Source organism: Cyprinus carpio, chromosome B16, assembly GCF_018340385.1.
Source record: "Cyprinus carpio isolate SPL01 chromosome B16, ASM1834038v1, whole genome shotgun sequence".
Lineage (NCBI taxonomy): Eukaryota > Metazoa > Chordata > Actinopteri > Cypriniformes > Cyprinidae > Cyprinus > Cyprinus carpio.
The window spans coordinates 24319247-24391335 of NC_056612.1; the positions used below are offsets into that span (position 1 = coordinate 24319247).

Here is a 72089-nt window from a genome sequence, read left to right on the forward strand (position 1 = left end):
CAATTATAAAAATCTTTTTTTAAAACAGATTTTTTTTCAGAAACACAGGGTTTTTCATGCTTATTCAGTGAATCATAAACTATTATGGCACATGCACCTAAAGAACAGTGCTTACGTGACTAAACATTGATTGGCAAAATGGTAGGCAATAAAGGTCATAGTTACAATAACTTACGACAGAAAAGAATCATTTCTCCTGACTGTGAAGGGTTCCTGATCACCTGTGTGAACATGCCATAGTCCAATAAACTGTAATGTCTGTAATGTAAGAGGCCTAAGACAGTGCTACAGGAGACGGGAAGGACAGCTGATCGTACTTGCAGTGGCAAACAACATATAACCATACGACCCCCAGATGTGCTCGAGAACTTGCTGATGACTTGAAGGAAGAGTGGAGAAACATCTGGAACTGGCAAATCGTGCATTCAATGAGAATGAGATGAACTGTACTCAAAGCAGCTGATGTACACAAGAGACTTTTGATATTGACCCCTCCTTGGTTTTGGGACTTATTATTCCATTTCTGCTTGTTAAATGTCTGCGAAACATGTTCGGTTTATGTCTCAAGGTAATTCAAATATTAACACACGTTCAGAAATTTCAGTTCATATAAATATGTGTTTGTGTGTGTGTGTGTGTGTCTCCAAACAGCAGAAACAACATACATGCTTTTGGACAGGCTGAATTATTTTCTCAGCCCATAAAAATTTTATGAATCTGACATACACATTTTATACCTAATATTTCACACTTTTTTTTTTTTTAGGGGGGGAAGGGGCTTAATTTCTCCAAATCTGTTCTGAATCTGATGAAGAAACAAACTCATCTACATCTTCTTTGGCCTTAAGGTGAGTAAATGCAAATGTTCATTTTTGGGTGAACAGTTTCTTTAAGAAATGACAAGAATCCTCACACAGAAATACACTGGTAAGTCGAAAAGATAATTGTGCTGCTTTTGTTTTAGATGCATTAAGCTTCATATAAACATAAATAGTTCCTATACTTAGTTTTTGTGTGTAGGTATACTGATATTATTTCGTATGCTTAATGCAAAACCACGAGATGCTGGGTTACCCTGATTAGATAAATGATATTTCTCTGTGAAAAGCAGTCCTTAAATATGACTATACATTAATCTCATTATTTTGTGGTCACATTCCTGTGTCAAGAGTTTGCAACATCTCTCAGAAACATGAAACAGATGTTAGATGTTGCGCCCTCGCTGTTAAGTTGCAAAAACCCAAAAGTGGTCTAACTGTCTTACGCTTTAACGTCTTATCATCTTGAGCAATTCTAGCATAGCTTCAGGACAACAAGAGAACATTGCTGCAATCACTCTGCAATAAACTTGAATAAACACACAGTGAATTAAACGATCATATGTTCCATCTATGACTGTTTATTTTGATGTGCACCGAGATGTCATTACAAGAGATTCACTCATTCTTCATCCCACGGGAATCTGATGTTACTTCCTTTCATTTGCTCTTGAATTACAGCTGTGAACTTGGCATCAAGTTCAGGACTGAAGTGATTCTTCCAGTCTCCAGCGATACCTTTAAATAAGCAGAGAGGTTTCATTCAAGATCACAATGTTTAAAAAAACATCTCTCAGCTGATGCTTTAAAACCTGGGTACCTTTTCTGAGGAAGGGTGATTTCTTGCAGTCCATAATGTTTTCTGGCACCAGAGAGTAGTTCGACATTTTGTTTGTTTTCATATTTTTGAAGGTGCCATGATTGACCACACGATCCAGAGCCTCTGCACTGAGCTCCCGGCCAAGAAATTTTAAAATCCGGCCCAGGACTTGACGGAGGTCCTACAATTGCAAGAACCTACATTACACTCATTCTCTCTGATTTCTGAATGAGTGGTATCTCTTCACTTTACCTGAAACATTTCTTCATAGGTGATGTACAGAATTCTGTCGCCGAGCTCAGGGTTTCGCCAGCTTTTCACATGGTCGGCCCACTTTCCGAAGAAAACTGTGTAAGCAATTGCAACTTGATCATTTGAGTATTTATATATACACTCCCCATGTTTGATGCATGTTTATTGTTAAATATAAAAATCAATCTGGATGTTTATGGGCATGATGCAAAGTGGACCTTAATATGGGAGCAACATCAATATGTTGGGAAGTCGTGGCCTAACGGTTAGAGAAAAGGGGGAAGTCGTGGCCTAACGGTTAGAGATTTGGACTTGCAATCCAAGGATTGTGAGTTCGAGTCTCGGGCCGGCAGGAATTGTAAGTGGGGGGAGTGAATGTACAGCGCTCTCTCCACCCTCAATACCATGACTGAGGTGCCCTTGAGCAACGCACTGAACCCCCAACTGCTCCCCGGGCGCCGCAGAATGTGTTCACAGTGTGTGTGTGTTCACTGCTGTGTGTGTGCACTTTGGATGGGTTAAAAGCAGAGCACGAATTCCAAGTATGGGTCACCATACTTGGCTGTATGTCGCGACACCTGTTTTTTTTTTTAATATGAAAAAAAAAAAATACACCAGCATTCAATAAGCACTTTCATTTAGTATTTTTACTAGTCACATGAATACTGAATACTTAATTCAAGCACAATTGATTTTAAACACACATTTGAGTGTCTCACCTTTTCCTGACAGGAATTTGTCAACGAATTCTTCAAATGTTCCAGGGTCTTCAAGAAAACTGGCCATTTGATGAAAGTGGAAAGATGAGACTAAAACATCTTTAGGATTCCGAGCGACGTAGATTACCTGGAGATGAAAAACACAATATAACAAATGACACTTTGTTTTACTTTACTGAAAAAAAGAGACTAGTCTGGACATGCATCTTGATATGATTTGATGTGATATTTTATTTATACTGTACTGTTCTATCTGAAATATTAATATTATTTGCTTCACTGTACAAAGAGTGTTCTTTAAACTGTCTCTGAGGGCTTCAGTTTTCGATGAACTGATAGAGATAACAAGAAATCTATTTGTGTGTGTGTGCAAGACAAGTGTAAGACACAGATGTTATCTTGGTTTCTTAGACGTCCATGGCTACTTAGAAAATGAATTCTTAGAAACGCATCTGGAGGACATAGTTAGGCACCTTAAATGGACATATGTTGAATATGCATTATGATTGGATGAGATCAAAGCATCTGCATTTGATGAAGGTATAAATGTTGAGTTGGGGTGTTTCCTCGTTGTTGCAATCTACAGCCAACCATGAATGACTGCATGAATGTAGACCTTTTCCTGCAGGAAAATAAATATTCAAAAGACTTTTGTCTCATATCTTTAACTTAACAAGAAACTTTGTAACCTATGATACTATATGATATAAATGTAATAATTTATGAAAAGTATATAATACATGTTTATATTCATATAATTTATATTATATATGAATATAAAATATTATATTATATATTTAATATATAAACATAGCATTTTTCTTAAATATATACATGCATGTGTGTGTATTTATATATACATAATAAATATAAACAGTACACACACATATATTATGTACACAAAAACCTTTATATTGGATGCAATTAATCGCAATTAATCTTTGCCCAGCACTAATATATATATATATATATATATATATATATATATATATATATATATATATATACATACATACATGTGTATGTTTAGCTTTAGAGGCTGTGTTTAGTGATAAATTGATGAATGGTGACAACCGACATTCTTATAAAACAAAGTGACAAAAAACAAACAAACAAACAAACTGCAGAATAAACCAGCATTTAGAAAAATCCAATTCAGGTTTGCTGCAGTGCATGCTGGGAAATGAAGCTGCAACATCACATTATAAAAGTTAATCTACAAACATGCAGCTGTCATTTATTTGTAAGAGACTGTAGAACTAGTACTGTAAAAATTACTGTGAAAATATGGCATCTTGTAGTCAGAAAAAGACTGTAAATGTTAATATATATATATTAACATTCCGATGAACCGGTTTAACTGGCCTAACCTTTTCTTTGGCAGCAGATGTCAATAGCCTAGAGACTAGTGATGCAGAAAATCTTTCTTTCCCAGTGTTATACAGACGATCACGGGCGTCATGCACTCATTATTTTTGAGGGGTCACAAGTAAAGCGGGGGTAGCTATTTATTTTTATATTTATTTTATATAGGCTATTTATTTTATATATATTTATTTATTCAGCGGGAGTTTTATTTATTTATTTATTTATTTATTTATTTTCTTTCTTTTAAAGGAAATATTATATTGTCGAAATTCATTCAGAATTCATTCAGCGAGCAATCGATCAAAACACCGGAGTTTCAGCGATGACTCATCTGAAGGCCTCTGATTGCATTCATAAGCTCAACAGAATCGCGTGTGATTGGTTATAATGCGCGGCGCTGTAAAAACGCGTCTGTTTCTGGCGCTGTGCCAACCAGCGAAAGCAGATTTGAATTTAGCAGCTGATGATTTGACGCACTGCACGTTCTAAACACGCCGGTGTGACTGTATCAAATATATAAATATTATTCGGCTATTTTAGCTTCGTCTTTTCGAAGCTGCATTCAAAATCCACATGGCTCATGACGCCTCTGCAGACTATATATAAATACGATTCTTCTACTGCTTTCTGTACCTTGGCCTTGGACTTGAAAAAGGAGGAAGGCATCAAATTATAAGGCATGTGGGAGACGAGGGCTCGTGGTGAATGGAGCTTATCTAAGACCACTGAAGCTCGTGTTTCCTCCAGCCATGGAACCCTGTCCCAGTTAGGGATGGTTTCCACGGACGTCAGGTCTCCTCCATTTAGGAGCGGAGGAAGAATTTCCTGCACCCATGTGGTACCTGAAAAACACAGACAGAGACCAATGAAGGATGGACTGATCACCTTCATGCATGTGCATTTATAATATTTTGCATCTTTTGCAAAGATTATAGCAATGTAAGGAAAATGTAATGCAACAAGTCTGTGTTGCTGAACGCATGAGGAGAAAAAAACAGTATGCATCGAAAACAAAGAATGATCTTACCGGATTTTGGATAGGTAACAGCAATGACATCATCATCTTTGACTTGGAAATTCTGGAGGTAATTGAGAGATTCCTCTGTATGAGCTATCTTAGGTAGCAGGAGACCATGGTAATCCAGATACAGATTGCTGTTCGCCATTCTCTGCTGACCGGACTTTGAAAAACAAGGAAGTTTTGTTCGCCGTGTTCTTTGTGAATTCACTTGCGTTTGGAGAGGAGGAGAGAAAGAAGAGAGTTAGTGAAAGAGAAAGAGAGAGAGAGGAGTGAAAGAGAGCGAGAGTGACGTTTGACGGTGAGAGCATTCATTAACCCAACAGGGAGCCGTATATCTGCTGCTGACATTCACAGGAGAGTTTGGTGGAAAGGTTACTTGGGTCCAAGTGCACTTACAAATTGGATTTTATGTGCAAAAATATATATTTTTTTTAATTAATATTAATAAAAATATTAATAAGGAAAGGGATAGTTGCAAAGTCTTCTTTACCTTTTTTGTTTGTTCGTTTTGTTTTGTTTGCACATAAAATCTCCATTTTATTTATTTTTTTGTCAAAGGAATTAAGAACCAAAATACTACGATACTTTATGATTACTATATCTATAAACCAAATGGAAAAAAATGTAATCTTTTTTTACATACTCTTTTAAACATTCTTTTAATCTTTGATTCTTTGAAGTTTTGTTACATTCTATAAATAATTATTTGAAGTTTTGTTACATTCTATAAATAATTATTTGAAGTTTTGTTACATTCTGTACACACACACACACACACCAGGCACGTGCACAGGTAGGGCTCAACCTGTGCAGAGCACATGCCCTTTTTGCCCTTACACTACGAAGTGCCCTTTTTTTGGTGGAGTTTTTTTTTTTTTTTTTTTTAATCAATGCTATTGGTCACCCTTTACGTCTGTCTGTCTGTTTTACAAATATTTAGCAAATGAAAGTTCTTAAAACGAGCTTAAATCTTAAATCTTAAATCTTATTCGATCCTCAAGCTGTCAGTAAGCTGATAACTCCGCCCCCTCTATATTCATTGAATCAACTGAAGTTCCACAGCAGCCGCACAGTAGACAACAGCTGAGCTGAACAAAGTTTTGCGAAGGGTAAATAAATATCTTGTTGTTTGAATAAGTGCTACTAAACACTATGTCTATAAAGGCTCATATTTTATTTATTTGATGTCTGACTGACTCACTGACTGAGACATGTGGGACGTCGCCTGAGAGAGAGGGCCATCATTTGCCATCTAGTCATAGCCAATACAAAGCCAACACTTAAATAGCCTGTGCATACAGTAGCATTTCATCTTTTATAAAATGCGATTTTGGCCAAATGCATTTTACCACAGGAAAAACTGAGCGCTCCGTCTATAAAGCTACAAAAACTAGTTTGTAACCTGTAGATGAAAATGTAATGTGAGGGGCCGTCGCCGTTTTAATGACGGACAAAAAAACAAAATTCACATTTGCACACATTCGCTGGTCAAAAACTATATATTGATAATTGGTAATACAACAACATATAATTTGTTTTTACCATCGGAAAATCATAACAGGTGCGCCCCCGCGCTGTTTCGTACTGGAACTTACACAAAGCGACGAGTGATCCTCGTCACCTAGATAACATATATATGAAATTTCTTCTTTGATTTATGATTGCTGATACACTTAATTTATTAACATTTAGGCTAATCATGTTATGGGTATACTCTCCACTCGTCCTCACATGTATAAAATGTAGTAAAAACATGGTTTTTACTACAGTAATGTAGTAGTAACTAAAAAAAAATTACAGAAGATCATTGTGAAATCTTGATATTTTATCATGCAGAATGTAATTCATGATTCATTCCAAGGCTTCATTTATTTGATCCAAAATACAGCAAAAACAGTAATATTGTGTAATATTTTTACAATTTTTAAATAACTCTTTTCTATTTGAATATATTTTAAAATGTAATTTATTTTTGTGATCAAAGCTGAATTTTCAGCATCATTACTCCAGTTCAGTACTCTAAAACCCTGTTTATCTATATTATCTAATTATCTAATTATCTAATATTATTATTATGGTTGTTATTAATCGTGAATAAATCTAAGCTATAAGCTTTTGAGACTATTATTTTGTGTTATTGAATTTGTCATGAAGATGTGACCATTTCTTCCTTTTATGCAGGCTTACTAAATAATCTTGATATAAAAAAAGGGAGGGGGGGTGCCCTTTTTCACCTGCAGCAGAGCGGAGGTTGATGAGGAGTTAACCACCCTTACACACACACATATATATATATATTTATACATACAGAATGTAACAAAACTTCAAAGAATCAAAGATTAAAAGAATGTTTAAAAGAGTCTGTATAAAGATTGAAAACATCTGAAAGAAAAAAGTTTGTAACAAAACCTCAAAGAACAAATACAAACAAGCAAAGATCAAAATACTGTTTGAAAGAGGTTTATGGAAATAACAAAAATGAAATAAATTAAAAAGAAAGAATTAAACAGTCTGTAAAAAAGATCTGAAAACATTTGAAAGAAAAAACCCATGTAACAAAACTTCAAAGGATGAACAAAAGATGAAAAAAACTTGAATATGAAATAAAGTTCCAAAGAAAGAGATTTTGAAAGAAAGATCACAAAGTTTGGGGGGAGCTGAAAAAATTCAGAGAGATAAACACATGTAACAATAGAGTTTTACCACAGCTTGATTGTTTATCAGAAGCGTTGATAAACACAGTCTCTGCAGGTAATAAAATACATGTGAGAGAGTGACCCATAATCCAAGAGTGAAACTCCACTGGGCTTGGCTCTTTATTCAGTTCTTTTTTTTTTTCTTTTTTGGAGAGAGAAAACAAAGCTCTTTGTATTTCAAATCTGCAAAGCTGGTTTGTAATTGCACAGTCATGAAGCAAAAAGCTGTGAGTTTCTAGTAAACAAATTAAAACAAATGAACTTTAAACCATTGTTTCCGGTTAAAATAAGAATCCTCTAGCCATAATATTGCTTTCTCCAGTGAAAAAGTAATCTTGTGTGAATTGGGGTAAAAATATACACAGATCAAGCATTGTTAACATTCTCACGGCACCCATTCACTGCAGAGGATCCATTGGTGAGCAAGTAATGTAATGCTGAATTTCTCCAAATCTGAAGAAACAAACCCATCCACATGAGGGCGAGTACATTTTTTTGTTAATTTAATATTAGGTTGAACTATTCCTGTAACTAATCAAGTTGAGCTTTATTGTCATTCCGCTACATGTGTGGACATACAGTGGAACGAAATGTCGTACCTCACAGGACCACGGTGCTACATAGATACAGACATACAACAATGAAGTAAAATAGTAAAACCTATACACAACTAACCTACTGTCAGATTTCGACTATAAATATACTATATATAAATGTTTACTTACACATAAGATAAAAAATACAGACTATACGAATGCTTCACATAATACTACCTATACACAACTAACCTACTGACAGATTTTGATTTTAAATACTACAGTATATATAAATGTTTACCTATAAATAAACTAAAAGAAACTAAATACAAACTATACAAATGTTACACATAAACACTGTACCTATCCACAACTAACCTACTGACAGATTTTTAATATGAATATACTATATATAAATGTTTACCTATATATAGACTGTACGAATGCTTCAAATAATACTGTACATGTGCAAGGAGAAACATCGTAAGTCAAGCAGCTGGCTGGGGAGCAGTGCAAGATGATTAGCAGTGCCTGAGCATACAGTATAAACATATATGAGTCTTTGTGTGATTATGTACACACAGCAGTGTGTGTGAAAAGTGTCTAGTGCGCATGGAGGAAAATATAAAAAAAATAACCTTTGGTTTTTCAGCGTTTTTCTGTGATGTGGTATGGTTTGGGGGGGTGGAGGAGGTGAGGTAGTCCATGTTTCAGGAGGTAGGGGGGTCTGTGTGGGGTTTCAGAGGAGGGTGGGGTGATCTGAGTTCAGGGCTCTCACAGCCTGGGGAAAAAACTGTTGAGCTGTCTGGCGAAGCAGGCTCTGATGCTCCGGTACCGTCTTCCTGATGGTAGGAGCTGGAAGAGACTGTGGGAGGGATGGTTGGGGTCCTTCACGATACTGTTGGCTTTGCTGGTGCATCATGTAAGGAAAATGTCCAGGATGGAGGGGAGAGGGGCACTGATGATCTTTGCAGCTGTGTTCACTGTCCGCTGGAGGGTCTTGCGGTCTGCTGTACTACAGTTCCCATACCAGACAGTGATGAAGCTGGTCAGCACGCTCTCAATGGTTCCTCTGTAGAATGTGGTGAGGATGGGTGGAGGGAGACTTTGTTAACTATTCCTTTAACAAATGAACCCTTACTGTAAAGTGTTAATCCTTTAACAGCACAACTATTGTCCTGCTATTTCAGTTCAGCTGCGCTTCACATTCCACATTCTGTCACGAAAACAAATTCCTCTTATGTGTAAACATACTTGGCAATAAAGCTCATTCTGATTCTGATTCTACTGCAGGTAAACAGCTTGACAAATAGTTGATAAGAATGGGAAAACAAGTTCAAGTTATAACAGTACCTTTTGAAGAGAAGAATGTTGAGAATGCACGTCTAGTTCTTATCAACTTATAACCTTTTAACAATTACATGCAGCTTATACAGTCTTTTTAAAGCTTAGTTTATTCAACCTGCAGGCAAAAAAAGAAAAAAAAAATTGAAATCAGCAAAATCTATTGGATATTATAACTGAATGGCTAATTATGGTAAACAAGTTTTGTTTTTTTCCCCCTAAAGATAAATATCACCAACTGTGGAAGTGGGGGGCGGGGTTACTTTTGAGGTCTGGTACAAAAAAGGACATGTGCTAGAAAAATACATAGGCTATGCACGGACACGTTTAATCATTAAAAGATCGCGATCTCGATTCAAACACACGTGATCGTATTCCTAAATGAGTGTGATTCTGCCATGTCTATTAAACCTTTGAAATCACATCGGAATATTTAAACCTGCCTTTGCGCAGCCGTTGATCCAGAGAGAGTGTGTGCTCATGTGCTAAGTGTTGAGTCCGGGCCCTGCGTTTCTCCCTCTCTCCACCAGAGGTCGCCATCCCCCAAACTCCACACACCTGTACACCCATTACACTAATTTCCCCAGACTCCTTTATCTTAACTCTACACACCTGTTCACACACACACAGTTGTTGCTCATTGTCTTGGACTATTTATACACCACACTCCCACTATTCTGTCTGGCTGAATTGTTAATTGTATTGCAAGTGTTATTTCTTCTTTGTAGGTTGGATACAAGGACCTTCAAATTACATAATTTGTTTGGTTTTGTTTTCAGAATCGTGGGAGAACCATAGCTTAAAAATACATAGGTCAATATATGTGGCATCTAACTACCATTAGTACTGTTTCTAATATTAAAATTAGTCCATAAGCTGCATATTAACCTGTTTATTAACTCCATGTTTATTATTATGTTTTTAAATTTATTAATATCATTATTATACATACTTTTTTAAAAACCCATATGTAACCATTCTTGTCCCTTACATTCCCAGCAGATTTATTAGTTTTAATGTGCCAGGAATGTGAAGCTCGGCTGAACTGAAATAGCAGGACAATAGTTGTGCTGTTAAAGAATTAACACTTTACAGTAAGGGCTCATTTGTTAAAGGAATAGTTCAACCTAATATTAAATTAACAAAAAAATGTACTCGCCCTCATGTGGATGGGTTTGTTTCTTCAGATTTGGAGAAATTCAGCATTACATTACTTGCTCACCAATGGATCCTCTGCAGTGAATGGGTGCCGTCAGAATGTCAACAATGCTTGATCTGTGTATATTTTTCTCCTAATTCAGACAAGATTACTTTTTCACACAGCTTTTTGCTTCACAAGCTTATTGTGATGTTTTTTTCAGTTGTCTTGACTCTCATTCTGACGGCACCCATTCACTACAGTGGATCCACTGATGAGCAAATGAGGTAATGCTAAATTTCTCAGAATACGTTCTTATGAAAAAATTCATTTACATCTCAGATGGCCTGAGGATGAGGAAATTTTCAGCAAATTTTAGCAAGTATTTTAGCATGGTGAACTATTCCTTTAATGCAATAGTAAACATGAACCAGCATTTATTACCTTTATAACCTTTAGTTAATAAAAAAAAATACAATTGCTTGTTCATGTCGGTGCACAGTAACAGATACAACTTTTCTTTTTAAAACACATTAGTAAATGTATTAATAAAGGCTGTAGAACTATTTTTATTGTTTGTTCATATTTACTAATATAGCTAACTAAAGTTCACCAATCATACATCTTTGTAAAGTGTTACCAATTACTTTATTGTAGTTTGTTTCTTGAAAATGTCAAAAAAATAAAAATAATGTATGCTGGGTTTGGTTTGCTCATACTTGGCAATATTTTATTTGATAACTAAAATCTACCATACAAAAACAGCAAATGATTTGTGTCCCATGTGGCCTTTATTAATAAATTAGTTTGTCGTTAATAAGGTTTTTCTTGGAGTAAGTTTGGTTTCTCTCCCAAAACTGTATTCCAAAAATTATTCCCTTCATATTGAAGTCAAATGTTTATTTAGTTAATGGAATAAAGTATAAACACATGTTCACTAATAACAGTTATACTCTCACAGTCTCCTTGCAGCAGATACAAAAGTCAACAGTATTCGAAGTAGGAATGTGGATCAGTTCTTCAAATACTTGAAATGCCTCTTGAGTGAAGGCACTGTACAGTATAAGGGTTTAGTTGCTGTGAACGAGTGTGACAAATAGGAAGAGCGAACACAGGGAGATGGCACCAGTGAGTACGGCCTTCACTAGGAGAGCTGTCCAGCTGCCCAGGAGGAAAACATGAACAAACAGCCTGGAGAAGAGACACAAACAGTTATGTGCAGTGAAAACTCAAAACAAAGAGCAGAAGACTTCTTTAAAAGGACACACAGTGATGTCATATGGAAAAGTATATCAACATATTACACTTATTATTTCTGCAGTTTCATATGCGTGAAACACCCGGAGGACCTAATACACAACACTAATGCTGTAACCAACAATGCAATTTAAATGAAAACATCTGAATTTTCCTGCACAACTGAATTAAAAATGTGAAATAAATGCAAGCTGCAAGATAAAAATGTTATTTGACAACTCAGCATACTACTGTATTAAATATTTTATGCTGTGTAATGCATTTCACATGGTATTAAAAAAAAAAAAAAAAACAGTAAGCAGCATACAGTGCATACTGTGTGATATTTAGTAAATAAGCTAGCATTTGCAATGGCAATAAAATCTAGCTTAAGGCAACACTGCCATCTAGAGGAGAGACAAACAAGTCCAGCAGCTCTACTGTATCAAACTGTACTGTATTAAAAAAAGCATGTGATTAAATTAAATAAATTAACTGATTAATAAAAAAAGCCTATAATTATTATACAAACTGAACATCTAAGTTAAATCAAATGATGTTTGTAGAATAATGTAGGTAGATACAGAATTTAACTGATACAGAAATGCTGTCCAATATTTAAAATTAGAAATAGTTATTTTTATGCCACAGTTAAAAATGGATATAACAGCTGATATTGCAATTCAAAGCTGTTTGAAATATTCATTCATAGAGGGAAAATAAGCATGAAAATGTAATAAATGTACAGAAGGTAGGATGAATAACGGTAAGTGTTTTTTTAATCTTCTGTGGCTAAACAGCAAACTGAGTGAACAGGAAAAATTAAGCAGCAATATTATACTCATCCAATATTTGTCTAAACAGACTGATGCCAACTTAAAAAAAATAAAAATAAATAATGGTCATCATCAATTTGGTCAAAATATATTGTGAACCCTTACTCAGATTTAATTATTTACATAAATCCTGAACCCTGTTTACTAGAAATGTGCTACAAATTTAATTACATCTTAATTTGGATTAAAAAAAAAATGTAGACAAACTAAAAGTACAGATAAAACACTGACTTAAACCAACTCTGTTAGATGAAAAATTGTGCCAAAAGTAGTTTTAAATAAGTTTCTCTTACGGCAGAATAAAGATAAACAAGTATTGCTGTGATACTCACTCCATAAGAAAGCCCTTATAAACACACAATCCCAGCAGGATGGTAACAGGGAGACGGAAGCTTTTGGGAAGGTCGTATCGAGTGAACATCCAAACTACTGCTGCCATAGCAATATAATGTACCTAATGTGATTTTAAAAAAACAAACAAAAAAAAAACAATAATAAAAAGTTTAGGTTCAGAATAAAGCAACATAAGTGAGTGAATCAGACTTACAAAATTGTGTCCCAATATATATACATATCACATTTAATATTATAAAACAATAAATAGAAAAGCTCTGTTACAGTAAAGTAAATAAATAAATACATATATTTGTGATACTGGATTCTTGATGCATGCAAACACAAAAACTACAGCACAGAGTAAGCATGTATCTTACCAGACTGATGTTGGAATCAAAGCTCATTTGAATGTATTTCCAGTCAAACTCAATGCCGCGAGCTCCCACCCATAACGGAATACATCTGTTTAGAATGACAGTACATATAAAGTACGTTAATTTCTACTGGTTACTGCCAGTGAAAATCTGTCATGATTGTGATTGACAGCGGCTCTCTCAGGATGATCAGAATACCTTGACATGATGAGCTCGGCTGTAGCCCAGCCCATAGCTGCCACCATGATCTTATATTCGCCCTTCCCAGCATTCCTGGACATAACCAGATGAAGACCTAGAAGATCGGCCAGGTCCACTGTGGCCTTCATGAACTCCTAGGGTTAACAGCACATGAATGAATGACGCTATCATGATTATTTGCACGGATGTCAGCATGAATGAAATAATAACGTGTGAACCAGTTATGAGCACAAAGCCTTAAATGAATAGTTCACCCAAAAATATGCATTTGCTGACAATGTGCTCACTCTGTTTCTTCATCCCAACAGATTTGGAGAAATTTAGCTTCATATCACTTGTTCACCAGTGGATTCTTTGCAGTGAATGGGTGCCGACGTCAGAATGACAGCTGATAAAAAACATCACAATAATCAACACCACTCCAGTTCATCAATTGAAATGTTGTGAAGTGAAAGAAAGAATTTGTCAGAAACAAATCCATCAAGATGTTTTTAACTTCAAGCCGTTTCTTTCACCTAAAACAGAAGTCTTCTATCCATAATATCAGTTCCTCCAGTTAAAAAGTCGTCGCTCGTCTTAATCAGGAGATAAATCTGCACAGATCAAGCTCTAAACAAATATGTTGGTGGATTTTGATGTGCGAGAACAACAGGGCATGGAACTTTTCACTGGAGGAAGTGTTATTATGCATTATGGACTCTTATGGGTTTAAAGTTAAAAAATCTTAATGATGGTTTTGTTTCTTAAAACATGCAGCTTTTTGCTTCACAAGAGAAAAATCGATGGGCTGGAGTTGTTACTTGTGGATTACTGTGATGTTTTTATCAGCTGTTTGGACTCTCATTCTGACGGCACCCATTCACTGCAGATGATCCACTGATGAACAAGTGATAGTGAAGTGCTAAATTTCTCCAAATCTGTTCTGATGAAGAAACAAATCTCTCTACATCTTGGATGGCTTAAGGCTGAGCATATTTTCAGCAATTTTCTTTTTCTAAGTGAACTATTCCTTTAATTTGCCATGTACTATTTAGAATCAAAGTTATCTATATAAATGATTTATGAAAAGCTCAAAAATGAATAAAAAAACGTGGCACATTCGCTGCTCACCCCAACAAAATCATACACGCCAGCTCCTCCCTCCCAGGTGGGGAAAAATGTTGCAAGAAACAGCATCTGAAAGTGATATCACACATTTACAGAAACCTTTATAATATTCTATCTTCGACCCACAAACATTTAGAAACATCTTTGCGAGGACCAAAGGGTCCACTCACCTTGCACAGCTGCACAAAGAGGTAGGTAGCACCTGCTTGGACACATCTCCAAAATGCATTATATTCGGACCTGGCAATAAACAAAAGTGTGAAGATTAGAACAGTGATCACAGCTAGAAAGAAATATTTGTAGCATACATCAACGACTGAAAACTGTTGGATGATTGTACAGATTAAATAATTCAATTAAAGGGGAGAACCAAATTTATATAAAATACAATATTTATTGACCATGACTCATACTGAAGACAGTAGTTTGGCATACAGCATATGACTTAAGAATATTATACTGTACACTGACATACTTCAGCATAAACAAACTAAAATAATACATGCAGCATATATTGAGCAAACAGTATCAATACAATTCCTACACTTTCTACAAAAAACTAGTTAGATATATAATACTTCCAAGAATAAAAAAATATTGTCTTAATACTTACAATCCACTACATTTGTATGTAATGAAATACGGGAAATAGGCCAAGGAAAAACAATTTCCGAAATGAAAAAGCGTCATGGTAGAGCTTTCAGGGTGATTTTTTTCCTCCTCAGATCCTGTTAATACAGAAAAAAAACACAAAATATAATCTGAATTATCATCGTTAAACCAACATTTTCAGAAGTTGGATATTCCTGGGATGACAAATGCATTATTTTTATCTACACCATTTTAAAGTTATAGCTATAATATATCTGTATACATGTTGATATTTCTTTGGTTTATTAAAACGTCAATATGTTAAAACACCACATCTACTGCATCGGGATCAGACAGCGAGCTTAAATCGTGAGAAAATGCTCGACATATAATTGATATACAACTTATTATAAAAGATATTTGCTTCTGGAACTAAATTAATATTTCTACCATCCATTATTTAAAAGATCGACTGTTTTCTTACCAACAAAATCGCGAATTTAGAATGACAGGAGCAGGTCACATAATCCTCCGGTGCAACACCGTTAAAGGTCCGAGCAGAAGCGCTCTCTATCTTACTGTAGTTCCGCGTCTCATTCTGAACATTAGCAACTACCTTGATACACAGCTGTTAGAACTGCTAGGTTTCATGCAATACAGGCAGTAATATGCGTACATATTGTGCATCCTTGCAATATATTGTGCAAAAAGCAGTTCAGGTGCTGGTCATATAATTAGAATATCATCAAAAAGTTGATTTATTTCACTAATTCCATACAAAAAGTGAAACTTGTATATTATGTTCATTCATTACACACAGACTGATATATTTCAAATGTTTATTTCTTTTAATTTTGATGATTATAACTGACAACTAAGGAAAATCCCAAATTCAGTATCTCATTAGAATATTACTTAAGACCAATACAAAGAAAGGATTTTTAGAAATCTTGGCCAACTGAAAAGTATGAACATGAAAAGTATGACCATGTACAGCACTCAATACTTAGTTGGGGCTCCTTTTGCCTGAATTACTGCAGCAATGCGGCGTGGCATGGAGTCGATCAGTCTGTGGCACTGCTCAGGTGTTATGAGAGCCCAGGTTGCTCTGATAGTGGCCTTCAGCTCTTCTGCACTCTTGGGTCTGGCATATCACGTCTTCCTCTTCACAATAGCCCATAGATTTTCTATGGGGTTAAGGTCAGGCGAGTTTGTTGGCCAATTAAGAACAGTGATACCATGGTCCTTAAACCAGGTACTCGTAGCTTTGGCACTGTGTGCAGGTGCCAAGTCCTGTTGGAAAATGAAATCTGCATCTCCATAAAGTTGGTCAGCAGCAGGAAGCATGAAGTGCTCTAAAACTTCCTGGTATACGGCTGCGTTACCTTGGACCTCAGAAAACACAGTGCACCAACACCAGCAGATGACATGGCACCCCAAACCATCACTGACTGTGGAAACTTTACACTGGACCTCAAGTGTCTGAGCGTATGGTTCTTGAAGCACTGACTCCAGCTGCAGTCCACTCTTTGTGAATCTCCCCCACATTTTTGAATGGGTTTTGTTTCACAATCCTCTCCAGGGTGCGGTTATCCCTATTGCTTGTACACTTTTTTCTACCACATCTTTTCCTTCCCTTCGCCTCTCTATTAATGTGCTTGGACACACGAGCTCTGTGAACAGCCAGCCTCTTTTGCAATGACCTTTTGTGTCTTGCCCTCATTTGTGCAAGGTGTCAATGGTCATCTTTTGGACAACTGTCAAGTCAACAGTATTCCCCATGATTGTGTAGCCTACAGAACTAGACTGAGAGACCATTTAAAGGCCTTTGCCGGTGTTTTGTGTTAATTAGCTGATTAGAGTGTGGCACCAGGTGTCTTCAATATTGAATCTTTTCACAATATTCTAATTTTCTGAGATACTGAATTTGGGATTTTCCTTAGTTGTCAGTTATAATTAATCAAATTTAAAAGAAATAAACATTTGAAATATCAGTCTGTGTGTAATGAATGAATATAATATACAAGTTTCACTTTTTGAATGGAATTAGTGAAATAAATCAACTTTTTGATGATATTCTAATTATATGACCAGCACCTGTATGTCAGATGAGTAGGATATTCAGTAGTCAGTAGTCACGAAGTTCTCGTTCACAAGAAGGAGAGAAAGAGTACGGAATAATTATGAATGTGTAAATATTGCTGAACACCATAAACGATTAAAGGAGTGAAACGGTTTTTTATTATTATTTTTTTTTTTCTATAGCTTGACATCAGCCAATTCCAAAAATGATAAATCTGCTTTTTGTTGTCTTTTGTGCATTAAAAATGGAATACAGGTCAACGCATTTAGTGTCTGCCTATAAAATGTTATATTTATATACATTTTTCAGGATATACCATAAATCGTATAGTTTGTGCATCTGTTAGGAAAATGCGCCATTTCTCTGTGGCGTCATGCACACGCCCCAAGGAGGAACATTTGAGTTTCATAGAAAACAGAATTAGTTTTTATTCGCCAGGTGTACACAAACACATGAGGATTTTTTTTGTGTTTGTTTTTTTGTTTAAGAAAATAGTTAAAACACCATTTTACTGTTAAGAATAGAAAACTATTTGTCAAAAAACTAAATATTTATGAAAAAAGAAAATCTTAAAGAAAAAATAAATCTCTTAACTACTTAACTACTCTAAACTTAATTTAGAGGCCCAATCTGAGCAAAAATGTGCAATTTTGTGCAGTTGTTAATTATATGGACAAAAAGTAAGATGAAATTCTGATAGCTTGCAATGTAAATCAATAAGATTTTATACAGTATGTTGCATATAAATATCAGGTGTCACTCTATATGTCCCAATAGTATTTCTTATTATTATATTTACATGGATAGTTTTATTATCTGTATACTCTGTGGGGGGTGGGGTGGGGGGGGGCAAGAAACACGAGGATTGACAGCTAAATTAATAATCATTCCTTCAAATCTTGTTTTATCATATTTGACTCTGATATTTTATTATTTATTCTTACTATTATTCTAAAAGATGTTGTATGGATGTTCTAGTAACCTTAAGTTGCTTCAGTCCAGTAAATGTTCATCTTGAAATGTTACTAAAAATATAAAGTTATTCGACAGAAGATAAGTAGATTTTGTGCAGCAGGTTTTCCCGACAAAGGTTTAATCATGTTGATAATTTAGAGTCCTTAGAAATTCATTTATCAAATGTAATACAGTAGGCTTTATAGGGTTAAACTATTACCATGATGTATGTAAGTACAGCTTATAAGAGACAGAATAACTGGAACACATTTGTTTTTCCAAACACTTTAATTAGATTCTTTTTAAACTGCATTACAGTAGCTTTTTACCTCATGTAACTTTATATCAGTTATTCTCTTTACTCCAACACAACGTGATTACACCCAGAATGGCAACAACTACAGCAATGCTTGTGGAGTGACACCGACACAAATACCGTCAAAAGAAACACACACGCACACACATAGAGGTCTACAGAGACGAATGCGTCTCGTAGGTGGGAACAGGAATGCTAAGGCGTGTCACTATGGCTTCAGCTATGAAATGAGTGTGTTGAAAAGAAGGAATGGTAGGGCCTTGCTGCTGTCGCAAAACTTGGTGAGTTACTCTTTGGAGTGCATGTACACTAACAGGTCAGCAACACGATGGCTGTAGCCGAATTCATTGTCATACCTATGACAAAGAAAAACAAAAGAAGATTAGAGCATTGCTTTTTCTGCTGCTGCTAAAACATTTTTATTTATTTATTTATTTTGCATAGGGTGATATAGCTTTAAAATCTTGATATTTTTCTGACATTTTACAATAAATTTACCATTATTTATGCACTGTATTTTCCCTGAAAATATTTATCTTGACCTAATAGTAATTGCAACCAAAATATATAAATATATTTATTTTCTCCCGACATATTTAGCTATTTCTTTAAATGAACATTTATGATTAATCAATAAAAATAAGGAATACTATTTTTTAATTATTTTGTATTTGTATGCACTAATATAACAATGAATGACTATAAACAGCAAATTTGATCAACATTTAATTTTTTACTTATAAAATCAGATTAATATATGAGGGAGTCAGTTTTGAATAGTATTTAACTGATTTACAGAATTAAAAGGAACTTTATTTCCACTAAATTTGAAAGTAAAGACACTATTAAAGCATCCGTCTAAGCTCTGTCATACTTGTAATCTGTGAGAACTCTAGAAAAAATGTGAAAATGCTGTTTTTAGAAGTTCACAGTTAAGACTTAATTTTATATCACCAGCAAAAACATGGAAACATTTTGTGATTATTTGATCCAGTCCTTCCAAAAATCAAAGTTCTGTCAAAATTTACTCACCCGCATGTTGTTTCAAACCTGTACGAGTTTTGTTCTGTATGCTGAACACAAAAGAAGGTATTTTAAAGAATGTTGGTGACCAAACAATTTTTTAGGTCCCATTGACTTAAATAGCATTTTCTGTCCATACTATGGAAATCAATGGGACCCAAAGTATTTGGTAACCAACATTCTTCAAACTATCTTCTTTTGTGTTCCATGGAATACAGAAATGCATACAGATTTGAAATTACATGAGGGTGAGGAAATGATGACACAATTGTCATTTTTGGGTGGACCATCACTTTAAGTCATCTTGTTTTTGAGTTTACCAGGAGATGAGTTTGACAAAGTTGTCGTTGAGGGAGATGCCTGCACCAGCATCAAAGATTGAAGAGTGAGTGTCACCAATAAAGTCAGAAGAAACAACCTAAACAAAAACACAAATTAAATATGATTCCAACTTCTGTGCATCACTGTATATATGAAAATATGCAAAAAGAATTTTACTGCTAGCACTTACGGAATCCTCTGTGTATCCCAGAATTCCCTTCATTGGTCCATGAGCGGCCTTCTTGACAGACTCCTTGATGGCAGCGTAGCTGGCGGGCTTTGAGAGGCGGCAGGTGAGGTCAACAACGGACACATCGGAGACTGGCACACGGAATGCCATACCGGTCAACTTGCTACAAAACAAAGCTAGATGGTAAACTTCTCCAGTCAGCATCAAAATTGATCAGTTGTCTTTCGATCTGTCTTGCACTGACCCGTTAAGCTCAGGAATGACTTTGCCCACAGCCTTGGCAGCACCAGTGGAAGCAGGGATGATGTTCTGGTGGGCGCCGCGGCCATCGCGCCAGGCCTTGGCAGAGGGGCCATCCACGGTCTTCTGTGTGGCAGTGTAGGCATGGACTGTGGTCTGTGAAGAGGTACGGAAAATCATTTTTAAGATTTTTCCATTTTGTTATGTTTTTGGAAGAAGTCTATTATGCTCAAAAAAGGCTAGTTTTCAAGAATCAAGTTTTCTACTTGAATATGTTTTAAAAAGTTATTAATCCTATGATGCAAAGCTGTATTTTCAGCATCATTACTTTAGTCTTCAGTGTCACATGATCACTCAGAAATCATACTAATGTGCTGATTTGGTGCCCAAGAAAAATGTGTTATTATTATCAATATTGAAAACAGTTCTGTTGCTTTTTTGGTGGAAACTGATAAATATTTTTTAAGGATTCTGTGATGAATCAAAAGTTAAAAATAACTGCATTTATTTGAAGTAGAAATCTTTAGTAACGTTACAAATATATCACTTTTGATCAATTTTGATACTTTTATTCAGCATCCTTACTGGATAAACATATTATTTCTTAAAAAGAAAATTGACTGCAGACTTTTGAAAACGAATGCTACATTTTAATTACAGTCCAAACGTGCCTTTCACACATCATGTTGCCCATTAAAACCCACTGTTTCAATGATGTCATGCTTTTTGGTTTCCTTTCAGCCTTTATTTCTAAGAAGCAGATGTTAAATGTTTGTCTTAGTTTAAAAGTGTCAAAATAGTTGCAAAATGTTTTTTGACCCAATTGAGCACATATAAGTAGGACTCATGTCACGCCAGGCATCAACTTACCATGAGGGCCTCCTCAATACCAAAGTTATCATGAATAACTTTAGCCAGGGGAGCCAAGCAGTTAGTGGTGCAGGATGCATTGCTGTGATGTTTTCAACAAAAACACACATTAACATGGTTTTCTCCTAATGTTGCACAGGTCAGTTACTTTCACATGCATGCATTAAATATTTCTTTTGCATGCTGACATGCATTAGACTTGGTTTGCTCACCTGACAATGGTCATACTGGAGGGGTCATACTTGTCCTGGTTGACTCCCATCACAAACATGGGAGCATCGGGTGATGGGGCGGACACAACCACACGCTTGGCACCACCCTGGATGTGAGCCTATGGGGACGAATTTCACAAATTATTAGTATTATAATAATATTTGATGCTATACATTTACACTCCAGATGCCTCTGAGGTGCAGACTTACTGAGGCCTTCTCAATGCTGAGGAAGACTCCGGTAGACTCGACTACATACAGGGCACCAGCATCACCCCATGGGATCTCAGCAGGCTTCATACTAAGTGCAAGAGAGAAAAAGAATTAGCACAACACTACAGGCTATGGTTGAAACTCCTTATACTATTTCTGCAGTATCTTTTTCTGTAAACATAAAATAACCATATTAACTGCCAAAACAGTACTGTATCATACAATGCAGTGCACACTGAAATACTGTGTAGAACGATATACAAATCTTCCTTATTTGACAGTGTTTACTATGAATTTAAACATGTTTGCGGTCTATGTGTCAAGGCTGGAGTTATATCCTAACAAAGAGATGTTCCTGATGGGCAACTACGATATATAAAACCAACAAAACCAACGTACCACTGGAATACAGAGATGGCTTGACCATCAACGATCAGTTTTCCATCCTCTTGGTGCACATCTCCCTTGTAACGGCCGTGAGTAGAGTCATACTTGAACATGTAGACCTGTTAAGATAAATGATTTCAAGTTTGAGATTACTAGATTAGGATTCATTTTATAAAAATACGACACAGAAAAAAATAAATACAAAAAAATGTATTTGTAAGCTTGAAATGTATATTTAAAAAATAATTAGAAAACCAAGAGATTTGTGATATCAGTAGAAAGGAAAATAATTTCAGCACCATAAATTTTATTACAAATATATTTGGATTTTTATATAGATTTATATATATATATATATATATATATATATATATATATATATATATATATATTTTTTTTTATTTTAAATTTATTTAATTTATTTTTTACTTTTTTTTTTTTTTACTTATGGTGTGTACCATTAAATGGTGCACAATAGGACCATAAATATGCATTAAGAATTGATATAGTGCTAATTCTATTTTTACTTTAAGCATGGATGCTAAAAGAAATGCTGTTAAATTCACAGGGAAAGCTGCATGTTTGAAAGCTTCTAAAATCTCATACTAAAAAAAAACACACTTTATGTAGTGCAGGCCTAGACAGATATGTTAGTTTAACATGGCTGCTGCTGCTGCTTTACACAATGCCAAGAATCATAATTTCTGCTTCAGTGAATCTCACCATGTACTGCACGTCGATGAATGGGTCGTTGATGGCGGTGACTTTGATTCCCTTCTGCAGGCAGGCCCTGAGGACCAGGCGGCCAATGCGGCCAAATCTACACAAACACACGGCAGAGTTATTTAAGATGTTTCATAATGACACAATCTGTCTTGTATCTGTTACTTTGAAAGATGCCTCTCATTCTCCTGTATCTGTCTGCCTGCAGGGGACATGATGGAAAATTCCACTGAAGGACTGTGTGATTTCATTGGGTGAAACAAGGGAATATCTACATGTTTTTATTAAAATATGCCAGCATATGAAAGGTAAAGTGAATAATTGATGTTTGTCAGTTGATATCTGATTGGTAGGACACACTGCCTGAAAGACTATACAGCAGGAGTGTGTGTTTGTGCTTGTGTGGATGGAGGCTTAAGCTCATCCTGGGTAATCCTGTTCTTGTAATCATTCTTGAATCAGGCCCTCTCTCCCCCCCCTCACCCTCTCCACCTCTCTCTCTCTCTCTATCTCTCTCTTTTTATCTGCATTTTACAATCTCTATTTATGGAATTATTAGCTCTGTCCCAAAACCTAGTGAGCTGCCTTGCTGTTTACTGCCTCTAAATACATCTAAAGGAAAAATGTTATTTTTTATTTTAAAATGGTTTACTTTATTTTGTTCATTACTCATTTATTATCCATTTTTATGATTTAATACATTATTAGCTTTTCATCAACTCTCGTAATTTTTTTATGAATACATTTAGGAACAGAATAAATTCTAAGTTCACTTAGAATTGATCTTGATCTTGCTTCGTGCACCATCTATACCACTGTTTATTTTGTATAGTATAATTTTTAGGTGGTTCACTACATTTTGGAACAGATCCTTTGTCAAAAAAGTTTTGCATTTGGTATTTTATATTTTGTGATGTTGTTTAATCATATATTAAAGCCTTAAACATTGTGACAGTTCAGATGTAAACTCACCCATTGATTCCAACGCAAAGCTCAGACATTATTGCAAGAGTATGGATTGTGGTCCTGAACCTGAAACAAGAAAAGATAAAAACAAAGCAGGCTTTTAAAGCAATTGCATCAACTTTATAATGTACAATATAACTTTATAATAGCAGTAGTTTTACTGTTGTACTCAATGTTTAATAATGTGTAGTTGTTTTTGTACAGAACCTGCATGAACTTCTACAAAATAAGAGAAAATAATCAAATGGCATGAATTACTTTTCATTTCATTTTATCTTGTGAAATAATAGCATTAGTGTGTTATAGATGAAATTTTATTTTCTTAGATTTCTGTGATTTCGATCATACCGCCCACCCTCACTAGCAGCTCCGTGGTCTGTCTAAACATGCTTGTGGAACTGAACTTCACCAACTTTCTCTGAGCCAGTGTGATGTTTTGAATGGTGGGTGGAGGCTTAAACTGTTGAGTCCATTAGCATGCTGTCTGGGAAATTTCCAAACCTCGTGAGGCCACTGGACGTGCATACCTTATTAGCCTGGCAGAGCAGAAGATCTATTGTGTTAAGACACGTCTTTTATTCTCCTCTCTTCATGCAGAACAGGGACAGCAAGTCATGTACTTAACAATTTGTCCTTAAAGGAAGTTGCTGAAATATTGGCAGTGTATGTGCTTTGCCAAACAGTCTTCACTGTGGGCTTCAATATGCAACAAGTTGTTACATGCCCAACACTGTTTGCAGTTTTCTCTATTATCAGTGTGCCACGGTGTGTGAGGATGGGACTTATGTAATATGAACCTGACAACTGGACCAGAGTCAAGTATTTTTACATTATGCCATATATGGCTAACGCCTGAGAAGTATAAAAGGGAAGAGGAGGATGTTAAACCGCAACTGGAAACGGATACATGTGCACATGAAATGGGGATGTGACTCACTCATTGAAATTACAATGCAAAAGTTAACCAATATAAATTCAGTTAAAAGTGTAATAGCTTTCGGTTGATTTAGTTCTGCCATTAATACAAGCTGGCAGTCTAAATCAGTTTAGACTTTAGAAATGTTTAGAATAAGAAGATTTCTGCTGTCGCTCTTTTTACAGCTATCCCTGTGACTTTACCGTTGGATTTAAAACACTACGAGACTGTGTATGAAATAACTCAAGCGAGTGGCTGTAATGCGTTATACGTTGTTTGACATTTTATGATATAAACACATTTTAGCTGACAGAATTATAATGTTTATATTTGTAGTCACAACAAAATATAGCCGTCTAAAAGCCCATAGATGTGGCTAGTTGACAGAGAATGTCTCATGATCTGTTGGGTTTTATTGAGTGATGGTTTGTTTTGAGTCCACGTGTTTATACTTTCATCAAGGCAAGTAGTGCATACGGTCATTAACGAGACAAATGGTTTTCCATAGACACCATTGATTTGACCTCATCTGCCACTTCTGTCTCTGTGCACCACTGAAATGGCCAAAAATGACCTTCACGGTCTGCTTGAAAAGATGGTCTAGGCAGGGTTATTCTAGTTAACTAAAACTAAAATGTAAAAAAAGGTTTTTTTGAAATAAAATAACCATTAACTGTAATAAAATATTACAGAAAAATATTATTTCAGCTGGTTTTCAATGCAACATTTATCATTTTCATTTAGTGTAAATGAATGTATTAGAACAACTTAAAATTACTAAACCTATATAGATATATTAAATGAAAAACAATCCAAAACTGACAAAATCACAACAAAAATACTAAAACCCAAACTAACCCTAGTAACTATTAAAATGAAGATCTGAAATTAAAAATTCCAAATATTAATAAAAACTAGAACAGAATCTCAATTAAACTAAAATATCACTGGGTATTGGATATGGTTAATGTGAACTCTGTTACAGTTTGCAAATGGATATGAAATAAATCCTGTCCTAAATTGCAGAATTTGGAATATTGGCTTATTATTAGGCAGAAAATGCAAATGCTGTTCTGCGCATTTAATTTCTTGGTTTCATTGCTAAATCCTAATTGGCAAATGGCTGAGATTATGAGGTTATGCCCTAGAGTTGGATACAATGGCAGCAGATTTTATAGGGAAGAGCACTTGGGAAGTTTTTCATCAGAGTTTTATTTTCCAGGCGCTGAACGATCCATTTCCCGATGGCAAATGGCAGTTTCCTCGAATACTGAAAAATCACCTTCAGGCTCAGAACACAGCAACCAATCAATGCGACACCTTGACGATCAACCTAAAATGAGTTCAAATGCCTGTCTGTAACAAAGGAAACCATCTCACTCAGATGGATCACAGTCAGTTCAGTTAGTGTAAACACTCTTTGAAATAACAATCAGCTGCTTTTTGGCATTTCCTTATTTGTATAATGTTGGCTGTACAAGATGAGCGCTGACCCTGAACTCAAATGCAAGCTAATGCACCACAACCAATGGCCCACATGGCCAGACTGGATGAAATCAGGTCGTTTTTGCTCAAGGGCAATGTGAAAAGATATGAAGGCTGTCGTCTATGTAGAAAATAAGGCGATTTATTTTAATGCCAATGTACATGTCAAGATTTCATCAAATTCAGCTTTTAAAAATTTTTGTTCAGTGTGTTTGGTTCGGCCATACTGGATGCTCAAGGGCAAATCTAGATGAGGTCTCAACTCCATCTATACCAAGCAAATGGGAAAGTAATAGCAATTGCATTTGCAATGTTACATAATCATGAAACACTTGATTTTGTCAGCGATGATGAAGGAAGGAAGCTCAGACTTTCACAGCATGCATAAAGACCTGTCCTTGCAGCTGGCGATGTGTAACTGAAGACTGTAATCTCCTAATCGGCCCATGTTTGTGTGAAGCATGTACTGCACCTGCCCTGCCTGAGTAATCCTAATCCAAGTCCCCAGTCTTGTTAAGGACTACCAGAATGCACTGCATGTGAAATGACAAAACGCAGATTCAGCTCGAAGCTAAAATGGCTGCATTTTGTATATGCAGGTGCTGCTGGTGCAGAAATGATTTAATGTTTTGCAAACACTATCTAACAAAGTGGCTGCTGATTAATTTAGAAATGAAGCTTATGGACGCATGGAGGTGAAGCAAAGAATTAACCAACAAACAGATGAAATTTAGCTGCAAGCCTTAAAAGCCAAACGATCTGATGAAATTGTAGAGAGTGATCACATGACGTTGACAAGGTCATTCAGTGCAGGAAAACGGTGGCCGTGTCAGCATCTTTGGTTTCCCTTCCTCTCCTCTGCCTTCTTTTCTTTTCTGAGTCTTTTTTTATTTCATTTTTTTCTGATTCTCCAAAGCTTTTGCACATTTTGCCACTATGCATTTTTTGTTAATAGATGTGAATATCCCTCTTTGTGTTCTTGGGAAAACTTGGTCAATGAAAAGAACAGTGGAACAGAGTCAGAGAGAACTGGTTTCCTGCCAAAAGCCTGCTGTCTCCAATTAGACCTGGATCAAATGACACACACACACCTCTGAACTGACCCTAAATTCAGCTCCCCTACTGTTCTGTTTAACGTCTCTCAGTCTTAGCAACACTGTCACATGCATATCATGTGTAACATGACATTACACATTCAATGCTAATTTCCAAATCATATTTTTCATAATTAATTGTCATTTGAAACAGTCATTTGAGTGGAAAATATCTAATGCTGTGTGGCATAAAATGAAACGGGAACTTCATCATTGTCACTTTACAAATAAAAAAAAAAATAAAAAAAAATTAGCTTGCAACTAAATACATACCAAATGATTATGGACCTTTTTTATCATTTAAATAATTAATATCAAGCAGAGAAGTGTTGTATTTCTGGAGGGTTTGCCTATAAGGTATCCTGAGGAAGTGCTGTGTCATTCCAGCCAGACAATAGCAGCGGGGGAAAGCAAGTTTCTAGAGAACGGAAAAGCACTTTAACTAGTGCAACACATAAATGTCTAACATTAGGACCATTATTCGTGTGCCAACGGTCACATTTGGCTTCAGTTGCAGTGCAATAGATATGATGTAAGAAAATTAATCTACCCCACACTGCAACCCACTGTTCCCATTCTTGGCTCAGCTAAACGACATGTTTGAGAAGGGAATGGTATTTTAACTCTAAAAATGATTCCTCCAAGGGTGCGAATTACAGCCCAGAGAAAAACAAAAAACACCCTCTCTACAAGGCACAGACTGTATGACTGTACTGTAGCTAATTTCGGTATCATGAAACATGCAATATGCATGCAAATTATTTTGATAATGCACAATTCAATATTTCATTCTGTGAAATCAGTGCTCATTGTACAATAGTCTAATCTGCCTGTCATTTAGACGCTTTTGATGATGCAGATGCACGTGTCAAAGCAACGAACACTGCATGATGTTTGTAATGTCATGATGCATAAATCAGTGCAACGGGCCAACAAACACCTGAATAATTTTATACTGGCTTCTTTTTTCGACTAACTCCACAGTAAGAACACCAAATTTGTCTGGTGTAAGGTATCATCCACTATATAAGTGACACTTAAACGGCCAGCTGAAGGCCCTTCTCGTTGCCAGTGGCAACTGCAGAGTCAGACTGCAGAAGGTCAGTGAAGGAGGGATGGAGGTGCAGCCTGCATATCACTCCCTTGCATGCAAATATATAATATTTAAACCAAAAGTCTTCAAATTACACTTATGCACTAACAAATATATTAATGCCATTATTTCAAATGACCACAGCATAATTGTTGTTAATAATGCATAACCTAGCAGAAAAACACAAATCAGACCAAATCTGTTCAGGTGGGTCATTTGGTTGCAGGAAAACCACCTTAAACCAGCTAAAACTGGTAAACCACCTCAGGCTGGTTTCGTATGTTTTATTCATCGGGGAATTTGCAGGAAATTACTATAGAAGTAAGTTCTGAAGTTCAGTATTGCTCACGATACCCAAGGTTTTCAGATCTGAGTCATGTTCTCCACTGCAGCATCGAACATGAGTCCAGTCACGTACATGAGGGGGAAAAAATCTCCCATGATGCTCACCGTGTAACATGTGTCCTGTCCAAATTTATATTAAAATACAGATAGAAGAAGCTCTGGCATAGTCTATCTTAACCCTAACCCTGTTCTCGTATAACGCATTCAAAACCTAGCTGTTATGAGAAAGCACAAGGAATTATATCATTTGACCTTGACAGCTCGTTCGACCTTCACGATGCGAGTGATGTCTGACATTATTCCTGTTTATCTGCTTTTATATGCATTAGAGCGCAAACGGCTGCTTTAATGTTCAAAAACGGGGAGGGTGTTTCTTCTTCATCAGTTATTTGTCATTGTCAATACGTCGAATAAATATAATATAACCATTTGATTAAAATAGGTTATCCAAATATGCACTCAAACGACACACCGTCGAGTTTGGAGAAGTTATTTTAAAAAACAATTTATTAAATCATATCCCCTCCCCTCTTTCGCAGCATCTTAGCAGATGGTACATTCTGGAACGATATGACGCAATGAGACCATCGCGAGCGGCCCGCAAGGCACGTCACGCTGCTCATTCTTCAACACTTTCATATAATAAAATACTAAAAGTCACGGGTGTGAAATTAAAATTGTATATACTATAATAAAGCATTTATATATTTGCATACAGCCGCATGGAATGCATGAATGAACCACGCCTCCGTATATTCGTGCATCACGCAGAAACTGACGGATTATATAACAACTTCCTTACAAACTCAAACGAAGCAAACGCAATCCTGCACAGCTAAACGTCGTCTTTAAAATGTTTAATATGTGTATGCCATTTTGCAGGCTGTGAATTCGACAAAAAAATTATGTAAAGTCTATGAGGAAGAACTCACCTCCTTCAGTGATGCTGCTGCGGCGGCTTCTGCTCAGTTTCCGCGAAAAGTTGCACCATTTTATACCGGACACGTGCCACCGGGGCCTGTCACCCTGGCAACCTGACGTCATACCGTGTTCCTAGGATAATTTTAAAGAAGCGTATACGAGCTATCTATCACGAATGCTATGGAAACGCTGATGGGAGACTGTGTAAGACGATACTATACAAGGACATGGAGGGGAGATTTATAACATGCCTAAAACAAGCGCAGTTTCTTAGTTGTGTAGATGTGCTAGACTTCCAACATGCAAAATTAAACTCGAATGGATGCATTTAATTTTTATTGTCCCTCATCTGACTCATATTTTTTAACCTTTCTCTTGTTTTAAATGAAATTCCACTTATATGGAAATCAGCTTTTTTTGTGTTCTTCCCCTTTTTAAAAGTGGAGATCCTACACAACTAAACAATTAGCATAAGGGCCCATTTCAAAGCTGTCTGTCCTGGCCAAAGCCCTTGAAACATTTGTCAATAATAAATTAAAGGACTTTCTTTCTCTTAAGAATATCCTGTCTGATTTTCAATCTGGTTTTAGAAAACAACATATCACAACTACAGCAGCCTTAAAAGTACTAAATGAATTTATTGAATCTGTTGACAACAAGAAACACTGTGTAGCCTTATTTATTGATCTATCCAAAGCATTTGATACTGTTGATCATACCTTGCTGATACAATGCCTTGTCAGTATCGGATTATCTGAACATGCTATTGGTTGGTTTAATAACGATCTCTCAAACAGAACTCAGAGTAAACAAGCAGATGGTTTTATTTCTAGTTCACTTAATGTACTTCACTTAATGTAATGTAAAGGTGTGCAACAGGGGTCAGTCCTAGGACCGCTCCTATTTAATATATATATATATATATATATATATTCAAATATATATATATATATATATATATATATATATTAATCAAATTGACCAAAATGTTAATTATACAAATTTTCACTATTACGCTGATGATACAGTTATATATAGTTCAGCTTCCACGCCTAATATGGCTCTTTCACAGTTACAGTTTGCTTTTAATATTGTTCAGCATAACTTTTTGATCTAAAACTAGTTTTAAATGCTGATAAAACAAAAATTATGTTGTTTTCTAAATCAAAATCAATCCCTCATAATCTTCTTTCTATTACGAATTCTCAAGGTTCAGAGATTGAATTTGTGTCTCAGTATACTGTAGGTATCTCGGAATTTTAATTGATGACGCTCTCTCGTTTGGCCCTCATGTCGAGCAGCTGGTGAGAAGACTGAAAGTGAACTTGGGCTTCTATTTTAGAATTAAATCCCGCCTTTCCTTTGAGGCTAAAAAGAAGCTTGTTGCTGCCACTTTTATGTCTGTACTGGACTATTGTGTTGTTATTTATATGCATGCATCTTCCCAGTTTACATGCTATAGACACTGTTTATACACCGAGACACTAAAGTTTATAACAAATCTTAAGACCTCACTCATCATTGTGAGTTGTATGCCCGAGTTGGATGGTCTGCTTTGTTCATCCATAGATTAAAACACTGGCATGTTTTTATTTATAAATCTTTCCTGGGTTTACTTCCCTCATATCTTAATACTTACATCTGGGCATCTTATTATATTTTACCCTTCACAAGATAACCAGAGCCATTTAATTGTTTTTGCCTCTGTTTTCTGTGCAAAGCTCCTTGAAAGGATGCAGTGACAATGTGGCAAGATACAGATGCAGTATTAAAGATCACACATTATGCTCAAAAGACACCTGATCACAAAGGTTACCAGTGAATATACACAAACCCTCTTTTTGGAGGCAACTTGATTCTAATTTTTCAAAGCATTGCTATTAAAAGTACCCAGTGTGCATTTATTTTTGCTTTATTATTTAATTTCCTCCATAGATACTGGGAAAAAGCACTGTTGTTATAATTGTGACCATGAAAAAATCACTCACTTTTACTATAAATAACATGTAGTTCATTTTTACAATCCAAAAATAGTTTACACGTGCATACACGAAATGCATTTGGGATTAAATTGTTTAACCTAAACCGCTTTCATAGCCTCCTACTGGATATTAAGGTGCACGTCCTAGTCACTGTGAAAAAGCAGAAGTGAGTTTGCATGAATGTAACGTCCGGATGAGGAAAGTGTGGAATACAATTCCGCACTCTGTTGCACGTGACCTTGACAGTGGCGAGCGGATGCGATGCAGACGTGAGAGAAGGCGCGTGCTGCAGAGACTGCGCAGAGAGGAGCTGTGGGCGTGGTGTGCTCAGACATTCAGAGCAAACATATCTGGGAAGTTCGGCTCTTTTCGACTCCTGAAAGGCTCTTAATTAAGGATTTTTTGTAGACCTTTATTTTACCATAACTTTGCAAAAATTAATGGTTTGTGTGTTGAAAACCCTTTCATGTGCAATGTTTTTATGAGAATCCTTATAATTGCCTAATTTTGTGCATTTATTTTGTTACAAAACCATTATTTTGTTTGTTTTGTTTAATATTTTAATCAAACATTTTATTGCACAAATTAACAACAAAACAGTAAATAAATACACAGAACAGAACTAGAACCAAACTCAGGCAAACAGCATTAATGTCCTCAGTGAAGATTGGCATTCAAAAAAAAAATCAGACGCCTCAGCTTTGATGGACTGATCCTATTTCTTCTTTCTGTGATTATCTGCCCTGTTTCACCCCTCCTCTCTGGAAAAAAACTGGGAGCCGGCTCTCACTCGATGCGAGCCGGCTCTTCTGATTCACTACAAAGCATCGGCTCTCAGAGCCGCATCTTTTGCGCATGACACATCACTATCATGTAAACTAAATATGAATGGTGCTCCATGTTGACCTATTACCGTATTCGAGCTTTTTTTCTCGTTTAAACAGAAGACCACTTGCACTATTTTTCACATTAGAGCCAAGGAAACGATGAGCAATGAGCACCCTCGTGTGGTGTAAATATGTTAGTTACAAAAGGAGAGAAACTGGTTAAAAATTGAATTATAGGTTTAAACCCACTATAAACGAGCAAAGGCCTAATTTGGTAGATTTTCTTTCTTTTTATAAATTTTACCTGTGTGTGTTGGGATCGACTGGAAGCCCTACCTTGAATCAGTGTTAGAGTTAACTAATAAAAACCATAAAAATATTTTCATTAAAAAACACAAACTTAAATAAAAAATAAGAAACTTACACTTTTTTATTTAAACTTAAACTTTTAATTGTATTTCAGCTAGTTGCCAATGCAGCATTTATTTAATCTAGTCTACTTGAATAACTAAAACTAAATTGTAAATAAGGTCTACAATAAAAACATAATAAAATAAAATAAAATAGGCTACTTGAACTTTATTAAAAATTAAAATTGAAACATAAAATATTAAATTAAAACCACAAACTAATAAAAAGTTAAATTAGTAGCTTAATTATTATCATATTGTCAAGATATACATAATTTATGAATTACATTATTTGTTGGCCAAGACTGTGGTTTGATATTTCTGTTCATTAACTTGTACATTCTGCTTTTTGTGATAAGTATAATCTCAATAAATACAGATAAATACAGTTACTAGACATTTTTTTATTTTTTATTTGAGGTCTTTAATTGTAAAGACTGCTACCTTGGAGAACCCATGAGTTTAAAAAGGTAAGAAGAAGAAGAAGTTGATGATGAATTAGAATACAAAACTACTCAAGTAAACTAAAAACAAGAGAAAATAAAATGTAAGTGTATCACGGCAAAAACAGACTCTTGTAAAAGTTAAAATAGACATCCAACATTTGTTATTGATTATTCCAAGTTTTATGTAATATAAAGACAAGCAGAAAAACAAACATATAAATTGATGCTAGATTCACGTTAATAAAGCATTAATTAAAATAATTAACTTTAAAAAGCGTGTTTTAATTGTGTATAAACAATGATATGGTGAGGAGTTGGTGACATTAAACATGCTGAATATTTCCTCACTGGTCCTCTAGATGGAGCTCCTCATAGATACAGTAAAATGTCTAAAAGCTTTATCACAAAAAATAACTTGAGCAACACTAACATTTAAAAGCAAAACCAGAAATGCGCTTATATTTAAAACATAAGGTGTTTCTGTTTGTAAAACTCTCACTATCTTCTACTTTCTGGTGTCCTGCATGAGATTGCTTACAATTATGGTCTAAATCCATGAATGGGTGTAAATGCGACAAAAGGAAGAATGATGCAGACTGTATAAATCAAACCAAAGATTAGACCAACAGCAACACTGATATGGTTGATGATGCGTGCCATTCTGGAGTTTCTGCTGGCTATTTGCTGGTGTCCAAATGTGTTAGCATCTCGAGTCTGTAAAAAAAAAAAAAAATACTAATGTTTCAATGTTACCTTTATAGTACCTTTCTTAAATAACATGCATAAAAATTACATTTAAGGGATTCACAGGTCAGGATAAAAAATCACTAAGAAAACATTACACAAATGGAAATGAGAAAATCATTCATATCTTTAAAGGCTGTTTTCTAAAAAAAGTATTTTTCTTACACACTAAACCAGGAAGCTCCACTTCTTTAAACTCTAAAGGCCGGTTACAGAGAGGTTTTCCTTATAAACAATTAATTTTTTTTTCTGTATTTGCAGTATTTTCTGATTTGTGGATCAATAAAAAGCGAAACTAAATCCTTTTTGTGTAAAACAACGACAACAACTAACAAACCAACAAAATCTATCAAGAATTTTGAAACTTGATTTGTTCAATGTCCAAATTTCTGTTCTGGAAATGTGTGAAAATTGTATATTTAATTAGATAATGCCTCTTTTTTATTTTTCATAAAACATAATATTTCATAAAATTTGTAATATAAAACAGCTGCATTAATGTACTTTGATTAATCTGCTAGAAAGTCGGGTGACATCTATTTGGTTAAATTGAGCTATTTAGTTGTTTATTATTAACTTTTTAAATCATTCTAGTCATACAATGACTTGTAATAAAGCAAATGAATTCTTTTTCTATCCCACATTCCCTTCAAACATCTGTTCTGTGTCAACAGTTTACAAATAAATTTAGTAGAAATGTATTATCTAAGCAGTACCAGTCAACTGAAAAAAAAAAAAAAATTACGTTCTTCAAGAAGAAGCAAAGAAAATATGCGATATTTATCTTATCCAATCCTTCCTAAGGGCAAAGAAGTGCCTTTCAAAATCCAAAATGAAATTAATCCTTAACTATTTACACAAAAGATTTAACTGGGAGAACAAGTCATGCGGGTTCAGTGAGAAAGATATTGAACTCTTCTTCCAGTTTGAACTTGTTCAGCAATTTCGGTTTAAATATCAAAACTGGCATCATTCCAAACAAACATCATTACATGCTTTGACTTGTTGAAGGAAATAAACCTAGACTTTTTGATAAATAACCTACTTGTTTTATGCAAACACTTTTTCATAGTTGTAAGTATAAGGTTAAACCCCATTTCAGCGGAAGGAAGAATGAACTGAAGATATTTGTGACTTCTTTTCATTAGGGGTAACCAAGACACAAACTAACACACAAATTCCCCTTTTTGTTCTGTGGTGCACTACCGGTTTCTCTATAAACCAAAGTTACAGGAATGCACAAATCTGTTTTTTTTTTTGAGTTGCACAAATATACTGAGAGGCATCTGTCATACTTCACATGCTGTAAATAATCTGAGCATGTCAAGAATAGTTAATAATAAGCTAAATCTTTGAAAGAGCATGCATCTGTAGATGTAACATTTAATGTTGAAATGTGGTTGAAATATTGTCAGTGTTTATTTTTTTAACATTAAAAAACATTGGAACAATGTTTCTTGTAAATGCACGAAGAAGGGTTAAAAAAGGCCTATAAATTAACGTTAAATATGTAAAGTTACAATCAAAATATCAACATCGATCCATGATGTTAAATCACCAGTAAATAAACGATCCTGACTGGGTGTGTGCAATCCAGGTGTGCAAAGCCATCATACCCAAAAAAAAAAAAACTCTGTCCCTCAAAACCTCAAAAAAGTACTTAAAAAAAGTACTAAATAAATATTCAAAAATATTTCAGTAACATAATACTTCATTTTTTTTTTTCTTTTCAATACATTTACAGACATTTCTAAAATTCTGTTTTCACTTTGTCATTATGAGGTACGGAGTGTAGATTAATAGAAAAATGAAGTGTATAAGACAGGTATATGAACTAATACTTACTGTGAGGGAGTAAACAAGGGCAGCTGATCCCAGAGGCATACAGCAGCACAGCATGGTAAAGATGGAGTAGCCCAGGTAATCTGGCAGTGGATTGGCCAGTGGAGTGAACACTTCAGCCATAGGCTGCACAGTGACCACATTCTGCACCAGATATGACCCTGGAGTGTACTGGCCAGATGCCACCGGAGCTCCGTATTGCTGGAAATTGCTGGGATTGCTGTGAGAGGGAAAGAATCCAGCATCGGAGTACTCCGGAGGGTCCTGCTGCAGTGAAAGCAAAGGCTGATCTGTTTGTGGATTCTGAGATGAATTCCACTCTGTTGGAGGCTTTCTTGAATCCATGTTTCTCTTAACTGCAATTAGCTTTTCTGCAGCTCTGAACAGTGTCTGTCTCTAGTCAGTGAAGATTAATCGATTGTATTTGGGCACATTCCTCTTAAGGGGACTGGTAGGTTGGGTTGTTTTGTAAGTTGAGGAGTGACAAGATTTTGGCATAGATTTAACTTTTTGTAAATTCTCCAGCATGACTGCAAGTGCCACCTGGTGGAAGCCACATGCAACTTGAGGAGCGCAGGAAAATTCAATCTCAGGACAAAAATGTGGATGTTTTCATAATACTTATGTTTCATACACATCTGCTCATTCTTCCATAACACAAAGGTTGTCACCCAGCAAGCATGCTGTCAATGACCTAATTATACACCAATCTGTTTAGAGAATTCATCCCAAGTATATATTATGTGGTCCAAGTTTACATTACAGTACAAAATTATTCACTATAAAATTAATGAAGTTGTTACATTTTGTATAGATGATAAAACTGAAAGACTATGAAGGTGTTCAGCTACATCTGTTTTAAAGTATGTTGTTGTTTTTATATTTGGAAAGTATTTCTTTAGAAATGTAGCAAATTGCTGATTGATTGATAGCTTGAATAATTTATGTTTTGAACTTACGTTTAACATTTTTTTTTTAAAGTATGTGTGGCCTGTACAGACAGAAAAATAGGGGTATTGTTTCTGTACCTAAAGGTGCATTTGGCACAAAAGGTTGCAAGGTACAGAAAATGGTCCTTAAGATGAAAACTGTGGACCTTTGTTTTAATTTAAAGGTACAAAATCAGTTCTGACAGCAGTCAGAGTACATAATTGTACTTTTAATAAGCTTCAGGCCACCGAGGTCCAGATTTCTGTAAATTTCTCATGTTCAAAAATAAAATTTGTTCTCTGAATGACTAATTTCCTGTTAAACTCCTCACGTGAAAATACCTGCATGACATGTGTAATTCAGTTTAGACCGTTTGCAAGAATGTTTAGCGTCCCTGGTATGAAAATGATCACTGCGAGACACTGGCAGGGTGAACGAGTCTTCAGAGAGTTGTGAGTGAGGGCTAGTGATGCAACGCTTGTTGAGTCATACCCAAAAAGACTCGAGGCTGTAATTGCTGCAAAGGTGCTTCAACTAAGTACTGAGTACTTATGTAAATGTGTTATTTCAGTTTTTTCTTTTTAATTTATGTACAGACATTTCTAAAATTCTGTTTTCACTTTGTCATTATGATGTACCGAGTGTAGATTAATAGAAAAAAAAATGAATTTAAATAATTGTAATATCAGATTGCAACATAACAAAACTGAAAATGTGAAGAGGGTCTGAATACTTTCGGAATGCTCTATAAATATACTGTATATACAAAAGACAGGTACAGTATATGTTAAATGAAGTGTATAAGACAGGTATATGAACTAATACTTACTGTGAGGGAGTAAAAAAGGGCAGCTGATCCGAGGCATACAGCAGCACAGCATGGTAAAACATTGTCAGTCACCAACAAAGCCAAAATTAGGATTAGATGGATGACAATGTAACTGCATTTAGATAATATGGCTGAAGAGATTTTTATGATTTGAGTTGCGTATTGGCTCAGAAAAGTTAAAAGCAATACTTTAAATGAAATGTGGGAGCCACTACAAAATTGTATTGATTAAATTAATAAATAATATAATGCTAGATGTCTGCAAAGATACAGCTTGTATTACATCTTGTTATCTTAAGATTTATGAAGGTTGTATCCGTTATCCCTGGAGAGCAGCTTGAAATGTGACACATTGCAGAGTTTGAGACTTTAGTTTGTGTTAACTAAAATAACTTGTGCATTGTGATGAATGAGAACAAGATTGAGTGACTATTTAAACATAAGTTTTGAGCTGCTTATAATAAAAGAAGAAAATAATTTTTTTTCTTGACTATGGTTATATAATTGTATGCATTATAACTAGATTCAAGTCTGTTAAAATACAATACGTCATGTTGATGTGATTAAGAGGATTATAGAATTATGATGTGCTCACAACAAACAGAAATTGCTTGCTCTTTTTTTCTGCAAAGAAGACCTTGCTTTTATTGAAATTAAATAAGGAACTGCTATTGTCAACCAGATGAGATTCCTTAAATTTTGGACAGTTACACGAGATGACTGAAAATAACACATATTGCTTATATGCATGTGGTCAGAATTGGCTAATTTCATAAATGAAACCAGATGGCTTCTGGGATGACTGCCAATACAAGGCAGTGGGTGACTGGAAAGTACAATGAGAAGAAAGAGACATTATGGCTGTGACCAGAAGAAAAATAATGAATGTGCAGCTCCACCCCCTGTAAGAGACACCCGATACTTTTGGGGCATGGAGAAAGACTGAGCAACAATGCAGCAATGAAAAAAAAAAAATGCCATGAAAGGCAGAGGGGGGATAACTGCATCCTGAATCAAAACTCCTATGCCCCACCTGATCCTCATTACAGAGTGACAGACCGGAAGACACGACATAAGGAGAGAGCAGATCACAAAGTGATTTTGTTAGCACGGGTAGCAAGTTACTAGCATGTTACTAGCATGTTGTAAGCATGATTAGCAAGTTACTAGCATGTTTTCAACATGATTAGCAAGTTACTAGCATGTTGCTAGCATGATTCTAGCATGATTAGCATGTTACTATCATGATTTTAGCATGATTAGCTGTGACTAGCATAATAATAGCGTGTTTCTAACATGTTTATCAAGTTTCTAGCATGTTTTTAGTATGATTAGGAAGTTACTAGCATGCTGTTAACATGATTAGCAAGTTAATAGCATGTAACTAGCATGGTGTTACCATGGGTAGCACATTACTAGCACTTTCTAGCATGATTAGCATGTTACTAGCATGTTGCTAGCATGTTTCTAGTATGATGAGCATGTTAATAGCATGTTGGTAACATGATTAGCAAGTTACTAGCATGTTGCAAGCATGTTTCTAGCATGATTAGCATGTTACTAGCATATTTGCAAGCTTGTTTCTGGCATGATTAGCATGTTACTAGCATGTTTATAGCATGATTAGTAAGTTACTAGCATGTTGTTTGCATGTTTCTATACTAATACAGTTAAAACCAGCTAAACCCAGTTGTTTTAGTAAAAACCCAGCTAAAAACAGCTTAGGCTGGTTGACTAGTCTTAGCTGGTTTAAGTTATTCCAACGTTATTCCAAAGTTTTGACCTTTTGTATTGATGGTTATAAAACTGAAAAAAAAAAAAAAAAAAACACAGACATATTTTGAAAGTATTTCATTTTTTATTACTGTGCAAATGCATAGATATTTAGCCATTTGTTTGTTTGAGGTTCTGAACTTAAGTTTAACAGTTCTGACAAAATTATGTGTACATAAAGAGTTTTAATAGTGGTTGTGTTTGAGTAAGAAAATAATTCATGTACAGTCATTTGAAAGATATAGTCAGTGAATATATTTTATGTCAGTACATGTACTTACATAATAAAACATTATGTAAAAAAGCTCAAATCAGCACAGATGCACAAAAAAGTCTAAACATACAATAATCTGCCTTAAAGCATTTGTTGTAAGTAGGCTATAATGACACGTTGAGCAAACAGCGTTTACAATGCAGAGAATTTTGTCAACTCAAAACACAATATTGACAATAATGAGCAGTACAATGATAATAAGGCCAGTACCAAGGGCAGCATGATTCAGGTTGAGCGCCGTTTTGGAGTTCTTCCCTGCTAATTCTCGCTGTCCTGAGAAGTTGGCATTTCGAGTCTGTAATAACAATTGTGAAACACAGTGTCAGCCACCTCTGTTCTCATTCTGAGTTTCTTTGAGCCAATGGCAGATGGGGGAGTTCTCAAAGGAAGGGGCAAACTCCACTCTATGGATGGGTTTTCTTAGTAACATTTAATGCTTTGTTTTCATCTGATGGAAGGTTTCTAGGTTGTATTAAATACTATTTATTCATGCTAAATTTATGCTGTACCAACAAGAAAAACAAAACAACATGTTTGAATTTATATATTTAAACTAAGTCACACCAACATGTCATACATTCTTATCATTTCATATTTGATTTATTAGTATTAGTGCAAATTACTATTATTATGATTAATATTCTTGTCAGACCATTGGTCATTAAATCCTGAAGGTTGCAGAAAACTTCTAATTTAACTGATATGAGTGCTCACAAAAATTTTTTGCTCGTGGATCGTCATTCTAAGTTGTTTGCTTTGTAATCTTTCCATTCGTTTCTATCAGTTTGACCAGATCAGGCTGCATTATTGTGTTGACAGAGTGTAAATAGAGGCCTCAAACAGCTGTCTGCCATTAGTAACCCTGTTCTAATGCACCTAAGCCAATTAATCAAGCTCTTCAGATTAACTTAAAAACTCAACATATTTTACACACATAAAACCATTTTATGGTTCTTAACCCTAAACTGAAGAACCTGCATGTAGTGACCTACACTGTTAAAAAAAAAAAAAAAAACCTAAAAAAAAAAAAACCTAAAAAAAAAAAAATAGTTTTCTGCCTCTTTTTCAAGTTTATTTCAAAGTGTCAAATTTAAGTAGAAAATTTTATTTTCTCGTAAAAAAAAATATGAAAGTCTTTCTTTTATTTATAATGTTTTTCTTACACCATTACATCACTTCAGGGCTTTATTAACCCCCCAGATCTGATAGATGGATACACTTTTTGGGCTTCAAAATCTCGACCACCATTCACTACTATTATAAAGCTTAGAAGTGCCAGGACATTTTTTAAATATAATGTCGATTGCATTTGTCTTAAAGAAAAAAGTCACATACATTTGGATGGATTGAGGGGGAGTACGTCATGGGTTAATTTTAGGTTTTGGGTGAAAGGCGTCCGTTTTCACCACATTTCTTTAACGCGTAAAGACACACAGTTTTACCACATTAAGATGAAAAATTTAATGTGTTGCCTTTAGCCTACTTGAAAACATGCTGTTAAATTTTCTAGCAATTTTAAATTAAAAATAGTTTCCTTGTTTTTCTTTATTTTATTATTTTTTTAATCATTGAAATTATCTGTTGAGCTCTGTAACAGTAAAAATAACTAAATCTAAAACTATATATGCCCATATATTTTCTTAAAAATCTGTTGTTTTAGAAGATCTCCACAGCCACGACCCCCCCCAACAAACGACCCATTCACTTAAAACAAACAAAAAAACATAAAAACACACACATTGTACACGCACTTTAACAGTGGTGCATGGCAGCTACATGAAAGAACTTGTTTTATTTACATATTATTGTAACCACAAGTACTTTTACAGGCTATTTAACAGACTTACATAGCCTTCTTGGCAATCAACTGTATCTTAGTCATGAAAGTGCTATGTCATGTACAATAAATGTATTAGTTATTACTGCTGTATTCAAAAATACACTCATCACTCATAATGCATGGGATCAATGTAGGGGATTTTTTTTCTTGTCAATGTGGGGGATTTTTTATTATTTACATATATATATATATTCATCAACTCATTCTCCAAACCACAGAGAATGACGGAAGAATAATGATCAATTGTTGAGGCTCATAACAGAAACACTTTAAAAATTAAAAGTTAAAATTCTAGCATAATTAAAAATTAAAATGAAAGAAAATTAAAATTATATAGAAGGAAAGCACATGGACTAATACTTACAGAGCAGGAGAAAATAAGTGCAGCAATACCCAGAGGCCAAAAGCAGCACAGCATGGTAAAAATAGAGTAACCCAAGTAATCTGGCACTTGACTAGCCAGTGGAGCGGCGGTCACAAAAACTGCAGGCTGTACAGCAACCACAGGCTGTCCTGGATACGGCCCCTGGGCATAGGGGCCTTGGGGGAATGGCTGGCTTGGAAAGGAGGGAGGATATCCAGCAGGATTGGCCTGGTATGGTGGTGGTGCTGAAGGATACAACATCGCTGATTTTTCAGATGAATTCCAGGCCCCTGGAGGCTGATTAAAAGACTGGCTGGGATCCATTGTTCAGATTATTGGATTTTGATTTAAATTTCCTTTGCCTTGTGCTCTGCTGAGATGTACTTCTGGTGCAGGCTTGTCTGTACTGATGAAGGCAGTCAGCAAATGGGAGGTGAGTTGTAGGTTTGTAGGGGAGGAGAGACAAGAACTTTACCCCTGTTTTCAACAAACAAAGTGCGCCACCTTGTGGTTTCACGTTTATTCTGAAAAGATACATGAACTATCAGGAAGCTTATTTCATCAAACTGAAGCATATTTTGGGAAATTGCGGCTTCCTGTACTTCTGAAGAAAAATAACTATTAACCCATTTAATCCCACCAGTCACAACGGTGACCATAAAAAAGGCTTTCATTCATAAAAAACTAAAAAAAACACTAACTAATGATTTATTGACCTCCCTACAAACAAAGAAAAAAAAAAAATAAACAATCAAAATAAAATAAGTTCAACATCACACGATTTGCACCACTGCATCAAAGCTCCAAAACGAAAGCTGTGTATTAACAGTTTTTCTTCAGCACCTATCGTGTGGGGGGTTGTTCAGTATGGAAGCATATGGGTAGAGATTTGGCAGCTGTGGGTTACTGCAGTTGCGCATTCATCATGTATGAATCCTTAAATCTGAGGAGAGTGATTACTTGTATTAAAACATGGATGGTTTAATTGTTGTTTTAATATAACAGCATCTGTGTTAGTATAATAAAAATCGTTTAAAAAAATGAACTACCACGTTCAAGGTCCCGAAAAAGGACATCGTTAAAATAGTCCATGTGACATCAGTGGATCAACCGTAATTTTACGAATCTACGAGAATATATCCTTTTGGTGCACAAACAAAACAAAAATAATGACTTTATTCAACAAATTCTTTTCGTCCAGTCTGCCTCTGCTGCCGTTCACGCGAGTTCCACGAGGCGTGTGATGCTGCTGACTCAGATGTAGAATACGCATGCGCTGTGCCTTGTTTGCGTGCGTCGTGGTCACTGATCTATAATATAGAATATAGTCATATATAGATCAGTGGTCGTGGTACTCTCTTGGGGGGTGGGCATTCATTCATTTGACATTCATTTCTTAAAATGTTTCAGATACTGTAGGTAATAACTCAAATCATATAGTCATTTATTTGTTTATTAATTTATCCTCAGATTGTTAAATTGTTTGGGAGTTTCTTTAAAGATATTCAATCGTGAAGACCTATTACACACATACTATATATACGTGGGTTGTACAATCCTCTCAGATTAACTGCCAGACGCACCACTTCCTGCATGATAAATGTGGTTTTTAAATAACAACAAAAAAGATAGATAGACAGACATACAGATTTATGTACATATGTACCTAAAAAAGTACACATATATGCTATGTTTTATTTCTGTATATAAAATTAGCACAGCAGCACAGAAGATATGTAACATAAGCAAAAAGTCTGAACAACACATTACAGAAGTAGCCTAAAGACAACTGTGTGGTAGCCTTCATTGGTTTAAACATACAACAATAGGCCTTAACGCATATTAGAGTACTGATAAATTGTGCTAGTAACATTTAAAATACAGAAAAACAAATCTGTTTGCAATCTGCATCCAACCATGTCAGTTCTAACAGCTTTTATCTAGTAGTCCAAATCACAATCTGGGTGATAATGACCAATACAATGAAAACAAGGCCAATACCAAGGCCGATGTGATTTAGGGTACGTGCCATTTTGGAGTTCTTCTCTGCTAATTCTCGCTGTCCTGAGTAGTAGGCATCTCGAGTCTGTGAAAACAATTGTGAAATACATCATGTCAACCATTTTTGTTCTCAGAAATTGCTAGTAAATATTTCAAGATAAAAGAATTGTGAGAAATAAACTTGCCAGAAAAAAGAATGAATTTTAAGATACAAAGTTGCACTTACACTTTTTATTTATTTAAATTTTTATTTATTATATTTTTATCACATGGCGGAAACAGGCTTCCATAAGTAACACATTGAATTAAATATAAAATTTTGTACAGTGTACAAAGACTGAAACTGTATTTAAATGTACTACAAGTAAAGCCATTTATTTATGTTTGCAGCAAATTGCAAATTTTCAGTACGGTTCTTTTATTCGGTATGCATGTGAATACATATGCATGTGCATGTTGTATTCAATACACGAATACAACAAATACAGCAGTGTTTTTAACCACTGCAAGAGTGGACCTTCATTAGAAACTTCCAGTTTTATATATGCCTATTGTTACTTTTGATAAGTAACAGTTTCTTACTCATCTTTCAAATTCTGTCTATTTTTCCCCCCAGGAAATTCAAACAATAAATTCTATTTTGATTCTCTTTGATGTGGTGTGACTGATCGCTGTATAAATGCCTCACTTAAAAGTGTAAGTGAACGTGATCATCCCTTACCAATTACCTTACCAACTAGTTTTAACATGAAATAGACATGAATGAACATCTCATGCCTCACATAATTGCTCGATCTGTGTTTCAACTGTGGAAAGACATCACCAATAAAGCAGCTTGTAAACAAAATGTCACATAGCATTTTAGCTTACCTCAGGCAAGTCATCAGTGTGCGCAGCATATTAGTTCACGAGAGAAATTAATTCTAGAGAAGAGCATTTCGCAAAATATTAGACTATATACTCATTATATTTAACTTTATCTGTTAGTGATGTCTTAATTATTTAGTGATTAATTTAAATCTGTTAAGTGTAAATGAATATATTTCAACAACAAATAGAAATTTTATAGTTTAGGAGTTAATTTAAAACTAAATTCCGTAACTTTTTTTTTGTTAAAAATAATCCGAAATCCATTTTTGAGCAAGTACATAACCAGCCAGCGTTCAAAACTATCTCCTTACCTTAGTCGATTCACAATGGTAAGGTTATAATAATGTTTTCAATTTGAGTGGTATTGGTAGGTTTTCATGGGAAATTCAAGCATGTCGCTGCGTCATTACATCACATCTGTAAACTAAACATAAAAAAGTTGTCTGGGCTAGTATCCTATTTGGCATGTGAGGATGCTGCAGGTGGTGGATCGTTTATAGCCTTTTCACACAGCAGCTGGAATAATTAAATTTATCATTTTGATGGTGGATTGTAATCCAAAAAGGTTTATGTGTTTATGAAACACAAGTGACTGAAATAACATTATATTCCCGTTTTAAATGTGCATCTGATTACAGATAGCCTGGGATTACACAAGACTTGTATTTTAAAGACAACCAGCTCTAAAGAATAATAATTTGTGGGGCAATTCCAATTTTGCAATGACAGTCTGGCGCCTCTGACTCACAGTTTGTAAGTATGTTTTCACATTTAAAGAATTTGCCACTGATGATTCAAACACAAGTTTTGAGCAGTGTAGAGTAGTGCTTGTTGTTTTTCGTTTCTCCGATCACAAATGCAGACATGGATTTTATGTTTACGTTGCGCGATACGCAGTACGTAAAAAAACAGTATAAGTCATTATAATCAGTAATTATGTCCCCACTAGATGCTACAAACGCCTCGTTTGTAATGGGTTTCATTGGTTTTGTCTTGTCGCGCCGGGACACACAGCATCACAGTATGGTAAGAGGCATAACATTTCCATCACACGCTTGAGGAATTCAACCAATCACAACGAATGATGAGCTTTGTAAAAATCGACGCATTTCAGAAAGTCGGGGCATAGAGGAGCAACAATAATGTACAGTATGTGGAAAATAATGTGTTTTATGAACCTTAAACTGCATAAACATTGTATTATACCAAATACACAAAATAATGTTCTTTTTAGAAAAGTCATATGACCCCTTTTAAGATTAACTGTTTTTTTCCCAAGGCATTGTTAGATGCCAGTGTTTCCTATCATAGCTATGCAAAGATTTAATTTCAAAAACAGTATCATAGCTATTAAAACTATTTCTTGTTATGATGTTAAATTAATCTCGGAATGATCTCAAAGTAAAGAGGTGCTAGTCTAATTTTTTTGTGGTGGTACTTTAAATTAAATTTAATTATTATAACCTTAATTCAAGTGATGAAGGCTTAAAAGTCTTAGAGTAATCAGTGTTGAGTACTACTGTAAGGCTAAAGCCTGGTTTAAATGTCTGAAAATGATTAACAGTGGAAAACATTTGTTAGAAATTTAGAAAAGTGATCAGAAATCAAATGTTATCTGTTAAATTACTTTAATAAAGTAATTGAAATAGTTACATTTTAAATAGGGTAACTTGTAATCTGTAACCTATTACATTTCCAAAGTAACTTTCTCAACACTGTCCCCAGTCTACTGGCCTGACCAGTAATTCTTCTAAAAAATGATGTAATGACAATTATGTTAGTCAAACAGTAGCCTTCTGATTTGTGAACTATAGCCTGCAGAAAGACTATCATTTAATATAAGAACATAATTTATTATTTTTTTCTATTGAAATGGTACCAATTTAAGTGGCAGGCTACTTTTGAATTAATAGTAATAGTGTTGCTGATTTACAAAGAGGCACCGATAAGTCAGCGGTTTCTTGCTAAACATTGTCATTGAGAGGTGATGATAAAATCCTATAACTGCCCTGTGTGTAGCCTTGACTTGAATATATGTTGTTAAATTTACTAGCAAATTTTGAGTAAAAATGGTTTTCCTAGTTTTTTCTTTCAGTGAAGTTATTTATACTGCAGTACAATAGTAATAATAACTTATATAATGTTAAAAAAATTCCCTTAAAACTCAGTTGTTGTTCAGGGTGTCTCCAATGCCACACCTTTATCTTTACAACTGGCAGTCATTTACAGGAAATTAACAGGAAATCTGCAACAATATCTGCTGTAAACATACTTGTTCAGTTAGGGAAGTTACAGAAAAGATCTTATCATTTTTTGTAATGCCTACATATTTGTGTGACCCCAAATACAGTTTAAGCTTTAACAAGCCTCTCACCTATTTAGAAGTCAACTGTATCAACTTTTATCTAGTTATTAAAATTATATTATTATATTATATTATATTAATTATATTATGATTTTTATATATATATATATATATATATAATATATGTATTTATATAAGTATATGTGTATATATATATATATATATATCACACACACACACAGACACGCACACACACACACACACACACACACACACACACACACACACACACACACACACACACACACACACATAATATCTTTTATTTGATATATTTTATTTTATCATATATACCTATTTAGAATATATATATATATATATATATATATATATATATATATATATATATATATATATATATATATATATTATGATAAAATAAAATATATCAAATTTAAAGATTGTACCAATCATAAAACGTATTTTGATGATATTTGGATTTTTGTTTTGTTTAACAATATGTATATTGTCATCTAGAAATAAATGGCAGTGTAGAATATCCATCCATTCATTCTCCAAACCACAATGCAGAAAAATAGATTTTTTGTCCAACCATTGATAGAGGCTGTATAATTACAACAAATGTAATCATTAACTTTTGATGATTACTCTATTAAATTCTACAAACATGTTATGCCGTTTTATAGTTTATGATTATACAAATGTTAAAGAAATTAAATAAATTTTAATGAAACTAATATACTTACAGAGATGGAGTAAATCAGCGCAGCGATGCCCAGAGGTAAGCAGCAGCACAGCATGGTGAAGATGGAGTAACCCAGGTAATCTGGCACTGGATCAGCCAGTGGAGCAGCAGTCACAAAAACTGCAGGCTGCACAGTGACCACAGGCTGTCCTGGATATGGTCCCTGGGTGTAGGGGCCCTGGGGGACCGGCTGGTTTGGAAAGGAAGGAGGATATCCAGCAGGATTGTGCTGGTATGCTGGTGGTGCTGCTGTAGGCATCCCTGATTTCTCAGATGAATTGTAGGCTTCTGGAGGCTGATTGGAAAACTGGCTGGGATCCATTCTTCGGTTTCTTGGATTTTGATTGTAATTTCCTTTGCCTTGTGATCTGCAGCAGTGTATGTAATACTGTACTCTGGTTCAGTCTTTTACGTGCTGATGAAAGTAGCCAGCAAATGGGAGCTGAGTTGTAGGTTGTAGGGGAGGAGTGACACAAACTTCATACAGTGTGACTGCAGGCATCAGCTTGTAGTTTTTAGTTTACTTAGGTATTACTGATGAAATACCTGAAATTGCAGGTGGATTAAGAGGATTTTTTCACCACACCTAAGCATTGTTTTGAGAATCTTCCTCTTTTTAATCTTTTTCCTCATTCCTTCTGCCAGCATTGCATTTACTTATCACATAATGGGTTATAAACTTAACCTCCCTGTATTTTAGAGGAAAAAGTGCTCTTAATGAATTGATAAACAACTGTTTAAAGAATGAAATGGTTTTGGCATTTTGAAACCATCAAATTACATCATTGTCCTGCATGCATAATTTCATGAAAATAGAACTGAGCCAGATTAAACATAGGCCTACCAAATCATTCCTCAGATTAACTCATATTAATTGATCATTACATTTAAAATATTCATAACATACATAACACCAAATGTGTTTGTTAAATTATATTACAGGTTGTAATTAAGAACACCTTCTTAATACCTCTCACGGTTGTATGAAAAGGCAGCTATTATCAGGGTTGAAGCACTTCAAGGTATTTAAGATAAAAATTACAATTTTTAGCAAGCCTGTAACCACCTAAATCAATGATTAAAAAAAACAAAACAAAACAAAAATTTGATTGACAGCAGTGGTTCACAGGCAAAGTTGTTCAGAATGAGGAGACTGATCATACGATGTGATGATCCAGTGTATGCGTGAATATATTCAATTCAGGTTTATTTGTATAGTGCTTTTCACGATACAAATGCAAAGCAGCTTCACAGAAAATTAAAGTTTCTACATTATATTTAGGAGTAGCTTATCAGTGGTGACCATGTCAAGGTGATGTCCATAAGGCAGAAACCTACAGTAAAAAGCATGCAGTTAGTTAATGACGTGTATTCAAACAAACGGTGAACACTATTAATGCCAATGATTATATGTTGCGATCAAACTTATAGCAAAATTTCTTAGTTTGTGTGTTGGTTCAGAGTTGCCATCATCTGAAGTGCTCTGAGGGGTTGGCAACAGGTGTTCGGTCATCTCAGACACTTGAAAAGGTTGAATCCAGACTTTAATATAACAGAAATATCAGCACTATTTTTATTAGACTTATGCAGACACTATTACGTATGAGTTTACTTGTATTATATTGTGGTTTCCCCCTGTGCTTCTGACATTACATTACTCATAGTATATTTATGTTGTCTTACGATTCCAGTTATGGGTAAGTCCTGCCTCTTATTTATTTCCTTCCTCTAAAGGTGTTTTCTACATTTTTAACACATTCATCATGGTAGTGGTCCATTTTGACAGATTTTTCTCTGCCTTACGCAATGTGCCATATTGTATCTGACAGTTTTAACTATGTAGGTCATCCTGAGGAAGGCAGGGTCATTTCCTCTAACAGTTGGGGGGCTAAAATTTTTCTTGTACTGAAATGTATACAATAACCATAAAATTTCTGAAGAGCAATTTTTGAAGGGGAGACAAATAATACAGCTAAAATTGTACTTGTACGGATATGTATACACAGAGGAAAGCTGTACTACTATTAGTGGAGCAGGGAGACTGTGATAAATTAGACAACGTCAAGCTGTTGTGGTTGTGCCGTGACAGCGCTCTTGTCCGTTGTTGACATTACTATCCGTCACACTGTTGCCAAGTCTGCGGTTTTCCTGTGGAATTATGCTGCTTTATCACTGTTGCCGCAGGTTGTTTTTCATGTCTGCGCCATGGGTTGAAGCAACTCCAATAATGTGCATTTTAGCTTTTTAGTGTATTTAGTTTTGTTGTGAACACCTGGCAACCCTTTCCGTCAAGCAGGTAACTTTATTATCACTTACATAGCAGACTCATCGAAAAATACATTGGCATCAAGTATTAAATAGAAAATAATCACTTCATTCGATGTTTTAGGGAATAAAATAGCCGACAGACATACTTAATGGAGTTCCACAACTATTGAAGTCTCTCTCACAGGACTCACAGATGTAGCCTAGGACCTAGGTGATGTAAAAGACCAAAGCACTGTAAGGCAAGGGAGGGGGAGACTAAAAATCTGTTTGTACAATTTTGTGTGATGCAGTGTGTTTAGTGGCTTTGTACAGGGCCAGGTGATTTGTATGGTATTGCACTAGTGTGCTGTGTATAAGTGTTGGCACAGTAATAATAACGGTTTTATAAGAGCGCCTTGCTCATTTGAGGCATATGCTGTGGGTTTTTCTTCTCTGGGTCTTTCATGAGTGGCAGGTTGAGACAGTGTAAGCAGGCCTCCTTGAATCTTAGGAGAACAATAACTTTTTGCGGTTTTATTAAAACAAGGATGTTTTAATTGTTAACTGTAAATTCTCATTAGGAAACCTTACTCAAAAAAGCATGCAAACGGATTGCCTTGAAAAAAACAAGTAAAGTAAAATGCTATAGTATTTTGTATTTACAAAGTTTTATTTAGAGTTGTAAACTTACATGCAAGTTCTCAGTAGCTCTTACATGCAAGTAAATGATTAACCCTCTATGGTACACATTATGTTCTAACCATGAAATATTTTTTTAAATAAGTTTTTATTACATGAAATAGCTTCAATTATACAAATCCAAAAAAAAAAATGTAAAAAATTTTTTTTGGGGGGTATTTAGGAAAACGTTGCCATATGGCAACAGTGCTACCACAAAGGAAACAGTGTTCAAACAACTTGTAAATTTTCTATTCGATTAAAACTATGGTATCTTTTCTATTTAAATTGGTACAGTTGTTCTTTTAGGTATATGATAGATTTTTTGTACTTTGAACTCATGCAAACAAAAAGTAAAAGGTTCTTATCATTTAACCTTCAAAATAGTTGGACTTAAAAGTATTAGTAAATGCTTGCCAAAACGGACAAAAAAATTCGCTTTTGTACCATATATGCATATCAAAATTCATCAACTTTTTATTGTTTTAACATCCACAAAGATTCCAATAAACAAGTCTTTTTGAAAAGTATTGTATACAAGTTAAGTAAATGTATGGTAGCATGGAACATGCACTAATACCATGTAGAACATGAAAACATTAAAAATTCAGGTATGACGATTTAGGGGGCTCCCTGAAGTAAAGTGAAAAGTGAAAGTCGTGACATTTGCCAGGTATGGTTACCCATACTCGGAATTGGGTGCTCTGCATTTAAGATCCAAGTGGCACACACACAGCAGTGAGGAGTGAACACACCGTGAACACACACCCGGAGCAGTGGGCAGCTAATATATCCAGCGCCGGGGAGCAACTTTCAGTGCCTTGCTCAAGGGCACTTCAGCCATGGGTAATGAGGGGTGAAGAGAGCGCTGTTCATTCACTCTCCACCCACCGACAACTCCTACCAGCACCGAGACTCAAACCGGTGACCTTTGGGTAAACTAGTCCAACACTCTGACTTTTAGGCCCACAGCTGCCCCTCGGTGTGGGTTTTCCCAGTCCATCACTGTGCACATGTCTCCCTCCAACTCAAGTCACAATTCATGACCATACCATGAAACTGCAAAAAGCAGTTCCTTTCAGCTGTGATGCAAAGGTGCAAGTCACATTTGCTGCACTTCATGCGGACGATCCCTCTGCAGCCAGGGTATTTGCACTTCCCTTTATTCTCCATGACAGGCCAAAACTCTGCACTCTTTCCTATTGCCTTTCCATAAAATATAGCTGTATTCATTTTCTGAAATGAAGACATAATTTGTGTTATTTATCCATAAATACAACTATACTAAATAAAAACACTTAAAAATCATTAAATAACTGTGATAATTTATTGATGCTACTATCTATAAAAAATCCCAATGGGGAAATACATTACTTCAATTCCACTGTGGTACAGTGTTTCCATATGGCAACACCACCTATTTTTCCATAGTGGTACAGAGTTGCCATATGGCAACCTTGATATTTTCTTAATTTACAGTAAAACTATGTTAGACAAATGTATTTATGATTGAAAATATCTAATTTACTTACCAAAGATGTTGCAAAAAAATGTCCCCCTTGAGAAAAGATGTTGAGAAATTAGGTTAATAGAGCAATTTCTGGAGCACTTCAACAGGTGTCTTCTGTGTGAGGGTGACAGTTGGAAAAGGAGTTTTTGGGAGGACATTCAGTTGTCATGTGACTTAAAAACAGCACGTCATTGGCTACTTAAGGCCTAACCTTTTAATTCCCATAATGTGATATATCGTAGTTTTTTCAGAATAACAAGGAAATGAGTATAAATTAATTGTTGCCATATGGCAACTCCGTACCATAGAGGGTTAAGTGCAAAATACTATGTGTGTATAGTTAAAACAACATATTTAAGTTGAGCTAACTAATGTAACATTTCCTGCAACTTAAACTTTGTTAAAAGGAAGTTCCACTAGTGTTGCAGATTAGAGACCCATTTATTCCTTGATATTTGCATGCTTTACAAGGATTACATAAAGAAAGAAAGAAAGAAAGAAAGAAAGAGGTATATGCATTTCTATACAAATCTATTTGATCTATTTGACCAATTCAAAGGCAGCATTTCCTCTGTATTACTTTAGTAAGTGTTACCACACTAAGTTTCTGTGACTCTGGGAACATTTCAGCTGCATTGTTGTCTGTGCAGGGTCAGAAAGCTCTTGGATTTCATCAAAAATATCTTAATTTGTGTTCCCAAGATGAACAAAGGTTTTACGGGTTTAGAACGGCATGAGGGAGAGTAATTAATTACAGAATTGCCATTTTTGGGTGAACTGTCCCTTTAAGATGGCAAATTTGTATGTGTAGCCTTTACTTGAAAACATGTTGTTACATTTAAAGTTGAGTGAAATATATACAGCACTAGAACAGTAAAAATAAATAATTAAATAATATGATTTGACACTAATTCTCTCAGCAATAATAATATGACACTAATTCGCTCAGCAGTCCAGACTATCCGATGTAGTCTTCTAAGGTCAGATTTGGTAGCTGAGCTGAATCAGACAGTTATTGAAGTGCAGAGGACGGATTCAATGATGGCCGAGTAGAACTGTTTCAGCAGCTTTTGTGGCAGGTTGAACTTCCTCAGTTGGTGAAGGAAGTACAACCTCTGCTGGGCCTTTTTAACAATGTGACTCAACGTGAATGTCCCACTTTAGGTCCTGAGAGATGGAGGAAGGTACTATTTTCAGGACAGTGGCATTCTGCCAACTTTTAATAAATAAAGAAAGATGTTTTTTGAATTTTAAAGAAATAAAATGGGTAAGGAGATTCTAGGTCTAATTCTAGTTGAGAAGCATTTAAACTATTTCTGGCCCTTATATTTGTATGCCAAATATGTTGAAAATGCTTAATGTTTCTTCACATTCAGTTAGAACCTACATGAATCACATAATGATACCATACTTTCAATTCAAAATGGCAACATTTGAGAGTTTGCCTCCCTTTATTTTACTGTGGTTTGTTTGACATCTCTCCTGTAAAACAGCTATTAAATGTTTCACTGCTTCAAGCTTACCAGACAGACAGTCAGACAGCTATTGAAGTGCAGAGAATAGATAGATTCAGTGATGGTGGAGTAGAACTGTTTCAGCAGTTCCTGTGGCAGGTTGAAGTTCCCCAGTAAGCGAAAGAAGTAAAACCTCTGCTGGGCCTTTTTAACAATGTGACTCAATGTGAATGCCACACTTCAGGTCTTGAGAGATGGTGTTGCCCAAGAATCTGAATGACTCCACTGTTGTTACAGTGCTGTCCATGATGGTGAGTGGGGGGAGTGCAGGGGGGTTTCTCCTCAAGTCCACAATCATCTCCACTGTTTTGAGAAAGAGGGGTCTTGAGATGTGCAGTCATTGATGTACAGGGAGAAAAGTATTGGGGAGAGGACGCAACCCTGAGGAGCTTCAGTCCTGATTGTATGGGTGTATGGGATGTAATTTTCCCAGCTTTACTACAGTAGATGCTGCTAGACTGTCAGTAAGCTGCTGGTCCACTGACAGACGGAGGTGAGCATGGAAAGCTGAGTTAGTTTGGACAGGAGGAGGTTTGGAATGATAATGTTGAAAGCCGAGGATGTAGTGCAGTCCCATGTTGATTGCATTGTCCACAGACCTGTTTGCTCGGTAACCGTCTGGGCCTGGTGCCTTTCTTCTCTTGTTCTTTCTGAAGACCAAAAAACAAGAAACAAAATTAAGAAACAGGATCACCCACCCACTTGTACACGTACTTTATCAGTGGAGCATGACAGTTATATAAACAACTTGTCCTGTTTACATATTTTGACCACAAACACAGATTAAGCTTTCACAGGCCATTAAACAGGCTTACAGTACATAGCCTTCTTGGCAGTCAACTTTATCTCCTTTTTAGTTATGAGATTGTTTAAAGCGCTATGTGAAGTACAAGAAATGTATTAGTTATTACTTCTGTATTTATTGTTCACTAGAATCATTTAGGAAGTGAATCACTCATAATGTGTGGCATCAGTGTGGGGGATATTTTAAAATGCAATAGAGAGTGAATAATTTTTTGGAAAAGCATGCTCAAATGGTTCTGCATTGATATCAATAACTTACACAGAAATAATAATATACCTGCTACTATACAGTACATATATTCATACTATGTACTATATATGCTACTATATACATATATTAATACTTATATATACTTTATATTTCTACTACTATATATTATATGCATACCATATATAGACCAGCACAAGATGCTTGTCAAAATCTATGTTGTAACTATAATTTAAAAATCTAGATTTTGTTACTGACAGAAAGTTAAACAAAGGAAAAAAAGATCCCCAACAAAACTTATGGAGTTTTCCGTCGGACCAACCTCACGCACAGCTGACAAACTCAGAACACTTACGTCTGTTCCCACTCAAACCACACCCACTAACCGCATCCCCCCCAACACCTCCCTAACACCAGAGGCAACAAGGATAGATTTAAATGTATGTTAAAAGTATGAGGCGCTGCGTAGGATTTAAATCAAACTTCGCTTATGAATACATGCATAAAACACGTGCATATACACCTATAAATTACTCACATATACATGCATACTACTAGATGTTCAAAAATACATATATGAAATACACGTGCACACTAATATGAAATCCATGCCAATACATATAATGTTGGCAATGAATACATACACACTTGTGAATAACTTGCGTATACATATAAACTTGACGCGTGCATACACCTACAGACACTCGCATATATGTATAAGCTCGATCCATGCATATACACCTACACACACTCGTGCATACATAAACTCGCTGCAGTGCATACCAACACACATGCACATACTTACATATACATATAAACTTGATAAGTGCATATACACCTATTAAACACATAAATGTAAACTAGATGCATGCATACACATCCATAAAACACTCGCGCATACATAAAAAATAGCATTTACTAACGTATACAGTTCAGATAAGAAAGACATATGCTTTATTTGTGTACATATATATGCAAGTGATTTCATATGTGGATGTGCGTGAACTTTTCAGTGCAAACGGAAGGCATTTCAGTGTGAAAGGAAGTTGTTTAAGCGTGAACGGAAGTAACCTGTCTATATACCGCATTTGCAATCATGGACAAGGATCGTGGTACAACTGAAGCAATTAGCATTTTGCGAAATGTTCTTTCTTCGCCCACTTTTATAAGATCAATTACCAATTCAGTTGAATCGAATGTGTTGCCTTCTCAACTGCAGTCAGAAACACAATCTGAATTGCACACTTTGTTTCGGCCTTCGACCCCTGGTATACAAAAGCATCAATAACACGCAAACGATGCCAACATTACCCACCGGCAAAGTTCACGGACCATGATTTCACACTCACCAGCAGTAAGTTAATTGGCAGTCTCGATCTAAAAAAAGGTGAGAATTTCACTTCTATGCAATCTTCGTGAAATAGCTGCAAACGCTATGCAAATTACACACACACAGAAAGAGAGAATAAAATGTTCTGCCTCTATACTTAAAAAATATAAAATGTGTTCCCAACTAAGTCCCAGTCCCAATAGTGAGCTTAGCTATTTTCAGAATTAAGAATGTCAAGTAATTTAAATGTGGTTAATTAAAGTTTGCTTTTTGTTAAACTGTGTTTGTTTTTACAGGCCAAGGACACAATACCATCGGACTTTTAATAAGGATGTTATACTGTTGACCTCCCCTGACGATAATGTAGTAGTAAAGCAAAAGAAAAAACAGCACTTGCATGAGATTGGACACATATTAAATGCGTTTAAATTTGACAAAGCATGGGATATAATGGTTTTAAGAAAAATCAAAGAAAAAGTTCCACATGATTTGAGGTAAATGTTTTTTTTTTTTTTTTTTAAGATGTTAGTTATTGTAAATGTTTTACTGCGTGATGTATTATTTAAGGGTTTATTGGTACCACTGGTTTTAATTGTGTGCAGTTTGGAAATACTTATGGGATGTGTCAACAAGCTCATTACACCTTAAGTGAAGGTAGCTTGATTTTAAAGGTGTTCAAGTTGAAGGCCTTGTATGTGAATCCCTTAAGAGCACTACTCTTAGTAAGACTGGTGTGTGTGTGTGTGTGTGTGTGTGTGTGTGTTTTTTGTATTTGTTTGTTATGAAGTTTAATTTATTTACTTTTTTCTTTCCCATATCAGAATCAGAATCAGAAAGAGCTTAATTGCCAAGTATGCTTACGCATACAAGGAATTTGTTTTAGTGACATAAGCTTCCAGTACACAGAGACAACAACAACACACAGGAAAAAACATAAACAAAAAACAAATTGCAAATAAATAAATTGTATGAACAGTTGTGCTATAGATGATAATGGAATAGAATGCAGAGATGTACTAGGATGGAGGGGTAACAAATAAATATAAGAATATTGCACATTTTTATTGCATAAGTGGGGAACATTTAACTGTTCATTGGGTAGATTGGAAACTGTTGAAAAGATGTGTTCTTGTGCCTGACTGTCCTGGTATTTGCAGCTCTGAAGCGCCGGCCAGATGGCAAAAGTTCAAAACGGGGGTAACTTGGATGTGAGGGATCCAGAGTGATTTTCTGAGCCCTTTTCCTCACACTGGATGTATACAGTTCTTGAAGGGTGGGCAGGGGAGCACCAATAATCCTTTCAGCAGTCTGAACTGTTCTCTGTAGTCTTCTGATGTCTGATTTTGTAGTTGAACCAAACCAGACAGTTATTGAAGTACACAGAACAGACTCAGTGATGGCTGAGTAGAACTGTTTCAGCAGCTCCTGTGGCAGGTTAAACATCCTCAGCTGGCGAAGGAAGAACAACCTTTGTTGGGCCTTTTTAACAATGGAGTCAATGGGATTGTCCCACTTCAATTCCTGAGAGATGGTGGTTCCCAGGAATCTGAATGACTCCACTGCAGCCACAGTGCTGTCTATGATGGTGAGTGGGGGGAGTGCAGGGGGGTTTCTCCTGAAGTCCATGATCATCTCTACTGTTTTGAAAGTGTTCAGCTCCAGGTTGTTAAGACTGCACCAGACAGCCAGCTGCTCAACCTCTTGTCTGTAAGCAGACTCGTCACCATCCTGGATGAGACCGATGACTGTAGTGTTTCTTTGGTCCATCTTTTTAAAGTCTTTACTACAGGTTTAGCAGATTTAAGTTTCTGCCTGTAGGTTGGTATAAGATGAACCAGGCAGTGATCAGACAGCCCCAAAGCTGCCCATGGAACAGAGTGATATGCATCCTTTATTGTGGTGTAACAGTGATCCAATATATTACTGTCTCTTGTGGGACATGTAACATGCTGTCTCTATTTTGGCAGTTCACGGGAGAGATTGGCTTTATTAAAGTCCCCAAGAATGATTAAAACAGAGTCCGGGTGTTGTTGTTCTGTCTCAGTGATCTGATCAGCGAGTTTCTGTAAAGCCAGGCTTACGTGCGTTTGCGGAGGGATGTAAACACTCACCAGAATGAACGAGTTAAACTCCCGCAGCGAATAGAATGGCTTGCAGTTGACAAAGAGCACTTCTTGATATGAACAGCACATTTTAATAAATCGACAGCAAACAAAAGTTTTTTCATCTAAACAAAAGTCCTTGTTGGAAAAAAGTGTTGTTTTATTTTATTTTAATTAGCCACTCACATTTAATTTAGTAGCCTAAATCCTTTAATATGTCTTTTATTTTGTCAATATTAACTTCTGGTATGCTATATCAGTTAAACATATTTTGTCAATATTAACTTCTGGTATGCTATATCAGTTAAACATATTTTGTCAATTTTAACTTCTAGCATGCTATATCAGTTAAACATATTTTGTCAATTTTAACTTCTGGCATGCTATATCAGTTAAAGGCATACACAAATCTGATGTTGTAAATGGTGGTGCTGTGGGTCAGCTAAAGCTCAGCATTTTGTGTTCAGTGATCAAAGAATGACATTTTAAACTATTTTCAATCAGGACCACTTCCATCAAGTATGTTTATGACAATTAAATTGCATACAGTTAGTGTTGGCGGTATGGTTATGTTCTGGGCAACACTCCACACGCCTGTCCATGCAGCCATGCTCGGACAGAGCTGGGAGAGCAGCAAGACAAACCCCCCTGGGGTACAGAACAGAACCATAATATGCATACATAATTACAATTCACAATTACATGAGTTGTAAACGAAATGTGATAGACACTGCTTCCAATGATGAGACTGTAAAGAAAGAACAAAGTTAGATTGGATTACAGGTTCAGTTGGTGGAGTTTGGGTTGGAGGAGGGAGTTAATTGCAAGCAGCGATGCGACGGAAGAGACACTGAAGAATGGGAATTTAAGTAGACCGCATGTGATAGGTGTCAAGACTTGATTGGTACACGTCAGGAACAGCTGACTGTCGGCTGATGCAAGCGTGACTAACGTGGCCTGACTGAACTAGTTTGAGGTTAGCTGAAAATTCATTTACTGGTCAAAAGGATGTGAGATCTATGATTGTTTTAACAAATCAGACTATGGTATATAGGAAAATGTTGTTTAATTTGAGTTAATTTAGTTTATTTTAGTTACATTTATAATTTTTATTAACCCCTAGACCCCTCAACATAAATGTACTGACAATGCAGGCAAGCACACAAACACAAATACACAAATGCACAAATGCACAAATACACACACACACACACACACACACACACACACACACACACACACACACACACAAACACACACACACACACACACACACACACACGCACACACACACACACAAATATACACCCAAACTCAAACAAGTACATAAATATACAAACAAACAAACTACAGTAGGTCACAAACACAAAAAGACCTATATTAGATTGAAAATGAGTTGTCATAAGGTTTCTTTGAACCTAAAGTGCTTCTTCTACAAGTTGCTACAAATGTCTCACAGGACTTTTACAACAGATTAGACTTTCTTTCTCACTTTACAAATGGTGTTGTTAACCATGCTGTTTAAAATAGTTTTAAAAAGTATTTTTTTTTAGCTTTCATGTAGGATTCATGTCCACACTCAAGTGTTTTTAGTAAGAGTCCTGAGACAAATGAAAATAGATGCGTGAAAAGACTTCTCTCTTTAAGATATTTTTAATGACAGACTAAAAGCTTTAGATTGTTTAAAACAATAGAGTTTATGCATTTCTCTTGAATATGTATACAGTAACCAGGGGCGCTGCTAAGGATTTTGGGCCCCATGAAAAGAATCTTGACAGGGCCCACAACACAGCTGAGAGTTTTTTCATATTAATTTACATAAAATCATGCGCTTTTATGGTATTTTGACTATCATTCTCATATATTTAAGTCAATCAGACAATTGAACTCCATCCCATGTCCACACCCGTAATTTGTCCTTTGTAATACTGCACTACTTCAGTACTGTATAATGTATATACTGTGCATAGCTGTACATGTGTCATATAGTGTATACACATATATTTATATTTGTATGAATGTACTGTACATATTTGTACTGTACATTGGCAATGACAATAAAGTTAATCTAATCTAACCTAATATTTTTAACATGGCAGTTGAAATGTAACGGAAACACTGAGCACTCTTAATACAATGAAATGTATTTATATTTATACCGCAATTTAAACTTATTAAACATTTAAACTTATGGTAATTATCTTTAACACTAGAATGAACAAGGCATCATTTTGACCGTTTTGAAATTTGCATAGACAATAACTTTGTCTAAATAAATCACAAAGCCTTGCTGCTCCCTGACTTTTTCTAAAACTACATGAATTTTCATTAAAACTAGTTTAAATATTTATTGTGTGAATAAAAACAGAAATATAATCATTTCTACCTATAACGTCCACAGGCAGTAATTTTGCGCTGTTTAAATTGAGTTTTGCCGACGGTCTGGATCAGATAATGTGAAAGTATTATGTGAAGATGGTTGACAGAGATGAATCATGCTGTATTTGACAATATAGGGGACATTGTAGTAATACAACTCCACATCATCTTCAAGAGATGCACTGAAACCTCACAAACAGCTGATAGTAGCTTGTACAGTAGCTGGCAGAGGATTTTTATCAGAGTTCATGAAGTTAGACTGCTTGCATGACAGGTGCAACAGCGTGGACCGCAGCAGGGTGCTGAAAGTGGGCGCCGCCTCGTACATCGAAAAGCACAGTCAATCTAGCCGCCACGTTAGCACTGCGGTCAAGCCAGCCGCCAAGTCGAAAAGCACAGTCAATCTAGCCGCCACGTTATTTTGAGGGTCGCGTATAAACTGCCTATTACGGTAAAACCGTCAGAAAACTGATCTGGATGCAGCGCTCTTCCAGCGAACGCGATTTTTCCCAACACACAGTCCGTAACTGTCTGATGTTGAATACCAAAATAAAAGCCCTCCAATACACATATTACAAAATAAAAGCAAGAATATACGCTTGCTGCATCTATATATTTAAAAACAAATAAAAATAAAAGTTCTAGATTGCACAGACCACTTTCACCTCAGATTGAGAGTACACCTTGCCACAGTGTCAGCTGCGTCGTTTCAGGACTGTCTGATGTGGAATTACAAAATAAGAGCATCCCAAATCTCATAAATAATCTGCTTCATCTCTAATTTAAAAAATATATAAAAATAAAACTTATGGATTGCACAAACCAGTTCCACCTCAGATTGAGAGTACACCTTGCCACAGTGTCAGCTGCATCGTTTCAGGACTGTCTGATGTGGAATTACAAAATAAGAGCCTCCCAAATCTCATAAATAAACTGCTGCATCTCTACATTAAAAAATCTATAAAAATAAAAGTTATAGATTGCACAGACCACTTTCACCTCAGATTGAGAGTACACCTTGCCACAGTGTCAGCTGCATCGTTTCAGGACTGTCTGATGTGGAATTACAAAATAAGAGACTCCCAAATCTCATAAATAAACTGCTTCATCTCTACTTTAAAAAATATATAAAAATAAAAGTTATGGATTGCACAAACCAGTTCAACCTCAGATTGAGAGTACACCTTGCCACAGTGTCAGCTGCGTCGTTTCAGGACTGTCTGATGTGGAATTTCAAAATAAGAGCCTCCCAAATCTCATAACTAAACTGCTTCATCTCTAATTTAAAAAATATATAAAAATAAAAGTTATGGATTGCACAAACCAGTTCCACCTCAGATTGAGAGTACACCTTCCCACAGTGTCAGCTGCATCGTTTCAGGACTGTCTGATGTGGAATTACAAAATAAGAGCCTCCCAAATCTCATAAATAAACTGCTTCAGCTCTACTTTCAAAAAATATATAAAAAATAAAAAGTTATGGATTGCACAAACCAGTTCCACCTCAGATTGAGAGTACACCTTCCCACAGTGTCAACTGCATCGTTTCATGACTGTCTGATGTGGAATTACAAAATAAGAGCCTCCCCAAATCTCATAAATAAACTGTTGCATCTCTAATTTCAAAAAATATATAAAAAATAAAAGTTGTAGATTGCCCAGACCACTTTCACCTCAGATTGAGAGTACACCTTCCCACAGTGTCAACTGCATCGTTTCAGGACTGTCTGATGTGGAATTACAAAATAAGAGCCTCCCAAATCTCATAAAAGAAACTGCTTCATCTCTACTTTAAAAATATATATTAAAATAAAACTTATGGATTGCACAAACCACTTTCACCTCAGATTGAGACTACACCTTCCCACAGTGTCAGCTGCATCGTTTCAGGACTGTCTGATGTGGAATTACAAAATAAGAGCCTCCCAAATCTCATAAATAAACTGCTTCAGCTCTACTTTAAAAAAATATATAAAAATAAAATTTATGGATTGCACAAACCAGTTCCACCTCAGATTGAGACTACACCTTGCCACAGTGTCAGCTGCATCGTTTCAGGACTGTCTGATGTGGAATTACAAAATAAGAGCCTCCCAAATCTCATAAATAAACTGCTTCATCTCTACTTTAAAAAATATATAAAAATAAAACTTATGGACTGCACAAACCACTTTCACCTCAGATTGAGACTACACCTTCCCACAGTGTCAACTGCATCGTTTCAGGACTGTCTGATGTGGAATTACAAAATAAGAGCCTCCCAAATCTCATAAAGAAACTGCTTCATCTCTACTTTAAAAAATATATAAAAATAAAACTTATGGATTGCACAAACCACTTTCACCTCAGATTGAGACTACACCTTCCCACAGTGTCAGCTGCATCGTTTCAGGACTGTCTGATGTGGAATTACAAAATAAGAGCCTCCCAAATCTCATAAATAATCTGCTGCATCTCTAATTTAAAAAATATATAAAAATAAAACTTATGGATTGCACAAACCACTTTCACCTCAGATTGAGACTACACCTTCCCACAGTGTCAGCTGCATCGTTTCAGGACTGTCTGATGTGGAATTACAAAATAAGAGCCTCCCAAATCTCATAAATAAACTGCTTCATCTCTACTTTAAAAAATATATATTAAAATAAAACTTATGGATTGCACAAACCACTTTCACCTCAGATTGAGACTACACCTTTCCACAGTGTCAGATGCATCGTTTCAGGACTGTCTGATGTGGAATTACAAAATAAGAGCCTCCCAAATCTCATAAATAAACTGCTTCATCTCTAATTTAAAAAATATATAAAAATAAAAGTTCTTGATTGCACAAACCAGTTCCACCTCAGATTGAGAGTACACCTTGCCACAGTGTCAGCTGCATAATTTCAGGACTGTCTGATGTGGAATTACAAAATAAGAGCCTCCCAAATCTCATAAAAAAGATGCTAAATCTCTACTTTCAAAAAAATGTATAAAAATAAAAGTTATAGATTGCACAGACCCATTCCACCTCAGATTGAGAGTACACCTTCCCACAGTGTCAGCTGCGTCGTTTCAGGACTGTCTGATGTGGAACTACAAAATAAGAGCCTCCCAAATCTCATATATAAGATGCTGCATCTCTACTTTAAAAAAAAAAATCTATAAAAATATAAAGTTATAGATTGCACAGACCCATTCCACCTCAGATTGAGAGTACGCCTTGCCACAGTGTCAGTGGCATTGTTTCAGGACTGTCTGATGTAGAATTACAAAATAAGTGTAAGAATATACGGTTGCCTCACTCTACTTTCAAAAAGCTATAAAAACAAAAGTTCTAGTTTGCACAGACCACTTTCAACTCAGATTGAGGGGACAGCTTGACATGGTATCAACTACAAAATGACATCATGTTCCGATGTTGAAATTTCACATATAAAAATGTTTAATATTATAATAATTTAGACTTTTCTTTTACATTTTTCACAAAACAGTGTTTATACTCGGTGTAATAAAAAACAATTTACAATTTACAATTATTAATAACAACTTAAAAGAACAACTGCACACTTCAACAACAACAACAAAAAAAAAAGATAACATTTGTTTTAATGAAACGATTTAAGAGCACAATATGCAGTTCCATTTGTTAGCTCTGGCCTGTTCCAGGTCTTCTTTGGCCATACCCAGGCACTCTTCATGGTACCACCTTTCACATGTGTCACATTGGATCTAGAAATGTAGAAGTCGGAAATATCAGGGAACTGCTAAAGTTTAATATTGCTATTGCTTTTCACTTTCCCATTCTCTTTTATCTAGTGGTTAACAAACTTACCCAATTTATGAAACGATGCACAGATCCAGCAGTCTTTTTAAGTGAACACATGGCACAGTTTTCGGCTTCATCAAACACTGCAATATTCATGTAAACAAAAATTAATTAGTAACACAAACAAATATTTTACTCTCCCATCCAGCCTTTAAATCAGGCTTCAAAAACAGTCTTTTACCGTCAGTGACAATAACAATGTGTGTTACTTGTTTTATGTACATTGGTGGTGGCATGTAGACAAACAGTGCATTTGCATCCCCTTCATTTTGGTAAACACCTGTTTCTATGACATTGCAGATCAAATAATTTCATGAATTCAGGCCTCTGCATAGTCATCTGGCATCTGTATTTGTTATTTTCCATAGTTGTTAATTTAAAAGTTTTGTTACCATGAATTACCCTTGATTGTAGTGAGACCTATCAGATGTAGGTAATGCAAGATTATAATATATTGTAACTGTAACTGTAAGCTCCCCTTGAACTTATTAGCTTGCTATAATACTGTGACATCCATGCATTTTGTGGCAGCTTTAAAGTAATAGTGTAAAACCTTCATATGACTGTTGACCCTTAAAAGACAATTCTTAACTGGTGTGATCTCTATCTTTGCTGAAAAGTGACATTCTTATTATAACCATATCTAACTGTCAAGATGCTTAACAGACTTGGTAAGCATGACATTTTTCTTTCAAAAGCCATAGAAATAGTGATGTTTACCATCTTTGGACTGCCACTGTATATTGTAAAGTACAAAATCACTTACAAACTATTTGATTATTGTAAACTAATAGTTAACAAACTGCAGTTAATACATTAATTGACTTCATACAAACACTGATTTCATAAGTCATTGTCATTGAAATCAACACTGTTAGTAAAACTTTATAATAAGGTTCCATTATTTAACACTCACTACGATTGATAAATGATGTATAAGTATTGTTCATTCTTCATGCTGACTAAATTAGTTAATCTATGTTCATCCTATGTTCAAGTGGTGGTGCTAGAGACTCCAAATTTGCTTTGGTTAATGTTGAGACTGTCCTCTTTCAGTGTACCAAATTTGACAACTTTCCTGCAAGTGGTATGGGCTGCCATAGACTCAAGAGTGGAAGAAATGGACGAAAAAAGAATAAGAACACCCACGGATACAATAGGAGCCTACGCACCTTCGGTGCTTGGCCCCTAATAATAATGCCTATGGATACAATAGGTGCCTTTGCACCTTCGACTATTAACTCTATTAACTTAAAAATTTATAAAAATATTAACTACTATCCAATACTTTGCAAATGATTTATAAGTGATTTATTATTGTTATACTTGACTTCTGCTTGGTGTATTTGAATTTTGATTTGAGTCAGATCTGAAAAGCTGCATTTTATTAAATTATTCCAGCACACAGCAGACAAGAACTTGCTTTACAAACCTGATGCTTTGAGTATCTGCAGAGCCATAATTTTCCGTTCATTGCCCATTTCCTTTCTGGAAGTTCCAAATTGTAAAACGGGAACAGCTGGAAATGCATTCATTATTCCCCTTGCCATCTAAAAAATCAGTGATATAAGACCATCATGTACTGTGTCAGACTCCAGCATATGGCAGCATTCTTAACTAGAATTCCCCAAATATTTTTTACTTTGTCATTTTGTACAGTCCTATAAAACATTGGAACAGAAACATTTACTTAATATAAAGAAGATAAGAGAGAGGGGTATTACAGTACACTTCACATACCAAGACGACAATGACGCCACAGCTACTGCCATCCTGCTGGACTGGATGTGTCATGACTCCTCCTTTCCACTGTATATTCACCCACTCCGTTTTTCTGTGGTGCGTATTCCTCATTTGTATGTACTCACTAGGTGTGATGTATAATTGGAATATGTGTTAATTAGGAACAAAGTACATAAAATCTGAAATCAAATTACTAGTCTATTCCAAATGTATAACTCTTATTTACTTAATTGTTATAGTCTTCTTTTATTCTTAGTTTCCAGAATGTAAACAATGTAAATAATTGTATTACTTTAAAGTCATACAAAGTCTAAACAATATTTCCATCAATTGTGATTTGATTAATTTAAGCTTTAGGCCTCCTGGTCAGTAATTACTTGTGATATGGGAAAAAATAGCAATATGACATACTGACATCTTTAAAATACTTCAGTCTATGCATGCATATTGGGTTCTTTGGTGCACCCCTGTAGTGAATGCAAATCTATTAAAATGTATCAGAACTCCCAAGATCATAAGCAAGTCTTATGTTCAAACGGTTAATGTTAAGCTGAATGCCAGTACTTGAGTTGAATGCCAGCTCATGGCCAGCTTCTTCAAGTCAACCATAAACTTACTTGAATCTGCATTACACATCTCTATCTATCTATCTATCTATCTATCTAGCTGTCTGTCTATCTATCTATATATCTATCTATCTATCTATCTATCTATCTATCTATCTATCTATCTATCTATCTATCTATCTAGCCGTATTTTTTTACACCTGCTGTGTGTATTTATTGTTCAGTTATTTGTTTAGTGAAGATTTATATATTATACAAATATTATTTATATATTATTATAATAGTAGCACAACGCTACTATTTGGAATTGTACAGATGCTAAATTTTATTTTGTTACTGAGTACTTGTAACATTATTTACTTGTAATGTTTAATTAAAATAAAGTTGTATCTAAGTTGTATCTCAAGATGATGAGTAATGTCCCACCAATGTTAACACCTTGTACACATTGTATGCCGTGATAGTTATGCACCCCAAAGCAAAACCTGTAAATGTGTAATAACAGTATGGGATGCTCTTATTTTGTAATTCCACATCAGACAGTCCTGAAACGATGCAGTTGACACTGTGGCAAGGTGTACTCTCAATCTGAGGTGGAATGGGCCTGTGCAATCTATAACTTTTATTTTTATAGATTTTTTTTAAAGTAGAGATGCAGCATCTTATATATGAGATTTGGGAGGCTCTTATTTTGTAATTCCACATCAGACAGTCCTGAAATTATGCAGCTGACACTGCGGGAAGGTGTACTCTTAATCTGAGGTGGAATGGGTCTGTGCAATCTATAACTTTTATTTTTATATATTTTTTTTTTAAAGTAGAGATGCAGCATCTTATTTATGAGATTTAGGAGGCTCTTATTTTGTAATTCCACATCAGACAGTCCTGAAACGATGCAGCTGACACTGTGGGAAGGTGTACTCTCAATCTGAGGTGAAAGTGGTCTGTGCAATCAAGAACTTTTATTTTTATAGATTTTTCAAAATAGAGATGGAGCAGCTTATTTATGAGAGTTGGGATGCTCTTATTTTGTAATTCCACATCAGACAGTCCTGAAATTACGCAGCTGATACTGTGGGAAGGTGTACTCTCAATCTGAGGTGAAAGTGGTCTGTGCAATCAAGAACTTTTATTTTTATAGATTTTTCAAAATAGAGATGGAGCAGCTTATTTATGAGAGTTGGGATGCTCTTATTTTGTAATTCCACATCAGACAGTCCTGAAACGATGCAGTTGACACTGTGGGAAGGTGTACTCTCAATCTGAGGTGGAATGGGTCTGTGCAATCTATAACTTTTATTTTTATAGATTTTTTTTTAAAGTAGAGATGCAGCATCCTATATATGAGATTTGGGGAGGCTCTTATTTTGTAATTCCACATCAGACAGTCCTGAAATTATGCAGCTGACACTGCGGGAAGGTGTACTCTTAATCTGAGGTGGAATGGGTCTGTGCAATCTATAACTTTTATTTTTATAGATTTTTGAAAGTAGAGATGCAGCAGATTATTTATGAGATTTGGGAGGCTCTTATTTTGTAATTCTACATCAGACAGTCCTGAAACGACGCAGTTGACACTGTGGCAAGGTGTACTCTCAATCTGAGGTGAAAGTGGTCTGTGCAATCTATAACTTTTATTTTTATAGATTTTTTAATGTAGAGATGCAGCAGTTTATTTATGAGATTTGGGAGGCTCTTATTTTGTAATTCCACATCAGACAGTTCTGAAACGACGCAGCTGACACTGTGGCAAGGTGTACTCTCAATCTGAGGTGGAACTGGTTTGTGCAATCAAGAACTTTTATTTTAATATATTTTTGAAAGTAGAGATTTAGGAGGCTCTTATTTTGTAATTCCACATCAGACAGTCCTGAAATTACACAGCTGACACTGTGGGAAGGTGTACTCTCAATCTGAGGTGAAAGTGGTCTGTGCAATCTATAACTTTTATTTTTATAGATTTTTAAAAGTAGAGATGCAGCAGATTATTTATGAGATTTGGGATGCTCTTATTTTGTAATTCCACATCAGACAGTCCTGAAACGATGCACCTGACACTGTGGGAAGGTGTACTCTCAATCTGAGGTGGAACTGGTTTGTGCAATTCATAACTTTTATTTTTATAAATTTTTGAATGTAGAGATTTAGCAGCTTATTTATGAAATTTGGGAGGCTCTTATTTTGTAATTCCACATCAGACAGTCCTGAAATTACGCAGCTGATACTGTGGGAAGGTGTACTCTCAATCTGAGGTGAAAGTGGTCTGTGCAATCTATAACTTTTATTTTTATAGATTTTTCAAAATAGAGATGGAGCAGTTTATTTATGAGAGTTGGGATGCTCTTATTTTGTAATTCCACATCAGACAGTCCTGAAACGATGCAGTTGACACTGTGGCAAGGTGTACTCTCAATCTGAGGTGGAATGGGTCTGTGCAATCTATAACTTTTATTTTTATAGATTTTTTTTTTGTAAAGTAGAGATGCAGCATCCTATATATGAGATTTGGGAGGCTCTTATTTTGTAATTCCACATCAGACAGTCCTGAAATTATGCAGCTGACACTGTGGGAAGGTGTCCTCTTAATCTGAGATGGAATGGGTCTGTGCAATCTATAACTTTTATTTTTATAGATTTTTGAAAGTAGAGATGCAGCAGATTATTTATGAGATTTGGGAGGCTCTTATTTTGTAATCCCACATCAGACAGTCCTGAAACGATGCAGCTGACACTGTGGCAATGTGTACTCTCAATCTGAGGTGGAACTGGTCTGTGCAATCAAGAACTTTTATTTTTATAGATTTTTGAAAGTAGAGATTTAGCAGCTTATTTATGAGATTTGGGAGGCTCTTATTTTGTAATTCCACATCAGACAGTCCTGAAATTATGCAGCTGACACTGTGGGAAGGTGTACTCTCAATCTGAGGTGGAACTGGTTTGTGCAATCTACAACTTTTATTTTTTATAGAATTTTTAAAATAGAGATGCAGCAGTTTATTTATGAGATTTGGGAGGCTCTTATTTTGTAATTCCACATCAGACAGTCCTGATACGACGGAGCTGACACTGTGGCAAGGTGTACTCTCAATCTGAGGTGGAATGGGTCTGTGCAATCAAGAACTTTTATTTTTATAAATTTTTGAAAGTAGAGATTTAGCAGCTTATTTATGAGATTTGGGAGGCTCTTATTTTGTAATTCCACATCAGACAGTCCTGAAATTACGCAGCTGACACTGTGGGAAGGTGTACTCTCAATCTGAGGTGGAACTGGTTTGTGCAATCTACAACTTTTATTTTTTATAGAATTTTTAAAATAGAGATGCAGCAGATTATTTATGAGATTTGGGATGCTCTTATTTTGTAATTCCACATCAGACAGTCCTGAAACGATGCACCTGACACTGCGGGAAGGTGTACTCTCAATCTGAGGTGGAATGGGTCTGTGCAATCAAGAACTTTTATTTTTATAGATTTTTGAAAGTAGAGATTTAGCAGCTTATTTATGAAATTTGGGAGGCTCTTATTTTGTAATGCCACATCAGACAGTCCTGAAATTACGCAGCTGATACTGTGGGAAGATGTACTCTCAATCTGAGGTGAAAGTGGTCTGTGCAATCTATAACTTTTATTTTTATAGATTTTTAAAAGTAGAGATGCAGCAGATTATTTATGAGATTTGGGATGCTCTTATTTTGTAATTCCACATCAGACAGTCCTGAAATGATGCACCTGACACTGCGGGAAGGGTGTACTCTCAATCTGAGGTGGAACTGGTTTGTGCAATTCATAACTTTTATTTTTATAGATTTTTGAAAGTAGAGATGCAGCAACTTATTTATGAGATTTGGGATGCTCTTATTTTGTAATTCCACATCAGACAGTCCTGAAACGAAGCAGGTGACACTGTGGCAAGGTGTACTCTCAATCTGAGGTGGAACTGGTTTTTGCAATCCATAACTTTTATTTTTATATATATTTTTTAAATTAGAGATGCAGCAGATTATTTATGAGATTTGGGAGGCTCTTATTTTGTAATTCCACATTAGACAGTCCTGAGACGATGCAGCTGACACTGTGGGAAGGTGTACTCTCAATCTGAGGTGAAAGTGGTCTGTGCAATCAGTAACTTTTATTTTGATAGATTTTTGAATGTAGAGATGCAGCAGATTATTTATGAGATTTGGGAGGCTCTTTATTTTGTAATTCTACATCAGACAGTCCTGAAACGACGCAGTTTGACACTGTGGCAAGGTGTACTCTCAATCTGAGGTGAAAGTGGTCTGTGCAATCTAGAACTTTTATTTTTATAGATTTTTCCAAATAGATGGAGCAGCTTATTTATGAGATTTGGGATGCTCTTATTTTGTAATTCCACATCAGACAGTCCTGAAACGATGCAGTTGACACTGTGGCAAGGTGTACTCTCAATCTGAGGTGAAAGTGGTCTGTGCAATCTATAACTTTTATTTTTGATTAGATTTTTAAATATATAGATGCAGCAAGCGTATATTCTTGCTTTTATTTTGTAATATGTGTATTGGAGGGCTTTTATTTTGGTATTCAACATCAGACAGTTACGTACTGTGTGTTGGGAAAAATCGCGTTCGCTGGAAGAGCGCTGCATCCAGATCAGTTTTCTGACGGTTTTACCGTAATAGGCAGTTTATACGCGACCCTCAAAATAACGTGGCGGCTAGATTGACTGTGCTTTCCGACTTGGCGGCTGGCTTGACCGCAGTGGCAAACCCGTGCACCCGCTGCACCCTGCTCTATCGAAACGTGCTAACTTATCGAAAAATGCTACCGTAGAGACCTAGGGCTTCATGTACAAAGCGTGCGTACGCCACAGAAAAGTGCCGTAGGCTACGATCATTGTCACGGGCGGTCCACTAACAATTTAGGCCTACTTACAAACCCACCTTTTCTTGTGAAATATTGCGTAACATACTGTCGACCCTTTGCCTCTTTCACTTCTCTTATTTTTTTCTCTTTCCGTTTTTTAACTTCCAGATTTTTGAGGCATTTTCACATCCTCTGTCAAGTTGAATCTGCAGGCGCTATAAAGTGAAGTCAAGCTGTTTGTGTTGCCTTGGTTACTGGATACAATTTTGGGCGGGACTGAACCATTTTATGATAATCGAGAGGGGGAGAGGGGCCCACGGACGTTTGTGTTTCCTAAACAAATACATTTTTTTGACACCAGGAAACAGCAAATAGAATAATTTAAAGTTAATAATTTTTACTAT

At 35.6% G+C, this 72089-nt stretch overlaps 5 protein-coding genes across 6 annotated transcripts; all 5 read right to left on the reverse strand.

Annotated features, from left to right (window-relative positions):
* Window positions 1–1379: 1379 nt before the first annotated feature.
* LOC109056133 (sulfotransferase 2B1-like) lies at window positions 1380–10132 on the reverse strand. 2 transcript variants are annotated; one of them, XM_042741648.1, is made up of 7 exons: window positions 10018–10132; window positions 5005–5205; window positions 4611–4819; window positions 2610–2736; window positions 1891–1985; window positions 1639–1819; window positions 1380–1556 (listed from the first exon to the last, which is right to left on the reverse strand). In XM_042741648.1, the coding sequence occupies exons 1-7, from the start codon at window positions 10112–10114 to the stop codon at window positions 1441–1443; spliced, it is 1026 nt and encodes a 341-aa protein (XP_042597582.1). In that variant the 5' UTR covers window positions 10115–10132; the 3' UTR covers window positions 1380–1440. The 2 variants fall into 2 exon arrangements, with proteins under 2 accessions (XP_042597582.1, XP_042597583.1); XM_042741649.1 differs by having other exon boundaries at window positions 5005–5207; window positions 10030–10124.
* A 1352-nt stretch (window positions 10133–11484) lies between these two features.
* On the reverse strand, window positions 11485–16037 carry LOC109087796 (transmembrane protein 147). The gene is made up of 8 exons (XM_042741650.1): window positions 15878–16037; window positions 15416–15530; window positions 14973–15042; window positions 14806–14871; window positions 13693–13829; window positions 13498–13582; window positions 13117–13238; window positions 11485–11903 (listed from the first exon to the last, which is right to left on the reverse strand). The coding sequence occupies exons 2-8, from the start codon at window positions 15490–15492 to the stop codon at window positions 11783–11785; spliced, it is 678 nt and encodes a 225-aa protein (XP_042597584.1). The 5' UTR covers window positions 15493–15530; window positions 15878–16037; the 3' UTR covers window positions 11485–11782.
* A 2662-nt stretch (window positions 16038–18699) lies between these two features.
* gapdhs (glyceraldehyde-3-phosphate dehydrogenase, spermatogenic) lies at window positions 18700–29877 on the reverse strand. The gene is made up of 11 exons (XM_042741651.1): window positions 29757–29877; window positions 23898–23957; window positions 22926–23022; window positions 22215–22321; window positions 21813–21903; window positions 21603–21721; window positions 21391–21472; window positions 20525–20676; window positions 20281–20443; window positions 20090–20187; window positions 18700–19102 (listed from the first exon to the last, which is right to left on the reverse strand). The coding sequence occupies exons 2-11, from the start codon at window positions 23924–23926 to the stop codon at window positions 19033–19035; spliced, it is 1008 nt and encodes a 335-aa protein (XP_042597585.1). The 5' UTR covers window positions 23927–23957; window positions 29757–29877; the 3' UTR covers window positions 18700–19032.
* Window positions 29878–39593: 9716 nt separating this feature from the next.
* Window positions 39594–42444, reverse strand: LOC109087790 (proline-rich transmembrane protein 1-like). The gene is made up of 2 exons (XM_019101980.2): window positions 42007–42444; window positions 39594–40097 (listed from the first exon to the last, which is right to left on the reverse strand). Exons 1-2 carry the CDS (start codon window positions 42328–42330, stop codon window positions 39960–39962), a joined length of 462 nt encoding a protein of 153 aa, XP_018957525.1. The 5' UTR covers window positions 42331–42444; the 3' UTR covers window positions 39594–39959.
* Window positions 42445–43649: 1205 nt separating this feature from the next.
* LOC109087744 (trafficking regulator of GLUT4 1-like) lies at window positions 43650–48423 on the reverse strand. The gene is made up of 2 exons (XM_042741652.1): window positions 47950–48423; window positions 43650–44092 (listed from the first exon to the last, which is right to left on the reverse strand). Exons 1-2 carry the CDS (start codon window positions 48268–48270, stop codon window positions 43943–43945), a joined length of 471 nt encoding a protein of 156 aa, XP_042597586.1. The 5' UTR covers window positions 48271–48423; the 3' UTR covers window positions 43650–43942.
* Between the last annotated feature and the right edge of the window lie 23666 nt (window positions 48424–72089).

What these genes read in the sequence shown, in the direction of transcription:
- gapdhs (XM_042741651.1), bottom strand. Translation starts at nt 23,926, where the DNA reads ATGTCTGAGCTTTGCGTTGGAATCAATGG. An exon ending in TCCAGTATGACCATTGTCAG is followed by an intron (nt 21,473 to 21,602) that starts GTGAGCAAACCA and finishes AAAACATCACAG; the next exon opens with CAATGCATCCTGCACCACTA. An exon ending in GTATTGAGGAGGCCCTCATG is followed by an intron (nt 20,677 to 21,390) that starts GTAAGTTGATGC and finishes ACCTCTTCACAG; the next exon opens with ACCACAGTCCATGCCTACAC.
- LOC109087790 (XM_019101980.2), bottom strand. Translation starts at nt 42,330, where the DNA reads ATGGATCCCAGCCAGTCTTTTAATCAGCCTCCAGGGGCCTGGAATTCA. An exon ending in CACTTATTTTCTCCTGCTCT is followed by an intron (nt 40,098 to 42,006) that starts GTAAGTATTAGT and finishes TTGTTATTACAG; the next exon opens with ACTCGAAATGCCAACTTCTC.
- LOC109087796 (XM_042741650.1), bottom strand. Translation starts at nt 15,492, where the DNA reads ATGACGCTTTTTCATTTCGGAAATTGTTTTTCCTTGGCCTATTTCCCG. An exon ending in ACATACAAATGTAGTGGATT is followed by an intron (nt 15,043 to 15,415) that starts GTAAGTATTAAG and finishes GTTTATTGCCAG; the next exon opens with GTCCGAATATAATGCATTTT. An exon ending in TTGATTCCAACATCAGTCTG is followed by an intron (nt 13,239 to 13,497) that starts GTAAGATACATG and finishes AAATCACATTAG; the next exon opens with GTACATTATATTGCTATGGC.
- LOC109056133 (XM_042741648.1), bottom strand. Translation starts at nt 10,114, where the DNA reads ATGGCGACCTCTGGTGGAGAGAGGGAGAAACGCAGGGCCCGGACTCAA. An exon ending in CAAATTCCTGTCAGGAAAAG is followed by an intron (nt 1,986 to 2,609) that starts GTGAGACACTCA and finishes TTGCTTACACAG; the next exon opens with TTTTCTTCGGAAAGTGGGCC. An exon ending in CCTATGAAGAAATGTTTCAG is followed by an intron (nt 1,820 to 1,890) that starts GTAAAGTGAAGA and finishes TTGCAATTGTAG; the next exon opens with GACCTCCGTCAAGTCCTGGG.
- LOC109087744 (XM_042741652.1), bottom strand. Translation starts at nt 48,270, where the DNA reads ATGGATCCCAGCCAGTTTTCCAATCAGCCTCCAGAAGCCTACAATTCA. An exon ending in CGCTGATTTACTCCATCTCT is followed by an intron (nt 44,093 to 47,949) that starts GTAAGTATATTA and finishes TTGTTTTCACAG; the next exon opens with ACTCGAGATGCCTACTACTC.